Genomic DNA, 72,089 nt, shown 5'->3' with positions numbered 1-72,089 from the left:
TTTTGTGGTCGACTTATTGAACTTTTTTTCCCAGCCCAAGAGCAAAGGAACAGTTGAAGGTGCAATTTCTTGACAACGGTTAGAATAAATAAGGGGGAAATAATCTTCACTGACAGACACGTCTTCTATTCAGACATGTCAAATGTTGAATTGATACATACTATATGTTTTGCTCTGTTTAGCTGTCCATTGAGAGCCAGGGCGTGTGGGAGGAGTCTATTCAGTGCCTGTCTTTGCTGGTTCAGCTGTATGGAGGAAGTCCTGACTGCCTGTCACCTTCCTGTTTGCGTTCATTCACCCATGTTCTATGCATCAACTTGTGTAGCAGGACTCCCCAAAGTCAACGCACAATACTAAAGATAATCAAACGACTGGTGAGTATGATGGACACGCACGCACACATAAAATTGAAGCATGCGCAACAAAAGCAAATTACCAAAAGAGCTCCTACTGTATTTGTTTGTATTACATGGATAACAACAACACATTTTCTCTTATTAGTCACAATTATTTTGCATGTAGGATTTATGTTTGTTAAACATTTGGGCACAGTTCCGAATCTGGTTTAACTTAATCCAATCTAATCAAATTGCTTTTTGACCCGGTTTCACAGGAAAGTCTTAGGACTAGTCTCACTTAATATGCTGTTTGAGCTGTCTTAATTTTAAGTCAATTGCACAGATGTATCTTAAAATAGTCATAGAATTTGCCTATTCTGGTTTAAGCAAAGCCAATTGCAAGAGTGCGGATTAGAGCTACACTTGGACTAAATTGAAGATTAAATTAATCCTGCAAGAAGTCAGGTTTAACTTCAGTTTAGTACTGTCTCAATTGCAGTTATTTGCATTGAATTCATTGCAAATGTCAGCCCAAGCACTCCTCTTATCTTCAATAGCAGCAGTACGACATTTACTTTCAATAACAGCATGGTTTCCCACAACTTGTTTCTGTAGATGTTTTTTTTGTATACTCTTTATGGTTTGTTGAACGTGTTCCTTTTCTTTCAGCCATGTTTCAGGGTCAGAATCCTCAAGAGCCGCTGTCCTGCCTGTTTTCCATGTCTCTCTCCTCAAACACAGCTGACTCAACTGATCAGCTAATCAGCAAGCTCTGTAGAAGCCTGATAACGATTTTGTTCATCAATCAGGTGCGTTGATGGAGGAAGACATGGAAAACAGGCAGGACAGCGGCTCTTGAGGACCAGGGTTCCGTACCACTAGTCTAAGACCAACTAAGACAAATTTGCCTTCGAGCATACGGGAGTAACTTTGTCCTCTACGCATGTAAATGGCTTGTCTCGAATGTTTCAGAAACCGGAATTCTGACCTTAACCCGAATATTGACTGCATGTAAACGTAGTCAATGTAGCAATAGGGATTGCTTTTGTTTTGTCCCCTACCTGGACAGTTATAGGTGAAGTAGAGTGTGGTGAATGTGTTTGCCGTGTTGAGGCAGCGGTTAAATAAAAGTTCCCTGTGAGCGGGGTAATGCTCAACCGTCCAGTTTGTTTGTTGGTCAGAGACCGAGTAAACTGAAACAGACAAGTGGATTCACTCCGCTCATTCAACTTTAGATAAATGCACCAATGTGGTGAGACCCATGTACAGAGTGAACCCTCTTGTCATCCAGTCTGGAGGCAAGAGAAGAGGATATGAAGCATGTATGTGTTGGACATGGCAGTATATCAAGGCGGAGAATTAGGGTTGCAGGCCATGTTAAATGTTGTTGTTAGTTCATGCCACGGGCTGAAATAAATGGACGGTGGGCCACAAATGGCCTGCGGGTCATAGTTTGAACACCCCTGCTCTAAGTTGCCTATGATGTGAATGAATGTGAGTGTGAATGTTTGTCTGTATGTGTTGTCTTGGATCTCAGTACATTATGCAGGTGGTCATAATGTTGTAGCTTGTGTGTGCCAGACATGCATCGTGCACATCACATCAGCACAGGCCTCTCCAAAATTAATCAGAGGCAAAAGTTTTACAAAGCATTTTTAATTATCAATTACACGTTTTGGACAAAAAAGAGAAATTGGCGTATTCTGTTTTGACCAAAGGCTGTGTTTTCTCTAATCTGATTATCAATCAATTGGTGGACAATAGACATTCATTATCCACAACATATGCATGTGCACTGAATTAGTCCCAATGACTCACACACATTGACATCCTCTGTCCAACACACACCTGCACACTCAGAGAAATGCTTGCCCTTCAACAAAGGCTTTTTAATTATCTTTCATTGATTTCAGGCCTCTGTTAATCTAAATCAAAGATCCCGCTAATGGTTGCAAAAAAAGGGTGGGGGAGTGTGGGGGTAGTTAGTTGGAGGGGGTGAATCATGTTGAATTACTGCAATTTCCATCTCAGCCTTTTTTGGGTCACAACTTTAAAAGGCGTGAAGAGAATACCAATTAATAAAGGAAAAGGTTAAAAACAAGCATTTAATTGGACTAAAAAATTGTTTAGTTCACGTTTCATTCTCTCCATCTTAACTTAAATGTGTTACTGGTGTCTTGTCATTTAGGTGACAATATATGAGATGTCTCTACACTGAGACTATATGACACTTCTTACCTGTATATCGCTGGCGTCGGGCCGAAAACTTGCACCTCCAAAATTGTCATTTTTCAGCAGACCCCAAAAATGACAAGTTTGTATCATCAAAGAGAGCAAGCCATTTTCAACACTTTAGATTGGTCAATTATTTCTAAAAAATTTAATAAAATAACACCCACACTTGTGCACCGGCTAATAGCATAGCTTTGTGAAAAAATATGAAATTTGCCTAATTCTGATTTAGGAGGTTTCGGCCTGACGCCAGAGATATGCATTTGTATGAATGGCATCAGATACTGTACTGTGTATAACAAGTATTACTTGTTCATGTTCTATGAAAATATGTCATAATGATGTTTTCATTTTTCTTCTTTTTCCTTTCGGCCACAGCGTATCAGTTGCCTCCATCTAACCCTGTCCTCTTCATCCTCTGCTCTCACAACAACTACCTTCATGTCCTCTTTAACTATATCCATAAACCTCCTGTTTGGTCTTCTTGTAGACCTCCTGTCTGGCATTTGGAAACTCAGCATCCTTCAATACTGCCAATATACTCATTTCTCCATACTTTGGCCTTTCCATCACTTTGGTAGAGGTTAATCTTGGTCTCATCAGTCCATAAAACGTTGTTCCAAATAATTTGTGGCTCATCTCTGTACTTCTGCAAAATCCAATCTGGATTTCTGATTCTTTTGATTGATGATGAGTGGTTTGCATCTCATCTCATGTTATGGCATATATATATATATGTATATATATATATATATATATATATATATATATATATATATATATATATATATATATATATAATACGTTTAATTATTTATTTAGTTGTGCATTTATTTATTTAATTTTGGTACTCTGGCACTCCATATATTTATATGACTACATGAAGAAAAAAAATCCTCGAGTATTTCGTCTGACTATTGAACCTTTGATTAAGAGAACTTTCTCTCACCTGAAAACTAATCCAATGGTTATTTTTCAATCTTTCTTCAGGTGCAGAATACAGAAGCATCTGATTGGTTACAGTGTTGTGAAGGGGAGGAGCTGGTGAATCAGCTGCAGGATATTAGCTCATCCCACAGGTTGGTTATCATGTGTTTTACTTTTTTACTTCTTTAAGATGGTGCAGCATTGTACTCAACCAAATAAATTCTGGTGAGAATTCACAAGTTAATGATGTCATTCTATAAAAATATACAGTAATTATTTTTAAACCCTGTTCGTATAAGAAGGCAAACAAAACAAAACAAAAATACAGGGGATCTTTGACTTAATAATAGTTTTGCTCCAAGAGTTAAAAATTGATGTGTGTATGTGAGTCAGAACACACCCTCAACTCGATCACGAAAACAGTAGTTGAAGTCATAATTACTTTAAGGCCACATATAATTTAGGGCAGTAATGTTTAACCAATTTTGTGAGATGCTTGCATGTCTGTCGAATCTCATCAGATCGGTTACAATTTATTCTTTTCGTGAAGGATTTTATTTTATCCTCTTAAATCCTGAAAACGTGTGGATATGGATGCATTTTTTTTGCTGCTGCTGCTGGACTGGAATCATCTTCTTCTGTTGTGTTTTTATGACACTACTTGTGAAGAAGAAAAAACAGCAAGTGACTTGGAATCAACATTAGTACAACAAAATTGCAAATAGACAGCTGGCAGTGGGGAGTTTGAAGCTGCCACTTTAATGTGCAAAGCTTTGAGTGTACAAACACACACAAAGATTTAATTGGACATGCCCCAGAAGTTCACAATCTGACGCTCCATGTAAAAAAGCAGTTGTTGCTCATGTTAAACAATTCCCTGTGAGATTTAATAAGCTCCAGCTCCATTTCCTCTATGGTCAATGATGGGCCCTAGTGTAATCCTGACAAAAGGCAACACAGTTGACGAAGGTAACAAAGACTCCAAATAGTCATGCAGAAGTAGTCATTTGACATTGCATGTGTTATTCTGAGAATTTTCTAATCAGATGTTTGAGTAAAAGTGAATATTTTCTTTGTTAAACATTCTTTAAAATATGCTTCTTAGGTTAATTGAAGAGTCTAAATTGTTCATATGTGTGAATGTGGGTGTGAATGGCTTGTTGTATGTGTCCAGATTGACTTGCGATTAACCAGACAAGGATGTACCTCACCTCTTGCCCGAGGTCAACTGGGATCGTCTCACCCTCGATCCTAATGAGAATAAGAAGGAAAAGAAAACGAATGGATGGATGTGTGTGCAAATTGGTGATTATGTGAAGTTTGATAGGATACAGACATACATGCTGCTGTCCATTGCAAAGCATTTATCCTTTTTTTTCTAATAGTCTGAAAAACATTCTTCTTGTTTTTTGGATAAAAACTTAACTCAAGTTTTCAGTTGCATGCTCTTTATCCGACAGTGACAATAAACTTGCTGCAAAATTTTGAATATTTGTCTGATGATTTATGTACGGAAAAGGATTAGGGCCAGTGAAGAGGAAAAAAAAGGTTGGCAGTTGCCCTTTATACTCAGAATTTTCACTTTTAAGTCAGCATTCTCACTTTAAAGTAAAAGTCAGAATATACAATAAAGTAGAGAATTGTGACTTAAAATCAAAATTCGGAGATTTCAGTCAGAATTCTCACAATAAAGTCAGAATTCTGTATCAGTATCGTGTGGCTTTTGTATGTATTTCAAGTATTTCAAGTGTGGTAACCTTGCCGCAGTTACCATGTTGCCTTAGATCTGTTGATTTTGACACTCATATATATATATATATATATATACATACATACACACACACACACACACACACACACACACACACACACACACACACACACACACACACACACACACACACACACACAGTGATGTGCAGTGAGCTCTAGGTTTGGGTAGGCAGGCAGTCGGAAATTTGTGTGTCGGCAGGCGAGTGTACAACGTATCCTCGGGTGACCATATTGTCATTTCCAAAAAAAGAGAACACTCAGCCTGACCTCGAGATACTTGATACTCAGATACAAGATGCCATACATTCAAACTATTTTAACATATGCCTCCTCTGTATGGTTAGAAAATGAAACAAAAAAACTTGACTCCCTTTTGAAGTCTTACCTTTTTTGCTCCGCAATCTTGTTTTTTAATTTTTTTTTACTTTGAGCGGGGTTCGTATCCATTGCCTCCGGTGCAGCAGCTTAACACTTGCCACTCAGCTAATGTTCTGGGCCACCGTCAGCCAGTGCGCGGTCTGCCAGCCACAGTAAACGTTGCAGTGCACTCTGCCTCCCATTTGCAGCACAACGAAAAATGGACAATGTAAAAAACCCGCCTGCACTCCCTTTAAAACAACCTAATTCTTCACAAAATCAAGCTAGCAATAGCAATGCCAAACACCATGTAAAGTGAAACAGACAGTTAATCGAAGCACATCCACAAAGCCAATCTTTCCTTTTGCACCATTCTTTGTGAAAAGTACAAATAATTCTTTGTCCCTTACTTTTCTAAAGATCCGGTAGCTAAGGGCGTTGGTCTCCCATCCTTCAAAGGATGGCGTTTTCCCTTAAAAGAAAGGCGTGAAAATAGTTTTATATTCTCCAGAGTGGCATCATCTTACCGCTTTGCTGTGCACTAAGTGTGTTTTGAATTCACAAATGCACACTTTGCTGTGCACTAAGTGTGTTTTGAATTCACAAGTGCACTGTACGAACGTATGTTCGCATAGGAATAATACAGCGCCGTAAAAAGGCTGCGTAGCGATCTGCCTATTTGCGTAAAGGACTTTTCTACTGGGAAACTGACTATGCATGCGAGAACACACATTGCTACACGGACAGGGCTGGGAAAAGCACAGTAGCGGTGTGCCTTCAGGAGGATCATTTGCAGCATTTTTGCAGCATTTTTGCAGCATTTTTGCCATCAGGCCAGACAAAGTAATGAGTCATTTTTGATTGAGGTATGAAAATCACCAAATGTTGTCACTTTTAAACCTATAGGTAGTGTAGGTTTCTTAAATTGAAGAAATAATTAAAATAAAAAGCCAAACTGTTTCAACTTTCATTTCAGCTTGAGGCAGGCAGTGTCTACCTTGCCTATCCTGATATATATATATATATATATATATATATATATATATATATATATATATATATATATATATATATATATATATATATATATATATATATATATATATTATCTCAACTCTATAATAAAAGTTGTATTGTTGTGCTATAGGTCTCTCCCTCACCCTCCTCCCCTTACTGCCTCTTCTTTGTAACTTTTTCAAATTGTTTACTAAATCTCAACACCCACATCACATTTATAAACCCCAGTTCCAATGAAGTTGAGATGTTTTGTAAAATGTAAATAAAAACAACTAGCTATGATTTGCAAATCATTTTCAACCTATATTCAGTTGAATGCACTGCAGTGCCATCCATTATCTGCCGCTTATCCGAGGTTGGGTCACAGGGGCAGCAGCTTTAGCAGGGAAACCCAGACTTCCTTCTCCCTCGGTACCTCGTCTAGCTCCTCCAGGCGGACCCCGAGGTGTTCCCAGGCGAGTCTCTCCGGCGTGTTCTAGGTCATCCTTGGGTCCTCCTGCTGGTGGGACATGCCCAGAAAACCTCGCAGCGACTCGATTCTTTGGCTTCACATTGTCTTGCTGAAATAAGCTGGGACCCTAAACCTGGGAGCACGCCACTATAGTGTTACGGTGAGAGGACTGTCGTCTTGCCCATTTTTGACACATTTATTTATTCCACATGTCTTTGGAGACGCTTGATATTGAATGTAGACTGAAAAGGATTTGCAAATCATTGTATTCCGTTTTCATTTACATTTTCATTGGAATCGGGGTTTATACAACCCCCCATTCCTTTTCTGGCTGTCGGTTTTCCTTATTCCTATTTCTTATGTATTTTTCCATTCGCCGTTCCTCTCCCCTTGTTGCCTCTGTGCCAGATGAAAGCCGAATTCAGCTGTAGCGTTTGAAGGGACCGACCCTGGCACACTCCGACTGCTTCAGCCATAAGGAGGAGTGGGGCACAGGTCTTACAAAAAACAAAAAAAGGCGGCAAATGTGAGCTGTAAGGGGAGGGAATAGTGGCAAGAGAGCTTTTTATTCAGGCTTGAGTGGAGCTAGAAGAAGCAAGCAAATGATGTCATTCAGACTTTACCATGGCAACCTGAGGAATGCCTTTTCCCCTCAAAACCTCAAGCCTGGCGAATTGTGAAGGGGGACAGTATTGTTCTCCATCCTGAATAAAATCCTTGAAGCTCAAAACCTGATCAGCCTATGCTTGTGTTGAATCAAAAATGAAACCATCAACTCAAGATTGAATTCCATAAACCCCTCTATTGTGCAGGAGATACGTCCCAGACCCACCAATAGGTGAACATATATATATATATATATATATATATATATATATATATCGAACGCTTCCACCGTGCTAAATACTTTAGCTAATGTTAGCACTATTGCTATCAACAGTTTTAAACACAGAAACACTTAACACTATCTCTGGGTGGCTACAGACCTGTACAGGACGATGTGTGTGACTTTGCAGTCCGTTCCCGAAGCCGATTAGCTGGTGCGAACAAATGTATTTATTGATTTTTAAACGTTGGTGAATATGTGAATGTGCCGATTTTAAGTGTGGCGCACCTTGTCCCGCCGCACGCAACTGTGCCCGCCTGTACGAACTACATTGTCTATAAAGTGCAATCGCACCGGCAGAAAATGCTCAACCTTCATTTGGTGTTTAATGTACCATTAGCCAACATGTCTGCGGTGTTATATTGTGCTTTGTTAAAATGCCAGTGCTAAATAAATATTTTATATTAATAATAATTTTAATTAATTATAATAAATGCAATTATAGTAAAAATAATTTTAGTTGAAAATATGTACAACAAAGGACATAAAGTACAGTTTTAAAACATTTTCATTCACAATAACTAGACGGTTATTTATGCACCGGTGCGTCGTAAGAGTTACGGTGGTCACGTGATATGTGATGAGGAGAAAGTAGTGAGCTGGCTGTTCGAATCGCCAAACAGAATGAGGGCACTATTAAGCCACTATATAGTGAAGGGCTATGTAGTGAATGAGGGGTTAGAGGACAAGGGTGGACATTCGGACACAGACCATGAGTTCCAAAAACTATTAGAAATGCAGACTAGTCAGACCACAGCACACAAATGACGTTATTACAACATGCAGCGATGGCATCTATTTGTACTGTGGATTTGTTTTGTTTAGCACATAAGTATCAGTCAACTTAAACAATATACACAGCATTTTCTTTCCTCTATATTGCAGGTGTGATGTTGATTTGGGTCCACTAGCAATTGAAATCCTCCAAGATATCGCCACAAAAGAATGAAAGCTGACACATTTACCGGGACAGAGGACAAGAGGCCATTTTCTTTTTCCTGTAAATGGATGTTTAATAGGTAGCTTATTTTTCAGTAGTAGTGATTATTTTAATATGTGTTGAATACAAAATGTATTAAAATAAATGTTTCAGTAGGTTTGATTGTATTAAAATGCTTTGATGTAATGGTATCGTAACAGCGTGAATTGTTTTGCACTGGTTCAATTATACAACCTTTGTTCAAATGTGCATTTTCGTTATTCAGAGTGGAAGAAATACAGTTCCCGTGGCACTCCAACTGGGAACACGATGCACCAGTGCATCAAACAGTTTATAACACAGGCTTTCGGAGATTAATGGGCGCTCCGAAACATGGACTTATATATGATGTGCTAACGATTGACCCTTCGCGGCTGAAGCCAGAGGGCAGCCATCTTACGTTGCCACTGTTAATGACAACTTGTTTTTTTCGCTGAAAACACTGCTATCAGTGTGTGTTTTCCATCAGGATCCCTTTATGGAGTAATGAGAGCCTCTCAAATGATTATTATGAAAATTACGATATCTCAATATCATGTATCGTGACTTACAGAGATTCAAATTTTACTGTAATTGTTTGTCCTAATGGGCTTTGCTTTCATTTCATTGTTCATGGTTCTGACATTTAGCACACAAATTTTTGAGTAGCACTTGGAGATATACCTTATAGACCCTTTCCACTGACGTTACTTTACCCAGAATGCTTAGTTTCCGATGTGAGCTATCACAACATTGTAAATTACTTGATTGTGAAGAAGAGTGCATACACCGATGCTGTCAGGAGCCTGGAGTCTTATAATTACTTTGTGTCTCGAGGGTGAAGAATCTTGGCTGTATTCAACACAACGATCTTGGTGTTGTGGAAGCAAAGGTATGTTGCTTTTGGTTGACACATTAAATCGTTTGTGTCTGGATAAACTTGTCTTGCTGTGGTACGTCGAAGCCTTTCTTAGCTTGCTAACTACTATCAAAAAGACCGCATGTTTGCAACACATCGCTCAGCAGAGTTCAAGCTTGAATAAAAAATGTGCTAAGCGTTTTAAAATGTGTATCGACCGGTAAATCGAGAGTGTTGCCTTTGGATTGAGCTCCTTTTTCACCACAACGGACCGATACAGATTCCGCATCACTACAGACGGTGCACCGATTCGCCTGTCAATCTCCCGCTCCATCCTGACCTCACTCGTGAATAAGACTCCAAGATACTTATAGACCTCTTATTCGGCTCTTATTTGGACAGGGTAAATGTGGAGGCTACCAAACCGGACCCACTCAACGCCTCGGCTGCACCTACAAATTTTGTCTATACAAGTTATGAACAGAATCGATGACACTGGAAATGAATCTGACTTACTGCAGGCAATGCGGACCAAACTCTGACACCGGTCGTACAGGGACCTAACAGCCCGTATCAGGGGGCTCGGTACCCCGTACTCCCGAAGCACCCCACGAAGGGACTCCTCAATTGACACGGTTGAATGCCTTCTCCAAGTCCACAAAGCAGATGTGTACTGGTTGGGCTCCCATGCACCCTCGAGGACCCAGCCGAGGGTATAGTTCACTGTTCCACGGCTGGGACGAAAGCCACACTGCTCCTCCTGAATCAGATTCGACTTCCCGATGGACCCTCCTCTCCAGTACCCTTGAATAGACCTTACCAGGGAGGCTGAGGAGTGTGATCCCTCTATAGTTGGAACACAACCTCCAGTCCACCTTCTTAAAAAGGGGGACCACCATCCTGGTCTGCCAATCCAGAGGCACTGTCCCTGATGTCCATTCGATGTTGTCGAGGCGTGTCAACCACGACAACCCTACAACATCCAGAGTTTTTAGAAATTCCGGGCGAATCTCATCCACCGGGCCTTGTCACCAAGTAGCTTTCCAACCGCCTCAGTGACGTTGAACCCAGAAATCGGAGAGCACACCTCAGAGTCCCCAGATTCTTTGATTCTTCATAAGGGTCCCTGAGTCACACTTGCTGAAATAAAATAGTAGATTTTACTTACCTTAATAATTAGAGTTTTCTGATAGCTTGAGGTTTCACTTCAATCCATCTTGTAATACAAATTCACATGTGAATAGTAGTAATCACCACTGATATGTCACACCTGTTTTGAAGAGGGCTGAGTGTATATTCGGTAGCAAAGCCATCATTCAACTCTCACAGGGCAACCAACCTGGCAGCCAGCTACCAGGTCACGCACACACTAAAATCCAGCTTTTCCCCTGGGCAATACAACCACCAGCAAACATTCGCACCATCGGTACACGAGTGTAAGTGGCACTGGAGGTAATGTGTGTACCAGTAAAATGTCTTGACCAATGACTCAACTTGGAGAGAGTGGGAATTGAATAGCAGACCTTCTGGTTCCTGGATATACAGCTCTACCTCCAGCTCTACCTCCTGAGCCACAAGAAGAAATAGGCCAACTCCCCAATTTCCAAAAGTGAATCAATGGGACGTGAGGTCCTTCCACCAGGGTGTGTTACATGTGTCATGGCTAAAGTCTTTTTTTTCTTTTTTTTATCAGTGCACTATAGCAGTGGTCCTCAACCCTGGTCCTCGGGGACCGGTATCCAGCCTGTTTTCCATGTCTCCCGCAGCCAACACAGGTGATTCATATCATCAGCTAATTAGCAAGCTCTGAAGAAGCCTGATAACGATTCCCACCTGTGTTGGCTGTAGGAGACATGGAAAACAGGCTGGATACCGGTCCCCGAGGACCAGGGTTGAGGACCACTGCTATAGTGCACTGATAAAAAAAAGAAAAAAAAGACTTTAGCCATGATTCAGTATTCACTCAGAAATTCGAAGTCAATTTTACAAGGAGAGTTTGGAGTACATTTTACAAGTTTATAAAAAAAAAATAAAGAGGCTACTTTAAGAGTGAGGTACAAATCCACAACCTTCAGGTTGGTGGACAGCCAGTGTACCACCTGAGCTATGCCGTTTCTGCTGTGTGTTAGTATATTGCTATTGTCAGGTGGAATTCTCATACCTCAAAGTATGTTGGCCTCATTTTGGACAGTCCAGCAATGCAGTACAGGCACAAACAAGCTCAGGTGGGACAGTGCATTTGGTTTTGATGCAAATTTTGTATTAACCATTTATAAAGGTCTCAATAGATTTGTCATGTGTGTTAAAGTCTACCAGTAGATTTCCGGTCCTGTCAATCGTCAAGGTTGTCCAAATTTAAAAAAAAATTATTGTGGTGGAACTACTTTCATTATATATCCTTAATAGTCCGGTTAATAAAGGTTTTATCAATTTTTAATAAGGACCTGAGGCTGACGCAATTGGCTGATGATACAGCATTGTTCCTTAGAGAAAAAGAGCAAATTGAGGATGCAAGCTCATTAGTTGATGACTTTTCATCTGCTTGTGTGTTAAAAACTAAATAAAGGAAAATGTGAAATTCGGCCATATAATATATTCAGAAATTTAGGAGGTCTTCAATTTTTGACACCATGCAAGTATAGTATCTCAAAGCTACCTGTTGTCAACATTTTATCAATCTTTGTTGGCATGGAAAATGTGACACTCATAATTTTTCTCCACATCTATCTCTATCTCCAGAACTTTTTGGAACAATGAATGCATTCTTTTTTTCTTTCTTTTTAAAGAGCTCAGTATTGTACATTCGGTAATGTCATCATCATTGCTCCTTTTTTTATTTTTTATATTATATATATATATTATTTTTTTTGTATGTGGGTGAGAATGTGTATGTGCGTGCGTGCGTGTATTTGTTAGCTCACCAAAAACCTATTAGAAAAAATCCCATACCATACATAATGAATGCATTCTTAAAAATAACAAATTACTACATTCACAAAATTGGATTGATAACACAAGATTGCATAAGATGGTAAAAATAATAATTATAATAATTTAAAAACAACTTTTTGGGGTCTAAGAACATAAAATTGTGGACTATTGTTAACCTGTATGTCTTGTTAGAAAAATGTCATATTCATAAATGTGACCAGCTCAGGGCAAAATAGTCCTCATGTCAAAATTAAATCAAAATTGATATATTTATACATTCTATACATCCTATGATTAGGAAGTTTGACCTCTCAACAGATTAAATCAGCCTCAATTTTGAAGGTCACATTGAGTTTACAATTCATCTTCTGAGGTATCATCAGCCAAAATAACCCATGGACAAATTTGGAATGCAATAGTTTTCCCCCCACTTATTTTAATTCTTTATATAATTTACTATTATTTCTTTGTTGCATATTCTTTATAAAACATCTAAATTGGATTGTCTGATCTTTGTGTTATTTATCTCAATAAATGTTTATGAATTAAAACAGAATGTCCTGAACGGATCTGCCGAGTGAAGTCCCAGATTGATAATGTGAAAAACTCCCTTGAGTTAATTGATAATGGGACTTCACTCGCAGATCCGTTTAGGACATTCTGTACAATACTTCGAGCTGATTGTACGATGCGACATCTTTACACGTTTGTTTTGAACAATCGAGGCGACGGATGAAAATGTCGTCTTCCTTCTCGTCTGGGGGGTAAAGCATAAACATCTTTACCAGATAAAAATGCACGAAGTGCCTCTCGCTGTTCAAATTCAACAAGGAAACGGTGAGTAATTCTGCGAGAACAGAATTAATTGCAGCGTCCATTCGTCTGTTAGGTTTGTTTGAAACAACCACCCCCCGCACCCGCCATCGGCGCTTATTGGTTTTGTCCCGCTTTAAACAACACCTGATTGGTCCCACCTAAAAAAGGTCGGCTGCAAACATTATCAGCGGGAGCGGTCCAAGATGTATTCTCCGGAATTTGTGAACTCACAAATACCACCAGAATTCTTTGGCAGAATTGATGCAGTTCAGTTAAATTTGTTGGCTTGCTGACATGGACTTGTTACTTCTCATTGTCCACATGTTCTCAATTGGGTTTAACAAGTCAGGACTTCGGGAAGGCCATTTAAAACCTCAATACGAGCCTGATTTAGCCATTCCATTACCACTTTTTATGTGTGCTTGGGTCATTGTGCTGTTGGAACACCCAACAGTGCTCCAGACCCAACCTTTGAGCTGATGATTTAAAAAAAAAAAATTGAAGTTAATCCTCCTCCTTCATTATCCCATTTACTCTGTGTAAAGCACCAGTTCTATTGGCAACTAAATAGCCCCACAGCATAATACTACCACCGCCGTGCTTGACGGTAGGCATTGTGTTCTTGGGGTTACTGCCCCGCCTAAATTTTTTTGTCTGTCTACAGAACTTTCCTCCAGAAGGTCTTATCTTTGTCCATATGATCAGCAGCAAACTTCAGTCAAGCCTTATGCAGGGATGTGATTTGACCAAAGTGAAATTATCTGAAAATTTAGCCGGGGGTCTGGGGGCCGCGGGCACTCAGCTAGGTCCAGAGCTCATGGGTTTTCCGTGTTTTTAAGTACTTTCAATGCACTCAGATGACAAAGAAATAGACAAAACAACAGCATAAATTTTCAATGTATATTGAACTATCCCATATAAAATTGCAGTTTTAGTCAACTCAAAATCAGTCACATTCAAAAACATTGGACTGCCTTTGCTTTTAAAAACTATCACTGAGAATATCATCATATATATTTACCATGCAATAAATCATTCAATCAATCATTCTTAATTTAATACATAATGCATGACAAAAACATAAAATACCTCATGCAGCAAGCTCTGGTAAAAACACAATCATGCATTCGTCGAATGCATGATTGACTAAGATCATCTCTGTAACTGCATACATCAAGACAGTCAACATATTGAAACCTGAAAAGTGCAAACATGCAGCATTCATTTGAGTTTGTGTCAATGATTAACCATGTTAAATATTTATGGCCATTTTTATTACGTTATAATATTTTCGAAAATTTGATTTCGATTAATTTGAAAAGTTTACCACCAACCTCAAAATTCACGACTCTATCAGCAACTGGTACAGGTTGTTGGGGTGGATCACGTCTGTCTATTACCGCTTCCGATTGTGATGTCAATAAGGGATGGAGGCCGTAAAGTTTTGGAGTTTTCGTTTGGGCACCGAAACTTCCAGCGATGGAATAATTTGTTGTTCTTGACTGGAGTTCTTTCACGTGTTTTTTGCTCTTTGCGTGACTTTCAAGAGCTTTGAAACCTCTCCCACCATAGTCAATGGGTATCATGGCACCAAATGCAAAGCGCTTTCCCGGCACGATCGATCTTCCGAATAAAGTCACTGAACAAATTTGTCAGTCTTCTTTCCAACATTTGTATCTAGATATATCCTTCTCTAACCAGTCCCATCGAAACTTGTTTTTTACGATCTGGTCAATTTCCTTAACTCGCGGAGCATCTTTGCGTTCGATCACGGACATCTTTCTTTAAACACCCGGCAAAAACGTCTGAGAAATGAACAATGGCATACTCCTATGCCTTTATAACAAGCGCGTTTATTGGTCAACAAACAATGGCATACGCCTATGCCTTTATAACAAGCGCGTTTATTGGTCAACACGGAGACTTCAGCCAATCGCAAGATCAGTTTCATTTCAGTTACGGAAACACTAAAATGGAATGCTGTCGAGAGACGAAATCGGATTTTTTACCACTTAAAAAATTGTAACATTTTATTTTTGGAGATAAAAAAAGCGGAATTCCGCGAATTAGCGGAAAAATCACATCCCTGCTTATGTCACTTTTGGAGCAAGAACTTCCTTCTTGCACGGCAGCCTCCCAGTCCATGGCGATGCAAAACACCCTAGACTGTGGACACTGACAGCTGTATTCCAGCAGCTTCTAATTCTTGACAGATCTGCTTTTTGGTGGTTCTCGGTTGACTCTTCACCCTCCTGAGCAATTTTCTCTCAGCAGCAGTTGATAGCTTGCATTTTCTTCCTGATCATGGCAGTGATAAACAGTGCCATGCACTTTCTACTTGCAAACAATTGCTTGCACTGTTGGTCTTGGGACTTGGGAGATGCTTTGAAATGGCTCCAAGCAACTTTCCTCACTTGTTCAAGTATTAAAAAATTCAAGTTAAGTAATAACGTATCCGTTCCAATTAGTCTATTAGCGAAAAATCTACATTATAGAAATAACTGGAAGCTCAGGAGAGCCATGACATGTTCTTAACAAGTGTATGTAAACTTTTGATCACAACTGTATGCAACGCTTCTCCCGGACTTTTTGGTACAACCGTAGGCCACACACTGGCATAACTGATCACGCAGAGTCAGTAAAACCAGAAAATGCCGTGGAGAAATCGATGTATGTTTTGAGAGTACAAACGTAAGATGCCGCCAGTGGCTTTACTTCTCCATTATGTTAAGCAGCATAGTTAGTCTATTCATAAAAGGCTGTGCCCCCACCCATCATTGACCACAGAAAATGACATGGAGCTAACAGCTGGTCTCACTTTTATAAGTCTTTTCCATTAGTCTGTATGCCCTCTGGCTCCATGCTGCCACTCACAGGCCAGTTTTAGTACTATGACTTGTAAGAGGTTGAGAAGGTTCACTGATTGTCAGTGGAGATGTGTCTTGAGTGTTACTGGTCATCAAGCATAGCTCTTTTTTCTTAGTACATGCAAGAGTCACTCATTGAAATGTAATGGGCATTATACTGCACCTCTTTGAGGCAATACTAAAATGTCCAAGTGACATGTGCATGGTGTTCCAACAAATGCTTGAAGGAAAAGGATGCAGTCAGTTGAAATAATGAGTCCATTTTATTGTTTCAGAACACAACAGGCTACAGCAACCACCTCCTCCTCCAACTAGACTACCCCCCATCAGCTAAGCCAGCTACACCCCCCCCCCGCCCCCTTTGGAACAGCAGAGACACCTTAGTGTCCACCTTTTAAAGCACGAAAATAGCTCGATATTTGGACCATGACTTCCCATGTTTTATACAAAAGCTACACAATGTTACAATGCAACTGATTTACCTTAGTGTTTTGGACACCATTTAAAATGCGGTCATGTACATTACTTGGATGGAGCATTATCACCAAAACAAAACACTACTTTGAGACCAAAAAAAAAAAAAAAAAAAAAATACAAACAAAACAAATAGGTATAATTTGGAATAATGAAATTTGGAGGGGGAAAAGCAAGCTAAAAGCATTTTGTACCATTACGGACTTCAAAGGGAAAATGTAAAAACAAAGGATAAAAATGGAAAAGTACATAAAAAGGTTATTTGAAAAGCAAACAGATCCAAATCCATGTGTGGCATCAGGATTTCAAGTCAACCAACCATCCTCTGGTTCAACCCAGAAGCAAACTTTGTCACTCAAATTTGTCCCAGTGGAGCTCCTATAGATAGGATGGGTCATCGTCAGGCACTTTCTAAAACCCCGCCTCCTCCATGTGGGAGAATCAAGATGCAGGTTCATCTGGATCACATAATACAGCTGCAAAGAAAGGAGATTGTGAGATGAGCGATGATGTGAAACATCAGGTGAGAGACAACAAGACCACCCAAACTAATCAAGCAGCATATGTGTGGCAATTAGGAGCACAATGCAAGCATGCAGCAGCCTCAGTGACTTCATATTTTCCCATCAGGCCAACATGCACCCAAAATGGATCCGAATCCATCTTACCTAGTAGGAAATGTTGAGTTATGTTGGTCTTGGTATTTACAAGTCTGTGTCAAACCAGGCCAATTGGTTGGAATCACCAGGTGGTAGGCCTTCGATCAGTTCCTGGGAGTGTCCCAGGTCAGGAAGCCCCTCAACTGGGGGGTAATCCTGACCGGGGTGGTGGCCCCCACCCAGATCATGGTCCATCATGGGCTCCATGCCCATCGAGTCTGCACCGTAACCTGCCGAATGGAAGGAACGGTAGCTTGGATCTGGTAGGGGGAAGGAGTGGAGGGCAGGAGAAGTAGAGCAACTGTTAGAAGCATGTTAACAAACCAAGCGCTCACACAGTAAGTACTAGGATCACAGCAAAGAAACAAACGCACACCCAATGGATCAACTAAATGATGCAGTTTCACCAGCAGAAACCCAACACTGAAGCTATTCCGTTGGCCCACATACAGGGCAGTTAAAAACAGACAACTACTTTCTCCCTGAATGAGACAGACCCTCCAAGTAGAACTCCCAACAGAGGTGACCCTCTTGGGAACCATGTGACCATTGAACAATGGGACTGGGATCATTTGAATAGCAGGGATGTGACTTACCGTCCTGCCTGTAGGCCAGAGGCTCCCCCTGAGCACCGATGTCCAGACCGAGCTCTGCAGTCTGTAGAAATGACCAGAGTTGCATAAACCTTACACACAAACGTGTTCAAATAAAAAGATGACTGGGGTGTGCTTCCTACTTCGTTCCAGGCCATGGGTTCCGTCCTGAAGAGCGAGCTTGTGAGTTCGACTGAGAGGCGTTTCTTGTAGTCTTGAGGTTTGTCCTCCGACATGCGGAACAGAACAGCTGCTGCATATGTGGCTGCGAGGAGACGTGAGGTGACAGTTTAGCTGAGTGACAAGTAGACAGTGAGACACTCGCATGCTTTGTTGGGCACACGCCCTTCCTGACACAACCCACCCCAATAGTTTCCTATTCAGGCTTGTACAGTATATCAATATTTCCAAATATTAAATTAAAGGTCATTCTTTGACAGTGTTCTTAGTTTTGTCTGTCCTGTTAAATCTAAAAGGTAAAAATTCATCCGTGACTGTTCCTTACCTAAGTGCAAGGAAGGCCATTACAGTACTTTTATTGCTCTATTTTCTTCTTCTTTTTTTTTATGTCAATCAAGCGGCAGTTTATCTAAAGCTTGTTCGTAACTCAAATTTTGCTTGACAACACGCAGCAAATAAATAGACTGAAAAGTAATCATGTACCAACGTACCAACTCCTTCATTGCGGCTGTGCAAGAGCTCTGTGAGCGGGGCGGTGGCTCCCTCGGCCTCGATGGCCTCAGCAGCCTCTTTGTCCTGGGCCAGTTCGCACAGGACGCCCGCTGCCACGCGCTGAATGTTCTCAATGGGAGAATACAACAGCTGCACACAGATACACGAGATGTTCAAATCACCATCGAACTTTAGTCAAACTGCAACAGAAAAAATTGTGACTTGACATTGTACCTGTACAAAGAGTGGAATTGTGTTAAGTCCTCGGATGACTATTCTGTTGTGGACATCTCTGGCAAGGATGTGAAGGGCTCCTGTGCAACCTTCCACAATCTCCTCCATGCGAACTCCCTCCTAAAAACACGCGGTTACTCAAGACACACAGGCCTTAAACTTGTCTGGAGAACAGCACCAGTTTGGAATGACCAGCAGCTGTGTACTGGTGTTATTGATGCTCATGTTGCTGGCATGCGCTCACCACAAACTGCTGCTGCGTGCCACCCATGCTGGTGCGTCTCTGTGTGTCCTGGTGTGCTCTGACCAGCAGCTGAACCAGTCTGGGAATGGCTCCTTGCTCCCTCAGAGGAGTGTGGTTTGCAGGGCACAGCGCAAGGTTACGGATCAGACCAACTGTAGCCTAAGGGAGTAAACACTTGAATGTCACACACACGCCTTTCAATAATCAACAATAATCACAGTGGAAACCTGTGACAGGTCGGCATGTTTGTACCTTAATGAGTGGCCAATGTGATGGCGGGTGCAACAATTTGACGACAACTGGCAGCCCATAATGCAGCCTGACTGCATTCTGGGCCATCTCAGCATCCTGGTGTCGTGATGTGAGGTGACGCAGGGCGCAGATGGCCGGTTCTGTGATGTCTTCCCTGTCTCCGGCCCGAAGAACGGTGCGAACCAGAGCCTCAATACCACCCACCTACATGGGAAGAAAATGATACAAGAAGCAGGATGAGGAAATGCACTATAAGCGCAAGACTTTGTTTAGTCAACAACAAAAACATTTTAATCTTCACCATGTGAGTACCAACCTGGCAGACCATCATCTTGTTCTTGTAGTTGTTGCAAGTCAGGTTAGACAGGATTCCGGCAGCACAGGTCACCACATTAATGTCATCACTGCCAAGGAGTTGCACTAGAGTTCCCAACAGACCTTCCATACCCTCCTGAAATACAAAAGTTTCCAGTTAGCATGGCAAGAAGAATGCAACAACAGTATTTTTTAAACATTTCAGTTACTTGCATTGACTGCGACCACTACAAAAACTGCAAGTCCTAGTCAAGAATTGAATGTCCGTTATGGGTGCCTTCACCTGTTTGGTGGCAGCATCTGATAAGTTCCTGAGAGTCCAGAGACAGTTCTGGACCAGTCTCTGGCTTGGGTCTGTCAGGTGGAGTCCAAGAGCCTGCATGCCTCCTGAGCAAAGAGACAAACACAGCACATTAAAAATAAATAAATTACTCCAGTTTCGTGCTCCTGCTGGTTGAGGAAAGGTTGTTGGTGGCTTTCGCGCTCAAGCATACCAGCTTCTACGATGGCAGGTTTGTTACTGGAGCAGACTGACAGGACTTTGAGTACTCGACTTGTGGTCCACAGCAACTTCTCATAAGTGTAAGTTCTCATGATGTTCACCAGTGCTTGGGGGCCCCCACTGGCCAGGATTATCAACTAGAAAAAAGGACAAGGTTTTAATTTCAACAAGCTCATCTGATATTTTCAAAGCTCAGCTGACAAGGACCCAAGCTCACCTTGCTTTCCTGGTTTCCATAGGCCAAGATTTGGAGACAATCAGTGGTGATGGCCAGGAACTTGACATTTGTTTTGTTGAGCAGGGCCACCATTTTCTGAAGCCCACCGGCCAAACGAACGGCCATCTTAGCTCCTTCCTGGTGCAGGAGGAGGTTGTGAAGGGTGGTGATCGCATAGAACAGGACAGAGTCCACTGGTGAGCTGCAAAGCAGAAAAGGGATTATTGGATTACAATACAACTGGGAAATAGGAACTGGATTTTAAATTGTTTTCCTCTCACCAACGACTGTTCAAGAGGCGCAAATTGCCAATTAATTTTGCTGCCCACCCCCGCCAATTGCAACATTACATTACTTACCAGTCAATAATGTTGGTTATGCAGTTGTTGTCAACACATTTCAAGAACAGGCCTCTATTGTGTGTAAACAATATATCAAACGTCTCCCTTGCAAATTTACCAACTGGAGACATACAAATTAAGTTTAAAAAATGAAAATGTTTACGTTTGCACTAAATCAAGTATTTTTAGCCAGCAACAGTAACTGACCATTCTTTTACACACCACATCCTCGACTTTTATTTCAAATATCAAAATAGCCTTTCGAGCAATTTTCCCACCTACCCAAGCATTTTGACTAGCGCTGGGATTCCTCCAGACTTGAAGATAGCCAGCAGTCCCTCTCTGTGGTGAGAGAGGTTGTGGAGAGTCCCCGCAGTGCAGCGAGCCGTCTCCACGTCGTTTGTGTTCTGCATTGTCCTGACTATGGCAGACACCATCTGAGGGGAGCGCATGATGGCGTGACGGGAAGCTTCTTTTTTCGATAGCTGATGCACCATCACTGCTGCTTTGTTTACGACAACCTAGGAGGAGGAAGACGAGTGACATTATTTATTTATTATTGATCAGTGACGACAGAGCGTTCGTTGTACAGCATGACACGTCGTTAACGATAACTACCTGGTCCTCATCATTGAGTAATTTGGTGAGCTCCGGTATGGCTCGGGTTGCGAGCTCAGCATCATCCTGATAGTTGATCAGATTGACCACAGCATGTTTGAGCATTTGTGAAGGTTCTGCTAGTCTCTGGACGTTGGTCGGATTTGTTGTGTCATATTGTGTGGAAGGAATCTGCATGCCCTCCTCAAGAGTTTCTGGGAACATTGCTGCACGCACCCGCTGGGCACGGGTCATGGCGTACTGACCATCCAAGTCTGAAAGAGATAGGAGGGATTTTTTTCCCCCTTCCCAAATACACTTTGACAATATTCTAAATTATTACCAATGGTGGCTCTTGGGACTCACCTTGGACTTGATCCTGTGAAAAATTTTGGTTGAAGCCCTGCTCCCACTCATAAATGACTTGGTTGTTGTCAAGGTCGTCATCTTCGGGATTTCCTTTCCCACTGAGTGAGGGCGCTGTAGTCGTGGCTCCTGAATGGATGCCTGAATCCAGGTAGGACTGTTGCTGCCAGTGGCTGACTGCTGCCTTCCGGTCAGGCTCCATGGCCATGTCCAGCTCCATCAAATCAGCTGCAGGGAGACATGAGCATATAAAAACAGGCAACACTGGTCTGATCAATTTGGCACAGCAGAATTCAAGAGATAAACTGGTACATTTTGGTAATCCATGTTAATCCTTTTAAATACAACACTAGGATGGAGAGAAATTGGAGTACCATTTTAGGATTTGTGAACAGTGTTTTTTGAGCTTTTGTCAAACCCAAATATCAATGTAATGATTTACACATTATTTTTTTTTTTGCTAATAAAAGAAAAAGTAAATGGTAGAACAGTTTTTCCTGGCTCAAATTGAAGCAGAGGTGGTATCATCCTGACTATGATGGGTGACTACCAATAGTACCAAAGTCTTATTTTAATGTATCGGTACTCACAGCGGTGACCGATACCAATATCGGCCCCCCTTCTGCGGCCGATTTACGATCAGGGAGAAGAAAGTTGAAATAATATGAATACAAAGTTGCCATTAACTTCATGCAATTTTATGGAAAAATAATATATTGGGATATATAGGTCTTTCTTTAAAATCATCTGTCATTTATGGGTGAGGAATTTTATTTACTAGTAGTATCGGTATTTGTTATCAGTAGCAGTGACTAGTGTTGTTCCAAAACCGATACTGGTATCGGTATCGGCAGAGGCCCCGATACTGCATTAAAACAGTGGTATCGGTAAGTACAAGTAACATGCAGATACCATTAATTCTGACGCCAATATAGAACTTTGGATGCAGCATCTTGTGTCTTGCTCATGCCCGACATTCACTGATGTGTGACATGTTCACTGCATGCTGAGCTAAGATATCCTATTGGCTCTTGAATGCTCTGAACCAATGGCAGGACAGCTTTTTCACATCGAGAACAAAAACAACTTTGGTATCGGTATGGTATCGGCTGATACTGCAAAGCTGGGTATCGGAATCAGTATCAGGAGCCAAAAAACGGTATCGGAACAACACTAGCAGTGAATATAAGAGTTGCATATCGGTTGGGAAAAAAGTGCCATCGACCATTCCTAATCCTGACCATGTCCCATTACGTGCATGTATTCTGTAAATTCAACTGACTCGCTTTAATTTTTTACAGGCAACATATAATAATTCTATGTTTGAATAATAAGACTATCATCATGTTAAAGCATTCATTCATTATCAGTCACTCAGATTGGAGGTGGCCGCCTCAGAATTTTGTACACAGGAAAAACTCCCTGGATAGTAAGGTAAGTAAATTTTTGGTGTGCATGTGCAAGGGAGACACGTGCTTCAAGTTTCAACTCACCCTGGGAAGCCATGTTCCTTTCCTCAAACCACGGCCGTCACAGCTTCCTGATCTGAAACGCACAGGAAAACACCATAAGCCTCAGTGACCCCTCGCTTCCTTTCTTTCCCGACTCATTGTTAATGATTACACCAAAAACAACTGCAATGTGCACACTTCATGCAAATGGAATCACTGTTGTGGTCTCTGCTGAAACAGACAACCTTGTGGTGCCATCTTTTCGTCTTTGTATGAAATCCACCCAAGCAAATTGCAGTTTGTATACAAGGCCCACATTAAGCACCGCAGCTAGGTAGTACTTATGTAAATGAGGGTGGGAAATGGCTCACTTGGAAGGAAAATAAGCAGTGGGAGAGAAAGGGCGTGCGTGTTCCTCCACTGACTTTGAAGCAGAAAGTACACATTTCAAATTAACACTGTGGCTTTGTTTTAGACCGCTATGCCAAATAATTTGTTACATATGACCAAAAACCAAGAGTGAAAGAGGGCACAGCATCCAAAACTACACACGGCCAAAGTATCATCCCCATGGAAAGTTTATACAATTCCAAGAAGTCACTGACACCATGAAATCTGATTCAAAGGTGGTTCAGTTCTGGGAGACGATTACAACTCTTGTCAGCGCAAAAGAGTGCACCACTGATAGGAACATGAGCCAAAAGTCAAACAACTCTGGTTTCCTGACAAACATTCCGTTGGAAATGCAGCACTTCAAAAATAAACAATATCCAGACGATGAAGGAAGCTGCTGTGGTAAATTGTTTAATAGTGGCTGTTTAAAAAGAACTTGAGATCTTAGCAGCTAGTTGTTAGTCTAAATGTATCACTTTCTAGAGAATATGCACATGCCTGCGCCAAGTGCATATTTGCCCAAGACTCACAATTTTCTATACTTTTCCTTAAGAGATAATGTACTTATTCCACATCCAAATTACTGCTGCACGATTATGACAGTATAATAATATCATCATGTTAGGGAAAACATCTGTATTTTTGTTGCTCTGCTTTTCAACAAATGTATGAAAATTTTCAGTGCAAAATGAAACTAAAATGAATTGACTAAATTACAAATAACAACAAAAAAAATGCCAAAGAATTTATAATTTAGGCTCCCGTTTCAGAGTGTGCTGGCTTGTTATTTAGGAACCTTAATTGAGCCTTAACCCAGATAGTTGGTTGACTACTGGTGAGAAAGTGATGTGCAGCAGAGCCTGCAATTTTAATTTCACCACGGCAGCCAGAATGGTGATTACGATTAAAATTTGGAAAATGGGATTTCACAATATTTTCTTTAACACTTACTGTAAGTAAAAAAATAAATAATAATAATAATAATTTTGGAAATCTAATGTATCGGCACTTGGTATCAGTGAGTACTGAAGATTTGAGTATCGTATCGCAAAAAATAAAAATAAAAAGTGGTATCGAACATCACTAATAATAATATTTTTTAAAAGTTCTCAAAGTTTCTACCCCTGCCAAAAAGTCCAGCATTTCTCAATTACACAACTTGATCCCAAGGACCAGGCCATGTGTTAAGACCACCAAACTAGTAAAATAAGGTTGTTTTTTTTCAAATTAAAGGTTACAGGTGGAAAGTCTCAATAGGTTTTTTAATTCACCCCGCCTAAGAATGTCTGCATTAAAAGGTAGGGAAAGTTTTTGTCTATAATACCACATTGATCAAATCTCGCAAACTGAATTCTCGCGGTATGTGTTCAAACACGAGAACCCATCTTGTACTGCTCCCGCTGATCCATTTGGAACTGACCTTTTTTAGGTTGGACCAATCAAGCGTTGCTTAGGGCTGGACTTGAAGCTGTGACGAAATCAAGAAGCCCGAAGCTTGGAAACAAACGAACCAAACATGGCGACACTGGTGGACGAATGCATGGACACATGGAGTTCCCTCTTTTTAGCACTTTTGTTTTGACACCAACAAACTTATCTCCCCCCAAACAACAAACAGTCACATCAACTCTAACGCACTGTTTCCCATTAAAATACTGCCAACATGCAACCATTAGGCTTAACTCCTGCACTGAATGACTTCTCTTCACATACCCAAAGGACCCAAATTCAACTGCAAAACTAAAACAATCTCAAGTCAGGCAGTTGGTATGTTGTTTCATCCCACACAAAAAGCTCAATTCTAATTCACTGTTCACACGCCATCCTGTCAAGCTTGAGAAGCTAGAACTCACTTACCCCAACCCCCCTCTTTAATGGGAGCCATATGTGCAACACTAGACTTCATACAAATCAAAGCAACAAATCAAAGCAACCATTCACACTGGTGGAAAAGTGGATCTTTGCATCAGGCTTTGAAAGACGAGCCAAAAAAAAGGCCCAGTCTTCAATTGACAGCAAACAAATGGTAGCCTTACCCTCCAGCTGAACAGACTAAACCATGAACCAAGTCAAGGCAGTACAAGCTTCAAGTTCCAACAAAAACTGAATGGGGGTTTCTTTAAAGCCAGATGTGAGGTCTACAATTCAGATCTGGTCTAGACTAGAAAAGCCATAAAATACCACGAGTCCTTAGTGTCACAAGGCAGTCCGACTGCATCAAAGCCGTAAATTGTGTACTTCTGCTACTACCGTCTTTAAAAAAGAACAAAGTTAATTGACATATGCCTGGTGTTTATTTGTTGCATTTATGAATGAAACTCTATCAATGGAAAATAGAATAGAGAAGATTATTCCACTAGCGTGTCAAGCCCACAATGGTGTCCAACTAGGGACACTTACATTTTCTGCAGAATCAATAATATCTCTCACAATGCATTTAAAATGTAATCAATTATCTATTGCCTAGCAGCTTTTATCTATCGATTGGTTTTTAGGAACTTAACCGCTGAAAAGGAAAACTGCAATAAATTGTGGAACCGTAAACACAGATCGCAATAACATAATGATTCCAAAGTAATTTATAAAAAAAATGAAAATAAAACTAACATTGATGGTTGTTAGCAGAGCCTGGTAGTAATATTATAAAGTGTGAAAGTAAGAATGTTTAAACAATTACAATTCTAGTGCTATACATGTATTCATTCAACAAGCTGCCTTTAAGGAAGGCGCAGGAGGTCAGAGCTGCTAGATGCAAGTTGGTTGAGTGTTAGCGAAGCAATGTGCAGGGTCAGCAGCCTCACTGCTGGCTGCCATATTACTATACAATGAGCTCAATAGCTGCAGCCTCTGCAACATAAGGTGGCCGTCCGTCTCCAGTGCGGGATGATGGATGGCACAGAAAAGCAGTCAACTGTATGTACTCAATCTTTTTTGCTCGGATACTGTCCACATATTCTAATGTAAAAAGCATAAAATTTATATATTTGAGTCAAAATCAACTTTATAACATTGTTCTTCGCATGCGACTTTGTTGGTACACTACAATGCAGGCCACGGTTCAGTCTTTTAAAACTCATGCCAGACCATTTAATTGACTTATTTTAAAAAGTACTAATACCAAAATATGTTAACTATTAAAAGTTAATCATGTAGTGTAAAATAACATTCAGTGTGGACGAGGGTTGAAATTGTTTTTTTTTTATATCTCAAGTAAATTTGGCTTTTTTCGTTTAATTCAACCCAGATTCGTTTATCTTCCCCCAATTTACCGATTTTACATAATTGTGATTTAAATCAATGATATACTTTGTAACCCCCCCCCCCCACACACACACACACACACACACACGCGCGCGCGCACGCACAAAATTACGCCAATGTAGAAAATTATGCCTTCGCAAAAGTCGCTATTTTGTGAATGTTCGTGGCAAAGTGTGATAACTCTTGAAAGCTCTCGCTCCGACCAACCTCAACCATGTAAAGGAGCCAGCCGCATAGGTTACTTTGGTTGATAGTCCAACGCAGCCGCCCCTCTGCCACAGCTGCCGGCTGGCCCGACGTAGTTGCTCAAACACTCCTGACTCGAATTTCATACTCAGGCTCCACCTCGTCTTCCTCCAAAGCAACAACGGCTGGGAGGAATGTGTGGGGCTTTGTTTAAAAAAAACGACACGAAAACACGCTGCCGTTAATAGAGTAAGCATTTCAACATTGTCCATGAAAGGTTTTGGTTCTGTTGAAAATGACTTGACTTCAAATACGGAGCGTAGCGATTAATTACACACTCAAACAAATGTTTGGTGAAACTTATTTTAACTTCGTTACGCCGAGTAGATAAAGTAAAAGACATGCCCACGCATAGCTTGAGCAAAGCGAAGCGACCATTGGTGCAAAACCACTTAACCAAAATGAAAAGGGGAAAAAAAAAATCCTAGAACCATGAGTCACTAAAGTGGAATGTGGCCAAAAATCTAGGTGGCAACGATAGCTTCAGTGGACTGCTGTAGGGCTCTGTCCTAACATCCGAGACCAACATTGCAGTTTAGGTTATATTTAGTCGATGTATACCGAATTCCCCTACACGGAAGTTAAAATTAAATTCAATTTAAGAGTGACAACATGTCATTAATAAATAGCCATTATCCCCGGGACGTGGTGCCTGCTATGTCCCAAACGGAAGCCATGAATGCAGCAGCTGAGTCCCGACCGGCTCGTGTTGAAATCCCGGCTCGATTCCGGTTGGCTCTCAGTGAGACGCGGACATGATCAGTGTAGTTTAATTTTGCTTCCTACCCGTATAAAAACGCAGCAAATCCTCGAACTTGGATTTAGACGGAGGGGAAAAAATCAATCTGTAAAAAGTCGAGGAAAAATGTGCCGCCGGTAATCAACGGGAACCCCCGTCCAGTCCCTCCGAAGTCAGTCAATCACGTCTCGTCCAGGAAGGTGCTGACTGGAAAATGTAAGATGGCGGCTGGTTTATATAGACCGCAGAACGCCTCGCAGTGGTCATGTATCCTGCCGTTAGCTTGGATAAAATAGAAACGCAAATCAGTAAATTTAATCTCTTTGACAAATTAAGACATTGGTAAATAATAACACAATATACGGACTGTATAGGTTTTCAAATTACGCTAAATGAAAATGGAAACCAGCAAAAACTATGAAGATCTATAACTTGAGTATGAATACACAATAAAATCAAGTTTCGGCAGACTGAAAAGAGGAGACGTGATTCTCTTCCTAAATCAAACCACTTGAAATGTGTAGAAAAGGAATGGAGGACCAAAAGTGCCATAATTAAATAAATGAATACACCATTAAATAATAAAATAAATGTGTCATTAATTAATTAAATGTTTCATTTATTAATTAAATACGAAATTAAATAAATAAATGTGTTATTAAATGTGTCATTAATTAATGAAATTACCTATGATTATTTGTGTGTGTGTGTGCGTGTGTGTGTGTGCGTGTGTGTGTGTGTGTGTATGTATGTGTATATATATATATATATATATATATATATAGTTCATGGTCACTGTGTTGCGGTGTTTCATGAATTAATTTTATCTGTCAAACTCACCAATCAAAGTTTGGTGGGCAGGTCCTAACACCTGATTGGTCACCCTGCTCACCAAGTCAAGGCAAATCCATTACAGAATAATGAATTGATACAGAGTGAGTAGCTAGTAAACACAATTCAATAGGCTGGGTGACACTATTGACCTCAATGGGTGCGTTACCATTAGACTCAGATTTACGCTCTCATGAGGTGCTTTTTGAGACGTGTTGAAATGGAAGTCACTTTTTTCGCATTTCCTGTTGTCATGTGACCTCGCCGGGTAAAAGGAAGAAAAGGAAGGTGGAAGTATAGGGCCACTCGCTTTTGTGTCGGAATTGCTTCCTGAGGGGACAACAAGTCTTATTGAGCCAAGGCTGCCGCGGCTCCATACACACATTCTATTTATTCTCATGACGTTCATGAGGAGCCGTTAGCGTGACGTGACCGCCTACAAGAACTGCAAGATCTCGCGAGAGTCGAGGCGGGACATTACGAGAACTACGCCTCACAAGCAAATCAGTCTTCAATGGAAACACCTACAAGTCAAAACTGTACTTTATGAAATAGTAGAAATATCGCTTTTATTTTTATGTTGGTTTTGCACAATAACAAGCCTCGATCACTCTATATCAGCAAAAAAAAACATCACCTTAGCCGCCATGTTTCTAACCTCTTCAGGCCAAAGCAGTCGATTAGACAAGATTTGAGTGAATCAGCCCCGCCCACTAACTTTGACGGGCGAGTTTGACAGATAAAATAAATTCATGAAACGCTCCAACACAGGAACATGAAATGAATAAATACAGAAATAATTATATATATATATATCTATTTATATATGTAGGTAATTTAATTAATGACACATTTATTTAGTTATTGGTTTATTTAATTCCATATTTAATTAATAAATGACACATTTAATTATTTCATGACACATTTATTTAATTATTGGTTTATTTATTTCCATATTTAACTAATAAATGACACATTTAATTATTTCATGACACATTTATTTATTCACTCTGGTTTCCTCCTTCATTCTAAAGACATGCATGGTAGGTTAATTGAACACTCAGTCCATAGGTGTGATTGTGAGTGTGGATGGTTGTTCTCTGTGTGCCCTGCGATTGACTGGCAACCAGTTCAGGGTGTACCCCGCCTTTTGCCCAAAGCCAGCTGGGATAGGCTCCAGCGCCCGCCGTGACCCTTGTGAGGACAAGCGGTTGAGGAAAAAAAAAATTATATATATATATATATATTAATTATAATACAATTGTCGTTATTGTGTTTTACATCCACATCAAAGTTTAGAAGTTAGTTATTAAAGTTCTACAGCAGTGGTGTCCATACGGTTCGGGGGTTATTTGCGGCCCGCCATCCATTTTCTACCGGCTTATATAGACCTTTTCTAGATATACTATTGACAACAATTATAGTAACCAAATTTCTCATTATAGTGCCTCACAAATTAAGATATTTCAGTGTCAAAAGCAAAAAATGTTTTTTTTCTCCAGTAAAAAGAAGAAGAAGAAAACAAAAACAAAGAAAAAGACAAAAATACTATCCTCTACTTTCTGCTGTCTGTGTCATGGTCTGATTTGTGAACATCACATTAATTACGAACTAAGATCCTCAAGTAACTTTAAAAAATAATAACAATAAAATATTGCTGATTGCTCTTGCTTTAGTTCTTAATGTAAGGATCTATTCTACTAGGATATAGGGCTGTAGGCCACCCCAAAATGAGGAAAAATTATTATTTTTAAATTGCCTTATCATCTTTAACAGGTGTTAAAAATAACAGCAATACCCCCCACAAAAATAAGTATACAGTAATATATATTGCTTGATTTATTGGAAAGTCGGACAATGTCAAAGTGGCCAATTTTCTCTATTCAGGTCATTCTAGAATTGGAGGACATTTTACGTCCCACACATCAAATTTCAAATAATCCATATACAAAATACTAAAACATGCATTTTCTGAGTAAATTTACTTGTTCTGAGACCAAATCTAAAATAAAATTAAAATAAGAGAAAAGAAAAGAAAAAATAAGAGAAAAGAATGCTTGAAAATAGTTTTAACAATACGAAATAAGTTTGTACCCCCTAAAAATGCCACTTTTCTCATATCCCACCCCCCAATGACAAATTGAATCTCAAATAAAACAGTTAAAATGAAATTGAAAATGCCTAACCTCCAAGCGCCCCCCGTACACACACACACACACACACACAATATTTTTATTATTATCAAAATTCATTAAAATGTGTGTCCCACAACATGCACGCAACCCTGTTACCATAACCTGTATTGTATAGCATGGTAGAAGAAGAAGAAAGCAGTCTATCACATGATGGGCGTGATATCAGTTTTCTAAAAGAATAGGTAGAGCAAAGGTATGTCCTCACTTTTATTTTTTATATCTTTTAACATACTTAGCCGTGATTGAATGTCTCACTGATGCAACCCTGTCCTGCAAATCATAGGGTAAGTAAGACAAGGATAGCCTACATTTGTTTTAAATAATTTTTTGGGACCCTTGTGGTCAGAGCCGCTACCTCTGTAGAAATGTTTAAATCTCGACTATTTATATATTATTATATATTATTTTTACACTCTTGCATTTGGCTGTATTATGTTACCTGTTGACTGCCGCTGCTCACTTTTACTCCCTTCTCCCCAGTTTGGAGAGGGAGTTAGCCGCCACTGAGCGAATTGGATGTTGCTGTACGGATTCTGCACCAATTAACCGGGACAATATCTGAGGCAGTTGGAGTTGTTGCCATGGAGATTTCTGCATGACCAACCAGGCCTAGTTCCCTGATGGAGTCTTTTTGCAGTGCTTCAACTTATTAAATGGGCCCTCACACTATTTTGGTTAACAGTGTTTAGCACCACATACTGTGTAAATTGTTGTCAATTCGGCATCCATTGCAGCCTGGTCATCCTGGAAGGTGGATTTCCACATTTGCGGCCCCTTCTCAAGGTTTCTTATTTGTTAGGTTCGCGTATGCCACCGTGAGGTCCCACAGGGCGCCGCAGCTGGGGAGATCCATGAAAATTAGCCAGCTCACGTTCAGAGTCACCGCCATGGGCCAGGAAGAGGAGTGGCCCGCGGTGACGGGCCCAAAGACACGACTCGACTTGCATACCAACCTTCGGCGCACGCAGACCCCCTCCGCCCGCCCTGGTGGTGGGGAGGCGCTGCACACGCGCAGACACATTTCCTAGTCCTCTTTGATTGTGCTTCTTCCATGCGGAGAACTAGGCATTGAAATTTACCACCGACAATTTAAAATCTGAACAATTTTGAAGGAATGTTATTGTGTACTCATTTCTTCATGCCCAACCCTTGTAAAAATGTGCAAGTATATGAAGCCAGAGGAGGACACTTCCGTCTCTCTGTCGGCCCCATCGTTGTCAGATGCTCACAATTTTGGGGCAAATGCTTTATGATGCTAAGCCTCTACAAAATACACTGACTTACTGGTAATATGTTTTGTTTTTTCTAGTAATTATTTTCGATTTACCTCTTTCTTGATTTGTTTGTACTTTGTTATATATCTTCCTACCGGTTTGGTAGCACCTTTTGTTCTTGTTTTTTTCTCTTTTGTATTTCAGAGAGAGAGAGAGAGAGAGAGAGAGAGAGAGAGAGAGAGAGAGAGAGAGAGAGAGAGAGAGAGAGGTGGTACACTGGTAGGCCTGTCTTCTTAATGTGTAACTGTATTTTCTTAATCTTTGTATGTTTTTTAAATATTTTGTTTATTTAAAAAATATTTTTATTTGTTTTTTAAAGAGTGGACCCTGAGTCTGGAATAAAATTGAAATTGAAAATTGAATTTAAATTAAGCTTGCTTATTTTGCTGCATGATTTTTAAAAATGTCATTAGATAATAAAATTTTTATTTCTTTAGGTACACATTAAATATAGAAATAATATCGATATCGCTATATTCAACATATATTGCATGTTTTTCCAATATCGTGCATCCCTAGTATCAATACTTATTTTTTTGACTGGCAAGGACAGAATGATCAATACTGATGGAATGCCCACCTTTGTCAGTCATTCTTAAAATAGTGGTGACGAAGTGATGACGGAAGCGTGGGTAAAATAAAACAACAGACCAGATTACAGGTTGGTTTGGTTTGAAAAAAGTGGCGGACTGAAGATGGCACCGACGAATGACGAACCATCAAAAATATGTAAAATGCCCGCCTCTGTATATAACATTCTCACATTTAAAAAATCAGTTTTCAACAACAATGCCAGATGGGGGCATTACATTTGTTGTCCTTCTAGATAGTATAAAAAGGTGAAACACTGGCAGTGTGCAAGGAAAGTGGAAGGTTTTTAAATGTGGAAAAAACAAAGCACAAAGTTAATGTGAGTAAGACAACTCCTTTATTATGAAAATAGGTCAAAAGTCAGAACAAGGCAAACAAACTGGAAAAACTGAAGAGGAAATGATGACAATAGACCACGCCACAGGTAGAACACATTCAGTAGGAACATAGTTTCCCGCTTCTATTCTGATATCTCTCATTGCATGCCTGCATGTGTCATTTTGTTCAATGTGTGTTTATGTGCAATGCAAAATCCAGTGTATATAATGCAAGGTGTAAGATGAATCCTTTGAGATGTTATAATCAGTATAATAAAAATGAACCTGCCTGGTTTTGGAATGTGGAAGGAATGCTCCACAAGAGTGCCTTATTTAACATATGATCCTCACAACTATGAGGCAAACATGTTCAGAATCATCTTTATTAGCGAAGTATATAAAAACTCAAGGATTTGTGTCCGGTAATGTGAGCTACGGATTGTCCAATCCAATCCACTGTATGGGTATGCAGTTTGATACAGGCAAAATAACTGGATCGGTATCGGATTGTTTTTTATTAGAACCTGTCCGAGCCAGTCCATGAGCCCAAACTATCATACATCCTCAAATTAACTTTGTGTGTCAAATCATTGCACAGACGAACTGTCGCCATGGCGCCGTATGTGCACATTTCTTCTTTGTTGGTCTCAGCAACTTCTTCTTTGGGTTGGTGCCTCGTCTACAGTTGCTGACCCCAAGAAAGAACTGGTTGAGATCAATGAAGAAGAATCGCAGACGCACTTGCACATAGCTGTTTCAAGGCACAGCAACTTCTAGCCATGTTCAAATGCTCATTCCTAACCAAAAACATCACCAAAGTAGTGTTTTCTTCCATTCGCCCCTCTATGAGTAATTCAAGGTCATTCTGCTCTCCAAGCACCAGCCCCTCCCAACCTGAAAAAAACGCGCTGTTGGCACTTTTTGACGTCATTAGGAGTGGATCCTCCCCCACACCGCTTCTGCGGACTAAACGCACGCCCAGTGACAAAAACAGCCTTTATCAGTAAGCATTCTGTCCAAATGAATTCAAAGAAATCAATTAACCTTCACATTTGTAATGCCAAAGTGCAATGAAATGACAATTGGCCATCTTAAAATCCCAGTTCTGGCTGATACTTGTGTAAACTACAAGTCTAATTTTTGCACTGCTGAACCTATCTGGACAGCTGGTGTAGCGGTTAGTGTGCTTACCCTGTAAGCCGCAGCTTTGTGGTTCACAACCAGCTCTAGTGTTTTTTTTCCTTCTCCTTCTTCTTTCCTCTCGCTTCTTCCTTCTCCTCCCCTCCTCCTTCGCGATTTCTTGTGACAAGGAGCCGTTTTGTTTCAAATGTTTATTGAAGAATTGGTGGCTTGCATGGCCATTTAAAGGAGCTTTCAAACGCAGAGCCCCAACAGTAGACTGCAGCCAGCTCGCCGGGGGCGCAGCAAGCACACGGGGAGAGGCGGGGTTTTACTGAACCGGGTGTTTTACTTCCGCATTAGAAAACTAACCAACAAAACACCTAATATTACATTAAAAATTAGATCGCCCTGGTGTCAAAGGTAAGATTTAATCATTATATGCCTATAGTGGAAGGGCTTAAAATATCGTGGCGTAATCCCTTTAACTTGGTTCAATTAATAAATGAATGGCCACCTCAGTGCAAAGGAGGTTGCACGATGTGCAGACCTGAAGTACAACGTGTTTGACGAGCTTCGATTGTGCCTTAGCCAACAGCGTTCTTTACTTCAGTGAAGTCAAAATTGGGTGAGTTATAACCATTAAAATACATTTATCGCCAAAATTAAGGCAGTTTACGGGCTGCTAAAAAATATTGATGGCTTTAGTTTGGACACCCCACAATATATCTCTAGCTGTAGTCATGCCTGCAGTTTTAATAAAGACAGCAATTATACATGACTTCAGTGTGCTTTCCTTTTTGTTGGGGACCAGGTTAGTTGTTGTACAGTGAATGTGGTGTTTTTACGTATGAAGTATATTACACCCATGTTGTATTAACACCTTTTAGAGGGACCAAAAAGAATCAGATCGGTATTGACTAATCTTCAAAGCTGCAGGATTGGTATCGGTATTGGATATGAAAAATAAGTATTGTCGAGCTACAATAGTCTAGCAGTTAAAAGCAACTATGACAAAGACGTGACACATAAATAAGTACAGAAAGTCTATACATAATGTAAGGATACCATTAGTGCTGTAGTGCTGACCAAAGACAGCTGTGCAAGTGACGTTGAGAGTCATCAAGCAAAGATAAAGTGTGCAGTAGTGTGTCAATTACAACACAGTGACGTTGTGCAGATGATGGAGATAATCGTCGTATCATTTAAAGTGACCAGTAGCACAGTAATTGTGATACAACTTTTAATATGCAATGATGATCAACAACAGTCATACAAATAAGATACAATAATTAATGCAGTAATACTATCACACAGGGATTTGCAAAATTTTGAATCAACTGTCTAAGAGTAATGCCTGCTGGTTTTACTGTGCATAGTAAAGCGCTTACCTGAGGGAAAGAACTGAAAGAGGTAGTGACCCAGGTGTCGAGGGTCCGAGAGGATTTTGCCCACCCTTGTCATGGTTCACGCAGCATGCAAGTCTTGACGAGTGGGTAAGGGGACACTGATAAAAAAAAATTCAGCACCTCTACTCTGTTGCAGTCATATTTTTTCCTTGCGGCATGAACAGGCCAGACTGTGATGGACTGTTTCAATGACTGCTGTGCTGTCTCAACAGCTCCTGTGGCAGGCCATGCTTCTCAGAAAGTACATCCTCTGCTGGGCCTTTTTTTAGGATGGAGCGGATTTTTCCTAAGTCTACGATCTTCATTACAATGTTGCGGTATCGTATCGGATTGTTTTTATATTACAACTAGTCCGATCCAATCCATAAACCCAAACTACATCATATCCTCAAATTCACTCCGCATGATATGTCATCGCACAGATGAGCTATCGCCATGGCACAGTAAATCGAGACGCTTTGAGTTTTGACTCTGTACCGAGCCGCCTTTGTATCTTCTGCTCCATCCTTCCCTCACTCGTGAACAAGACCGCAAGATGCTTGGGGCAGGGTCTCATCCCTGACCCGGAAGGGGTACTCCACCCTTTTCTGACTGAGGACCGTTGTCTCCGATTTGGAGGTGCTGACCTTCATCCCACCCGCTTCACACTCGACTGCGAACTACTCCGGTGATTACGCCTTGATGAAGCCAGCAGTACCACATAATCTGCAAAAAGAGATGCAATACTGAGGTCACCATAGGAATTCTGTCCATAAATGTTATGAATAGAATCTGTGACAAAGGGCAGCCTTGGCGGAGTCCAACTCTAACGAAACAAATCCGACTCACTGCCAGCAATGCGGACCAAACTTTGACAGGTGGTGCAGGGACCGAACAGCTTGTATCAGGAGGTTTGGTACCCCGTACTCCTGAATAACCCGACATAGAACTCCCTGAAGAACATGGCCGAACGCCTTCTGCAAGTCCACAAGACACATGTAGATTGATTGGGTAAACTCTCATGCACCCTCAAAGACCGTACCAAGGGTGTAGAGCTGGTCCACTGTTTCACGGCCAGGACGAAAGCCACACTGGTCCTCCTGAATCCAAGAGTTGATTTACAGACGGACCCCCCTCTCCAGGACCCCTAAATTGACCTTACAGGGAGGGTGAGGAGTGTGATCTTGAAAAGGGGACCACCAACCTGGTCTCCACTCCAGTTACTATTAAAAATAAAAACTAGCTACTGTATAATGAAAATTAGGGTGTACTTTGCCTTTTGCCTAAAGTCAGCTGGGATAGGCACACCAGTAAACTTGGTGAGGATAAGTAACAAGAATGGATGGCTATCATAGATGAAATGCAGTTTTTCTTAATCTAACCAGATGGTTAAATTTGTAGCTACAGTCAGTAGGAGTTTGATACTATGCGTATCATCTTATTTTGTCATATTGTCACTGTGTGGTAGCTTTATGTGTTCACTGTTCATGTACTAAATTTTCTTCCGGTATTGCTATCGGGCAAGCCACACCCACTTTCTTGAACGAAAGATAGTTGGACGGGTAACTCGGCTGTTAAAAGCTACAGTGAGTTGCAAAAGCATTCATACCCATGAGCAACACTCAATTTATTGGCACAGAACAACGGAAAGGTGTGTTTCACCTGTTTGCATGAAAGGAAATCCATCACTGTTTTAGTTCATAAGCACTCTAGAGATTGCATAAGTATATATTTCATTATTGCAAAAGTATTCACACCATTACACCAAAGTTGTTATTTTGAGTCAAAAATGATTGCCCACTATTGCAACACAGTCAGAAGCCTGCATTTAGTCACCTGTGACACGTAGAGGCTTGATTATTCCTTATAAACTATGCCCAATAGACACCTGCCCACAGTCAACCCATGCTTGTCAGCAGACAACAGTCATGAAGTCCAAGGAGCTGTCATAATAATTCACAAAGAAAGTTCTACAGAAGCATAGAGATGGACAAAGCTATCCATCCATCCGTCCATCCATTGCAGGTTCATTCCATGTGCCAAAAAGTACTGTTGCATCACTGGTCCGGAAGTGGACGCGCCATCACTGCAAAAAGCAAGAGGAAACTGCTCAGGGAAGCGAGAGAAAACCCCTCCGTAAGACCTGAAGAAGTCTCTCCAGGTTGCTGGTACTAATGTCCACAATATTCTGCACTTACACAAGGAAGGGCGCTATGGGTGTGCTTCAAAGAAGAAGCCATAATTGAAAAAACAACATCTCCAGAATTGAATGAATTAGTGTTAGAGTTTTACAATTTCCGATTGCATGCAAGGCCATGAAGGTGTCCGAATGTGAACAGATGAACGAATTCCTGAATGTGATTAGATGAATACATTTGTAGGTGGGGCCAGTGCAACCCCGAGTTGTTACATTTCCTTAACAGACATCTGTTGTTGTGAATTGAAGTGTATTCAAGTGGCGAATTAATAAATGTGTGTACATTTTTCCCACACAATAAACTTTCTGAATATTGGATTACTCGGAAACAATTGTCCCTTCACTCTTGCAGAACAAAGTCAATGTGAGTGTTATTGATTTAATTAATCAGGTTTAATTGTTTTTAAGACATAATATTTAGCAATGTTATATGGGTCAAATTTCATCCTAATTAACCTGGTTCATCACAGTACAACTCTCGGCTACAGGTCATTTGAAGTTAAACATTCAATTTAGTTTCATCCTGTCAGACTAATCCAAAATGCATATGAAATGGCTGTGCATCTAAAAGGCTGTGCTGAAATAACACAGCTTTTCCTGTTCCCAAAGTCTCCACTGAACCAGTAGGCTATAACACACTTTAGGATGTCTGGCCCAGCGCGTCCAAAGGTAGAAGACATCTTAAAGGATCTTTGTGCAGTTGGTCACTTTTTTACACGTGACTGACACCTCTGGCCCAAAACGTTACTGCAGCATCTGTGTCAGGCTCATTCATGGTGCGCTTGCTAGTACGTGCATCTTAAAGCGACAGCCACAGTCAACAAAAAACTGTCTACTATAGTCTCTACTATAAAGCGAAGATAAAAGCTGATAGGTGCAGTCAGAGTAAAACAGTCAGGGCTCTTCGTACTCATCTGGGCATTGGTGGAGCATGCACGATGTAGAAAAAACTTTAACATTACCTTTTTAAACACAATGCACCTTTAAGTTTTGTTACAACAGTGAAAAAAAATGTTGCAGAAGTAAGCAAACTGGCAACTGATCTTCTGCTGCTTGTATGGATTTTCACTGGGTACTCTGGCTTTCTCCCACTGTCCATAACCATTTATGTTAGGTTCAATAAGGACATTAACTTGCCAGCTCCAAAAAGTTGATTTTTCACATTGCTGTCCATTTGGTTGTACTGTGTATACTGTATATTGTTTTACAAATATGTTTTTTTGTTTTTTTGTTTTTCATATATGAACCAAAAAGGAGAGTACTTGGTACCTAATGTCACATTTTGGGCTGAGTTTAATGACAAAATCACGGTTCAGTATATACCTCGGTTTTGGGGTAACGGTTCGGTACAGATTCAGCCTAACAGGAAAAAGTAACAAAAAGTCCAAAAAGCAAAATTCAGTGTTTCTTTTCATTTATATTTTAGCAAACAGTAGAGTAAGTAGCAGTTTGTTTAACATAGTGAGTATGTTTACATGCACTCAAAACCTGCATTTTTTTGAAAGGCCATGTAAACACATGCAAAAACCCAAATATGCTCTTAAACCCAAATAAAACCCCTGGATTATTCCTTTTCGAACCCGAATTCTTTGTCATATAAACGTATATCGAATGTTTAAAAACATGTTTTAAAAACATGTCAAGTGCATGCACATGCATGACGCGCGTACTTGATGATGTTGCAGTGCAACCCCGCACACAAAATGGTGCCCCCCCCACGGGTGAAAGATGGTGCCCCCCAACCACCTCACAGGTGATGGTGCACTACGCACTGTGGGTACTCTGCATAGGCTATAGGGAGTGGCAGCCCTATGTAAACCTGAAATGTAGTTTCAGTCAGTTTTCTTTTATTTATTTTTTAAATAGTTTTGTTTTTATTTTTATTTTGTCAATGAAAATGCTTTTTCAATTTTAGTTTTAGCTACTTAGTTAGTTTTCGTTAACTAAAATAACATTGGACAGGTTGCCAGTCAATTACAGGGCACATCGACTTTGTTCACACTGCAAGCAAATGTGATTTGTCAATCACATAAGACCAAGAATTGCCCCTGCTCGCACTGCAGTATTTAAGCATGCAGTGAGAGGTTTGGTAATATCCACAAAGTAGCAACTGAAGGTAAGATTATGCCAAAGTTGTATGTCTTTATTGTCTTATGAAGTCAGTACGTGTACGTGTGTGCGCGTGTGTATGCGTGTGGTTTGGTATGTATTTTGCATCATTACTTCATGTGATTTTTGCTGTCCATAAAATCAAGAAGCAAACAAGCTGGTCATGGCAAAAGTTGCATTTGGGGCTGACAGTCTGAATAAGGCACAACCATTCACACTCACATTAACATCGATGCTCAATTTGGAATCTTCCGTTTGCCTAACATGGATGCAAGCACATAGAAAACATACAAACCATAAATAAAGGTCCACGGCAAGTTTCATATCCAGACAGTAACTCAGATGTGCTAGCCACTTGCACTACTGTGTCGAAAGAATATTAATAAAGCTTAATATGTGAACGTATAAATGAGGCTGTATTCATAGTTTAAAAAAAAATCGCCTTTTTCCTGTACAGCATATTGCATGTTTGTCAACTTGTCACAAAGCTATTTTCAAGCATGAAGATAGCAAAAAGAAATCCCCAAATCCCAGGAGAACTGGACAACACACACATGCACCAAGCCGAGGCACCAAGGGGTGTGGTTCTTTTCTCTAGCTGTGAAAGAGAGGGGCTGGACACAGCTATACATAGGGGCAGACCAAACACACATGCACGTGTGCGCACACGCACGCACGCACACGCACAGCAACTATAGCAGCACGTCAGGATAGCACTTGGAAGGAATGTTTGTTTTGGATAGACACTCCTGCAAAGGGCTGCAGCTTTCATGGGGGGGGGGGGGGGGGGGGTGGACACTACTCACGAGGTAAAACAGAACTTAAATACCTCTATGGGTGATTTATTTTTATTTTTATTTTTTTCAGCATTGGTAAATCAAGTATCATGAAATCAGTTAATCTTATTTTAAAATAATTTTTCTCCTCTATTTTTCAACTTCATGTGCAAGCGAATTCCTTACCTTTTTTTGTTTTTGTTGTTGTTGCTTTTGACTCTTTCAAAAGTTGACCGCCCCATGGTAGAACTAAACATGATAACATGTACTGTTGTTACAAGTCAGTTGTCTTGGATTTTATCTGCCTGGATGCCAGAAACACAAATCAGCTTTACCTACAGGTACAATAAAGCAAGTCAAACTTTGGCAATATAACCGTGCTAAATCTTGCTTCCCTCTAAAAGACAATAATCGCCATTTAAGTGTGACTTTCCAAAGAGGTCTAGTTGTAATCCACCATGTGAAGAAGGAGGAACCCACATTTTAAGAGTTCTCAGGGGGGGACATGCAAGACTCCCATTTGACCCTGAGGGATTATGTGGAAGGGGTATTATGGGATGATATAGGAAACAATAAAATGGACAACACTGCTGACTTTGCAAGAGAATGAAAAAAAATAAAGTGAAGTGGTTCTATAATTCTTTAGTCCATATATTGAGGATTTGGAGACGGGACAGATGGAAACAATTCCCTGACATGTTTCAAGCCAAGTGACCATGCTAGATATCAAATGCATTTCTTGGTGATTTAAAACAGCCCCGATGGCATTTCACCTGATTTCAATGAATCCTGTATTATTGCAGAGGCAGACAATTCTCAGTCCTTGCATCTATACTGCATTAGTCGTTGCCATGGCAAATGTCCTCCATGCTGGCGGTTCAAGAGAGGCGATATTCTCCTCAGCGGCTTCTGGCAGCAGAGGAAACTGCGGGTCTCAGGGACACTATCTGCTGAAAATCAGGAAAAATACAGTTTGTAAATGTGTGTGATGCGTAAAAAACAATAACAATCAAACCACAATGCAGCTTTCTTTTCCGCTCCATCATCTGTTGAGAGCACTTGGCAGATTTTTACAGTATCTACAAATACATTTCATTTAACAATGTTTATTATGGATAATTATTAGTAGGCTCTGTGAAAATGCGGCAGGCACAATACGTAAGCTACCAATACTGATATTTCAGTGCGATGTCATGTTCAACTTCACATAGAGTGATATGAGACTTGAGGAGTTTAACGCCTTTAAAAGTCACTCATGTGCTGGATTATGGTCAACAGATACTCATTAAATCCAGTCACAACAGGATTTATAGGCCATTTTCATCATTTAGACAGCACACACCCTTATTGTGGTCATTACCATGACGTCATCGCATCTTGCACAATAAGAAGCCCACAGACTGAAGGAAGTGGCTTGATTCAGATAGTGATACAGTGGAATAATGTACTGTACTGAATTTTAATTGAAAGGGGGGGGGGGGGGTGGGGACGCCATAAGTCATTTCCTTAATTTTTGCATGGATATTAATTAAATAACACATTAAAAATGCATACTAAAAATCATGTACATATTCTTATTATTATTTTTGCTTACGTTAGCCAGCACCAACATGCTCTCGACACTTCATTTGAGACAAACAATATCCAAAAGTCTCTCTTTACAAAGAGGGTAATGCTTAGCTTTGATTGACATTGTCAGTAGTAATTGTTCACTTTTTTTTATTGTATTAATTGTAATATATATATATATTAAATCCCTGAATGGGAAATTCAGCTTTCACCGTGCTGGATAATATTGTTAATTATTATAGTTGTAGTAGTACTTTGTTGTTTCTAATTGTTTAAAGTCATCCCTGGAAACACAGATAAAGGATTATAAATGATTTATTAAATTATTATTTAACATAAGGCAAGGCGAGTCAAATTCAAGCAATTAAACTGGAAAAAAAAATTACGTCTTGCATTGATCTCAAATCATCATTCTGTCTGCGGCATGAAGCAACATCGGCTACTGCATCGCCGGCTGGAGCTCACCTTCACTTCAATCAATTTAGAAGGACATTTTTCTGCGACGGACACGGAGCTTACGAATATCCATGTTGCTTAAACTTAAGTCTCATGAGCAAATTTTATTTTCACATTTAAGATTGGCTGGACGGCGAAGGTATTGAGACCCTCCCTCTTCTGTGCTAAATCTGCTTCTGACACATCAAGCTTGTGGAGCCTTTTCTTGTCCAAAATATATTTGGAATTGTCCTTTAAACTTGTTCCAAAGCAGCTTATAGGCAACAATATCGAGTTGGCCCACAGACGACCCCTGGCATGACTGATCCTCGTAGTGTGTGCGCGCGCGTGTACGTGTATGTGTGTGCATGTGTGTGTGAGAACCGACATCTTTTTAACTGGGTTTAGCCTCCACAATACTCCTTGTCTCATGTCTATTTTACATTCTTTTTTTTCTCGGTCATGCATTCACCCCTCTCATGGGCCACAACGCACGCACGCATACACGCTCGTGCGATGACAACAGCACATTTTTGTTTACATAGGCATTGGACATGAATAGAAGCCTGAAGCTTGGGCCTCAATGAAAGCTAACGGGGCTGAATGGGGCTGATAGATTCAATGGTGAAGAGAGGAGCCCTCTTTTAAATGTTAACAGGCCATTTAGGTTAACCCAATGTCTCTCATCGTTGACTATAAAAAAAAATAATTAGAATAAAAGACACTGTAATCCAAGCAAAGCATTGCACCACAAATAAGACGGTGGAAAGAAAAACAAATGCCATAATACAATAACCGTGATTGTTTATATTCTGTATCTTTATCTAAAATAAGGGTTGATGTAACACAATCAAAACATTTATATACATTCTAAACAATTCAGTAGAAACGTGACCTTGATAGACCTCTTCAAATTCACAATATATATACAGGATTATTGTCCATTAAGAGCAAAACACAAGCATTCCTAAATTCCATCATATGACAAAGCTACATTTGTACTAAACACTCAATATGTAATCTGCAGTGTTAAACAGGTTTACATATAAACCCTAGTTATACAAGAAAAAAAAGTGGGAGCAATAAAACAAAAATAATATAAGATCAAGGCCTTAAAGCAAAGTCACATTAAAAGTAAAGCTAATTCAGTTCACTTATACCTGTAGATATCTTATTATTAGGTAAGGTTACGTGCATACACATAGACATTGTATTATAAAAGACTAGAAGCACCCCTTATAAAGATATGAGAGTATCTATTGAGATAACAAATATGCAGCATGATAAGAAATCTAAAAGCTTTTGATGCATCTGTCGTGTTCTTAATTTAGTGCTCTTTAATCTGATCAAAGGGTAAAGGATGTATTTTTCATCAGGATTCTCATCAATATGAGATTCTTGCTTTGAAAATATCCATATAGATGTACTCGCATGACCCAATAGTGAAGGGATTTTTTTTTTAAACAAAAATACAAATTCTCTTAATTTCCAAGCTTGAAATTTTATTAACATTCTAAACTTGCCAGCACAATTTTCATAGATGATGTTTTGCGGTAAACAAAGCTTTGGAAATACACATTTGCTTTCATTGAAAACATGAATAAAACCTGCAAGGCTACTTTGTAGAATACTGACTTATTAAAATGAATAAATGACACCTGACTATTATAGACGATACGTAAAAAAAAAAAAAAAATAAATAAATTGTGCACTTGTTATGTTAATGTTAATAATATTACTAATAATAATCATAATCATTTTTTGTTTGTAGATAAAAAAAAAAAGAAGCAATATACAGTCTATATGGAGTAAAGACAGGACAGTAATCTTAAATGATTGAGATGGTAATGTTTTTTTTATTTAGCTACACAAAATATCTTCATCTGGACTGTAGCATGTTTGAAAACACTGCTCTGTCTTGAAGCTACGTCACTGATACACACAATTTAACCCATCGGACATATGACCTTGACTTACAAAAATTGCAGAATTCAAATGTTGTGCACTGTCAATATTATGTATTGACATTATATAAATAATATTTTGTGCTATTTGAGTTTAAAAAATATTTTAAAATGATACTATCGAAACCATAGTCAGGTTGTAGTTTTATTTAGTTGTGAAAGGAATTTTAAGCAAAGATTAAGATTTTTATTTTTTTAATATGTGCATGTGATATTTATATATGAACAAAATACTGATTACAAATGTAAATCCAATTTAACTTAATAACATTACACAATAATGCCATTGAACGTTAAATATGTAATATATGCTTTAAATATAGCACTTGGTTGTGCCCCCATTCATGCTTTGATAAATAAGATTATGCAACGGTTTGGCAGTAATGCAGCGAGAACATAAAAAAAAAGAAGAGGTATTGTATGAAAATTGGAAAAGACAGAGGTGACAGAAGCTTGTAAACAACGGTTCTGGTTGCCACTTTGACTGTGTGTCTCACACACTGCTCTGTTAATCCACTTAAGACACAGCAGACACAAGGCCGAGTGATGTGGGGGCTCGGCACCTCGCATGGCAGTCCAACCATTTTTTTAATTAAAAACCCTCATTTTACTGTGACTGTAAAATGATGACGTTCAGGAAATAAATGCTTAAAATTTGGAAAAAGGCAGATTAAAGGGAGAGAAAAAAGGACACAGCTGTGGTTTGTGTAATTTTTCACGGTGTCGTCTCCCTGGCGCTTTCTCTCTCCTCAACATTACCTTAACAAAAGCCACATACACACACAGACACAGACACTCTAGCGGTGTGACAGACAGGGAGACAAAATGGCCGAATAGTGATGGAGGTGCTGCGTGTTCTCTTATGTCGACTAATCAAGCAACACTAATGTGTCAACACTGAACTCTCACTCTCATGAGCAAATGGACAATAAGAGAAAAAACAACACTCTATTTATATCCAGACAATGAATCGACTTCGAGGTTCATTACTTGCTACAAAATCAGTAGCAAAATATCAGGAAAATGTATTCCAGGAAACAACATCATGTTTGGTTGTAGATTTTCATGTGCGCTGTATTTTCATGTGAACGTGAAGGCTTTCTCACATCTCCACAGTGACGGAGAAAGGCTGGCCGTCAGCTTTCTTTTGAAGCCTGCCGCAGCACCACTGAAAGCCTCCATTCAGTGTCATCACCATTCTGCAAAAGTGGCATGATGCATTTGGGTTCAAAAAGAATGCATACGCCTTAAATGTGCAATCACGATTGTATGGATGTGGAGCCAAAACAGGCCATTGGTAACATAAAAAAAAACATTTAATAAGCTATACTGCTGTATTGAATTTTTCACTTGCATAGAGCACTAGCTAGACAGATATACACGAGGCAATCAGCAATATCCTTGAGAATGGAAATGCATGAAAAGCAAGGAAAAGAGATACTGGGTGAGCAAGGCTGAGAAGTGACTATAGCATCAGTTGCTAATCCTATAAGTGTGTGTGTGCATGTGTGAGTGTGCGTCAGGACATATCATGGAATACAACCTGAAAGGAAAGTCTAAATGCATCTGTACTGGAGTTATTCCCACAACAATGAAAAATGAACTCAGTGAGGCCTGTTGCATTACAAATGAATTGTTCGTTACCACTGTGAGATACATGATTAAATATAGCAGTTTTAGTAGAAGACAAAATTGCTTGTTTAATTTGCATCTACCAGAGTAACATTATTGCTGTTTGACATGGGCCCCTGTTGACATTTTATTTAGGGGTGTCAAAATGTGTGCGTTAATTTTGAGTTCATTTAAAGATCCTGTAATTACACACATTTTTTAAACGCACGATTAATACTTATAAATTTAATAACAATGCATATATTTGTGGAGACTGGGGTATTTAACAATTTAAAAAATGTGCAGAATTTCACAATTTAAAAAATGTGCAGAATTTCACAAGTTACTTCATGTTAAAGAATAGATAGCTCTTAATATGAAAAGAAAAAATGCACTGAGCTGTCACCAATGTCTTACAAATGCAATAATGCCATCTAGTGGCAGAAAAATGACCTCAACACACATCCATATCACACTCGTTTTTTACAGTACATCTTTAAATGTACATGTACATCAGTTCATCTTTTTTATTTTAACTACATTTTATGAATTATTATGAAATTACTGTATCAATGACTAAAATATGCAGCAAAAAATTTAAACTATAGTTTAACATATTTTCCACTTTTATGTTAACAAGAGTATGAAAACTTTTATTATACATTTTATTATACATTTGGAACAGATATACAATTTGCGATTAATTGTGCGTTAACTATTGAAGTCATGCGATTAATTAAGATTAAGAAATTTAATCAACTGACACCCTAGTTTTATTAAAAACTATCATATAAGTTCTTACTATTCCTATTAGATAATTAAAATAGTGACATTTTTTAGCTGCAAAAATAGTCAAAACTATAACTAATGTTTTGTTATTTGCCACCCTCATGCAATTATGTTGCATGTCTTTGTCAAAGAAAGAGGATGGAACCCCCCTGACCTGCTTTAAGACTGTGGCGACAAAAACAACAGCTGATTCTATAGACAGGTGGACAGAAAGTTGCAATTGCCCACTGATGTGTTAACGTGTCAGTATGGACACAAACAGCTTCCATTTGCGAAGCGCAGCACTACTGTTGTAACCGACACCTCCTGTGACACATGCACGCTCATGTCGAAAGACAAAGATGAAGCGGAACCTAATGGCAAAGCTGAAATGATGTTGACAGAAAGAATTCTTGCCACAATGCCTGGCACAAACAAAAACCACAAAGCCGCCTCTTCTGTCTCGCAAAGCCACCCGCTAAAATCATATTTCTCCTCCTCCGTCTTAGCGCTGGCATTTCGACAGGTAGACAAAGAGCCGATGCTGCAGTGTGAAAATATACTGACGTAGCTCGCTTCTCTTTGGCTCAAGTTGAGTGTGTGTGTATGTGTGTGAATCTGTTTTAGCTTCATGATGATACTCCCATTATTTACAATTAACAGGTACAGTACTTCAAATTGTCCGTGTTCTAGGTTGCTGCAAGTTCATTTTTGTTGATTTTATTTGACCATATGTTCCTCCTGTTTTGTGTTTATGTATGCTCCAGAATGCTGATGTGGAGATGCTAGCAATCATAAAGGGAATTTGTAGCAAATCGGTGTTCTCTCATCAAACCACTTCAAGCAACCCGCCCCCACCCCCTGCACATCAACATCTCCTCTCCTCTCCTCCTCTACTATTCCGACTATACAATACTATACCATACTACGAAAACAATATAAATGATAAGAGATTGTGGTCGTGGGTTATAATAAATTTTAGTTAAATAGGTGGTAAATACGATACAAGGAAGGATGTAACAAAAATATACTTTGACTGATAATCACTGCTCTCCCTGCAATATACTACATATGTGCTGACTGGATCCAGCAGTACTACAGTACTACAGATATCAGAGACAAAACGGCTACCATGACATAAGACAATTTTTTTACACAATGCTAATGGTGATTAATTTGCCTTCCAACTCAATTTGAACACAACAATGGGATTTACTAAAATGATCCCTGCGCATGGCAATGTATTTAAGTAAAGGTGGTAGAAACCACAACAAAATTCAAATGAACTGGGTTGTGCATACTCTCACCTATTTGAGAATGTTTCTTCCAAGATGACACAGCCTGTATGAGATTTTGATTAATACAAATTTATCAGATAATCCCGTCTGTAAGGAAAGAGTTAAAACAAGAAACCAAAAATGTTTTAAAATTATCTTAAAAAAAAGAAGAAGATAATAATAAAAAAAATAATTTTTGTATAATTGAGTGAAGGAGGTGATATGGCTTGCACATCCCTGGTCAACTTTAAACTTTGGGAACAGGAGCAACAGATGAAGTGGTGGTGCATTGTGGAGGGTATTAAATTTAGGGACACCCCAAAATCTCCCCCGCTGTGTGTGTGTGTGTGTCTGCGTGCGTGGGTGTGTGTGTGTGTGAGTGTGACAGCAGGGAGCAGCTCAGCGCAGGACGCGGCACGCAGCAAGGGGCCATTAGACATGGTGGGGTGACCCACTTAAAAGGCTAAAAAACACACACGCACACACGCACACACACGCACACACACAAAGCATGAAACTTCCCTTTCTTGCAGCCAATGTGCCATGATAACTAAAGCTGTGATTCTTAAATATCGGGTTTAGAGTGGCCTTAGTCACATAAAGTCGTTTTCACAGTGTCACATGTGGTGGGAAACTGTTGCTCCATTGAGCCTCAAAAAACACAAAAGTCCAACAAACTATTTTCTTGTGATGAAGAACATTCTTCCTGTATGATTTTCAGACTGAAATTCTTGCAAATTGGTATTAAGCTGGGACTGTTCTCATGGGAATTTAGTAGTTTTTTATGAACTGAGTAAGAAGAAAATTATATAGTTTAGGTAAAAGGTTTATTTTTGTAGTTTTCAACACACAAACATGCACGCACCCACACACGCGCGCGCACACCCACACGCACTGTTTTAGTTGTGACTCATCCATCGCATCACCCACCTTGGTTTAGAGTCAAACTGGAACAACCTGAGACTACAGTCTGTCTTATTTGTCGATTTGATAAAAGGGAAAGGGTAAGACGTGTACGTGTAAGAAAAATAAAACAGTGAATTAGACACAATATTAAGTTACACTACACAATTTTATATTATGAGAGGCAGAATTGCTTACTGATTTCAAAATAACTTTACTTAAATTGCAAATGATTAACACAGTGTTTGCTTTGTTACATATTGCAGGACATTGCTGTTAAAATGCCAGACTTTTGTGCAGCTCTTTGCAAACAAGACATTTCATCTCTAAGATATTGTTGTATATATAATATTTAATGTTGTGTATTTAGTGCATTTAGCAATATGTTTTTATTATTAAAGATTATTATTGTTGATGTTGTTGAATAATAATAATAATAATAAGTATTATTATTATTAGTAGTATTATTATCATTATTATTATTTTAAAGTTTTTCCTGGGCATGAATAAAGTTGCCTATTTTCTTTTGTATTCTCTTCTAATCTTGTTTAGTCCCGTCTAATCTATTCTGGTCTTTTTTTTCCTTCTTTTTTTTTAATAGGTTAGTCCTTGTTGTAAAATGAATTATTCAACTGGGTTTTTTTAAAACTAATTTTAAGGTTTTCCAAAACCGCAGATAGGAGGAGGAAGTGGGAGCTTGCTTTAAAAAGGGAGGATTTATTATTAGTTATTAACAAGTATTTAGTATAATAATTACGCTTATAAACTAAACTGCTCGATAATCAGTTGTTTTTTGGTAAACCAATAAATGTACAATAAAAACACAATGGCATGAATGAGAGAGGCGGAACGAGGTGACTGTGGCAAGATGGACGCCCAGTGCGGACGTACGATTCTATTGGCCAGCAGGTTGATGAGACATCCACAGAGTAAATTCTGTAGAGTACATTTTACTCTATTTAGAGTGGGACCAAATAGACTCAGTTTTAGAGTAATATTTAAACGAGGAAGAGAGTAAAATAAAGATTTGGGAAAAATAAGTCACTCAAGGGTTGAGGAACGAACTCACGACCTTCAGCTTGGGAGACAGCCGATCTACTCCCTACTACTACTACTACTCTCTCTCTCTCTCTTTCTATATATATATATATATATATATATATATATATATATATATATATATATATATATATAAATTAATACATACATATTTTGTATTCCTTACAAGGGTCGTATTTAGCATTAAATCAACATTTTTGTTAAAAAGCAGATATATACAGTACTTTTGTTTTAACCATTACAGAAGCATAAAAAAAGGTTTGAACTGATTCACTGTGGCGACCCCTGAAGGGAAAAGCCAAAAGGAAAAGAAGAAATGCAATGATAGTAAAAAATTGGCATAATTTTTATTCGGCGTTTCATTTTTTGGCCAAGCATTTTTCATTTTTGGTTTTCGGTTTCGGCCAAACATTTTCATTTTGGTGCATCCCTAGTAATGACCGATGCTGGTAATTTGGGGGCAGCTATGAAAGCTTGTTAAGCTATGAAAGAAAAAAGTTAGGATGTTGCTTTACCTTGCATCAGTTTACAATGAAATATACAGTAGATACTGTAGTAGTTGTTTTTTCAAAGAAGAGTATTATTTTAAATTGTACATGTTATTGATGGGTCCACTCATGTCCAAATCAGCAAAAACACAACATCAATATCAACCGTTAATAATTTGATGAGATTTTTTTTTTGTGTAAAGCCCTCTATTTGATGAGATAAAAACATTTCAATCGTTCAAAATGCTCAAGGTTTTGGTGCATATTGCAGTTTACTCCTTAGCTCCCATTTATTTGTGTATTTATTATTCCATCTAAACTTACTTCTCAGTATGTGACATATTTGCATAATTTTAATTATCCCTTCGAATAAGTTAAATGAACATCAGGTTCTGCACAACAATGCGGGCTTCCACAATAAATCTTCAGCCATGTCTTTTTTTCTACAGAGATAATTACTATTTGGCTGCAGCGTTCCACTTCCTCACAGCAGACAGATTGTTGAGTTGGTGAGTTGGCCTGCAGTTCTAAAACTCTCCTCCTTTCATTATTCTTATCTGCCCATATCTCCCTCTTCTACCCCCACCGCACACACACATATGCATACACTGCCAGAGGGATTTGCAGCAGCTAGGCGGCAAGCGCATGTGTGTATGTGTGTATGTGTGTGTGGTGTATGCTCACAGCAGGGAGTTGCCAATTACAGCAGTGATTAAAACCCAGCAGTGTGGAAAGAGAGGCTGAGAGAATGGGAGCGAGAGGCTGGTGGAAAGAACAAGGAGAAAAACATATGTACTGACAGATAGAGATACAATACAATGTGTTTCTCCACATGCAGTCTTCTCCATAATAGCTACAGAATAGTGGTTGTTATGATATTTGCGGACAGCCTGGGGAAAACATGTCAGGAAATGGGATTTGGCAATTTTTGGGGTGAAGCCTGAGTGCAATCTGTGCAAATGTGAGTGCATTTTTGTCAAGAAAGCCATCATCATTATAGAAAGTAGGATAATACCCATCATTAGAACCAAAGTGCATTTTCTCAGAGAGTAAATGCAAGGCTAACAAAGTTTTGCCACAAAATTATATGCTTTCTAGCTTTTGCACAATCTGACCAATAAAATTCCATGTTATTAACCCAGGGGATATTACATTTATTAAGAGACAAAAATGACTTTGAGCATTTGTTCAGTTGGGTTTGGTGTATGAAACTCTTGTTGCTCTTGGAAATAATTCACAAAGTCCAACTCCACATCAAGCATCAATTGAAACCCATTTCTTCGTGCCTCACTTAGGTTTCACTGACCTTAAACTTGGCCAATCATGCCTGAACTATGGCGGCTTCAGGATGTAATCTTGTTGATGGTTTTATAGTGGTTTGTACAAAGAACAACATCTTTACCACTGTCACAGTGACCCAGAAGCACTAACATTGATTTGAGGTAGGTTAAGTGTGGTATTTCCACCCTGATCTGCTCAGAGAAGGAAGAGGGATGACCATTGGTGGTTTCCGGTACAGTTGTGCTTTAAAGTTTACATTCCCTTGAGGTGTGCATACGTAATAGCACAACTGTGAATGTACAAAAGCTAAACATGGCTTAATGACACAAAAATGCACATCTCTACTAGGGATGCTCCGATCGATAAGCCACCGATCATGATCGGCCAAAATTTGTGAAAAAGAACGTGATCGGAATATTTGATGAAAGCTTTTTATTCCAGATCAAAAATGGGATCACCCGCAGCTCATGCTTGTGTTAATAAATAATAATAATTTTGAATAATAATTTTCAGATAAATTAAGTGAAAGTAGATGATTTCTCATGGCACTCTTGATGAGTGTGTGGGCATCAACTTAAACTTTAAAAAAAATCTTGTTAAATATGAGGGAAGTGAAAGTTGTATGAATGGCGTATATTAATGGAAGATGGGGATGGGATTTAATAAGTGCTCTTCTTCCCACTCCTTTTTTGGGCAGCACATATTGAGCTTGCTTTATTGCCACTGGTGTACATGGCTTTTTGTTGTTGTTGCCATAATCATTTACTGATTGTTTGTTATAATGTGCTGTGCTATGTTTGGCTTTTTGGAACAAGAGATATTTGTTTTGGTCTGCTAAAAAACAAAATCAATCAATCAATAGATCAAACCTTTCGCAAGCACCACACTCATACCTCCTCCCAAAACCATCAACAAAATAATTTTCAGGGTTGCCTGGTTGGGTTCAATAACAAAGAATTCTACAGCGGGTCAATAATATATGACAAAAAAAATAAATGCAATTGTTGTTTTGAATCTTGACTTTGTATTTAATCTTCTGTAGTCTCCAAAGCACAAGAACGTTTGTCTCTGCAAATGTCTTTGAAGGCAGTAAAATGAATTTGGAGATTACATTACTTTATTTTGAAGCCATCTGCATCACAACGTTACAATGAGCATTTATTTAGTGGAGTTGTTGTGGTTGCCATTGATGCTCGGAGGTGTATAGAAAAGTAAACATGTTATGTTGGTATTTTCAAAAGTTGTTATCTGCATATTTTCAAAACTAGACAAAAAGGTGCAAAGGATTTTAAATAGAAGTACCCTAATCTATATTTCAAAGCTATATTAAGATATTTTATTCATTTGATTCATCACACCGAAAGCAGGCGGTTAGATGTTTTTCTGGTGAGTGGCAGGTTAGTGTGCTATCTGCAGTGCTCACACACTTGCCCCCTGCTGTGTTTAATCAATACTATTCTGAATTCAGGCCTTCACGCATGCCCATTAGCACTTACTCACATACACACAAAAGTATGAACACAAACATACACACACATGCACACTTTTCAATATTTTTGTGTACACCGAGGGAATACAGTATGAGTAACTTCACACTCTTCTGAGTCTCAGCACACAAGCGCCAACATGAAAGGTGTGTGTTTTCTGCGCGCGCGTGTGTGTGGGTTAATTTGTTTAACTTAATATGTGTATCCAAACGCATGCTAATTAAGGATTGCCCATCTTGTCCATTGAGCTGGGAAAATATCACCATATGTGTGTGTCTGTGTGGATGTATAAGCTTTTGATCATGTGTGTGCTTTTTTGGGGGCATATACGAGCGTTTGAGTGTGTGCGTTTACTAGAGGTGGGAGTAAGTCACATGTGTGCAGAGGTGGGTGGTAACGCGTTAAATTTACTCTGCTACATTTACTATAAGTATTTTTTGGGATACATTTTATTTATCAGAGTAGTTTTGATTCAAGATTCTTTTGATTTTTACTTGTTAAGTAGAAAAGGTATTTTTACTCAATTACATTGAGCTACGTTCCATTTGCTACTTTTGTTCGATGTATTATTCATTTATTGTGGTTCTCTTTTTTTTCTGTGTGTGTGTAATCATTGGTGACGTCTCACTTCATTGCACCAATCAAACACAGCCAGGCAACCACATGACCACGCGTCTCTGCGGGCATGTCAAAGTGATTCCTTTCTGTGAAGAATGGGCGAAGAAGTGCAAGATGTGCAAGCATGCGACGATATTGTAGTATGGTTAAGAAGAAGGATTCCCCTGGAATTAAGCCAATGGTTAGATTTAAGTGTAAGAAAAATAAGTTTCATAATGAGCTGCATCCATCGCAGGACCCTCCGTGGCCTACCATAACTCCCATCACGAGGCAGCCCCCCCGCAGTGAGGAAGCACTGAAATATAACAACAAAACTAAAAACCAAAACAAACAAAAAAACAACTATATATATATATATATATATATATACATATATATATATATATATTAGTGCTGTCAAAGTTAAAGCAATAATTTATTCATTAATCACAAAAAATTATCACATTATTCATTAATTTTGACTATTGATAAATAAGCCTTTAGCGTGACAGCCGATGGCTACGTTTAAGGTAGCACAGGTTATGTGTGAGAGCAATAAACATAATTTCATGCATTAAAGTAAAGCATTTAATGAATGTTTACGTATCACATTTAGAATATTTGTTTATGTCAAAATATCGGGGTCATTTTTTTCCATTTTAATTATGCAAGTAATCAACTGATTAGCAAAAGAGGAGGATGAGTATGTGCAGTGGATCAAAAATGTTTGAAGACGTCCTCATAACATTAAATGTCAAAAGAATGAACACATATCCGGTGCTCTTTAAATTTGGCGGGAAAAAAATATTGATAAAAAAAGCATTTTTTATTAAGCGATTAATCGTGATTATATATATGATATATACTCATGGCGATCGGTCATAATAAGCTATTAATGCAGTGCAAGCCCTTCAATAAAATCATTGAAAATATTTATCAGTGTCCTCTATTATACAATACCTTAGTTCTACTGTTTTGCTCTTAAATTCTTGTGTAATTTGTCCTGTTTTCCTCGCGGCGAGCTGAAAAGCCAACAGTTTTTTTCACGCATGCGCAATGAGAAATCAAGTTCTGTTAATTCCGAGAAGTTGTTTCTGTACGTGCACTCTTGAATGGCAGGCCTTCAATGTGCTCAATATTTCCGACTGAAAAACTTCATATGGGGAAAGCCGACTACTCTCAAGTCATTTGACTCAGTGGACTGTGATGTGAAAGGAATGTAACCACTCAATGCAGCACCCTTACTGATGAACAAGAAAGAGGAAGTAAATAAAATAAATATGTCCTACCCGTTGTTGTTTTTTTTGTATAAATGTCAGTTCTCCAGACGGCAGAAAGTATTTTCTAAAGTATGTCTTTCTTGCCGACCTTGCAATCTTACAACACTCATGCATCTTGTCCTCACTATAAACACATGACATAAATCCGGAAATTTCTGTTCTTTTTTTTTTGTGGGATCACAAGTAATCATGCAATATTTCTGCCTCAGAAGACTTCGTTTCCAGATCATGGATGGGACAGGATCATTATGTGTGGTGTACCAGACATATGTTAGTCCTAAGTGAGTCCTATCAGGTGGAATGAACCATTGGGCATTTTTACAAGGTGGATGCAGGTCGTCTCCGACAGCTTTAATTTTATTAAAGCAACCTTATTATTGGGCTTTCACAGCTAATTTTTATTTTATCTTAACAGTTCTGATGCGGGTTGGCATGACTCCACCTTCACTCCACCTGCCCTTGGGGGTTGGGAAACAGTTGTTGTTTTTTTAGTATACATGCCCACAACCACACACAACTTTTAACACATTGCTGAATGCTACAGGGAAAACAATTTTTTTATAAAGAGAAGGCCAGATACGCTTTTAATGAAATGCACATGCATTTTTGTTGCTTATTTAAAGATAATAGAAGATGTTATTGGCGTGACAGCTACGTTATATAGTTATTTTATTAATATGTCAGTACAAGAGTGTAGCTTGTAATTTTTTGGGGGGGAATTTAGTCGTGTAACTACATGCATTTCCTCAAGTCTAATTTTGACAAAAGGCGACTATGTAATTTTGGCCACTTTGTCATGCTTTTAAGATCTGTTACAATCAGGGGTAAAAGATTCGGGACCGGAACGATCCGGAACGGTGCTTCAGTCCCGAAAATATGATAGCTACGCAACTGTAAAAAATAAAAAATAAAAAATAAAATAAATAAATAAATAAATTACCTGCCAGGCTGCCACACACACATATACTAACGTCAGATTTACAACACAGTGTTATCAAGTCTAAAAGAGCTTCTGGATCGTTCCAGTGTGCTTGTGTAGCTAATCAGTTTCCACCGATATTATTTTATTTATTCGTATTCCGTGGAGTTCTGTCCACTGGCTCCGTTTCAGTTTATTTAAGTGACGTCTCGTCAATGTGCGCATGCGTGAGTGCGCAGCAAACCACCACGCTCAATTGGCTGAAAGACTGCCACGTGATCAGCATTGATAGTTAACTGAGCTCCGATTGGTTCAAATGCACATGATTTCTGCAACAACAAAAAAAGAAAACTAACAAGAGAGGTAATAATTAATGTGGTAAAAAAAGGACAATGCAACAGAAAATTTATCAGATGTTTAAGAGAAAGGAAAGTGTTGAAGAGGCTGATGAAGACACTGATGCAAATAAAGTTTGTAGAACACCCAGGGATGATGAAAGAATTAAGGTAACCCAGACTCACAGCAGGGGGATGGGGAGCCACCCTGCTCTAATGCCGTTTTTTCATTAGCCCTGCACGGCACACTACCGCACCACACCGCACCTCATGGAACGACACTACACGGCCGCCTTTGCATTTTCATTACAACAGGGCGCGGCGGGAAGGGGGCGGGATCATTTGAAATGTCCAAGCCAAGCTTGCATTGCTGCAGTGCGTGCTCTGCCATAACATTTCACGAATTGTAAGTCACACCAACATTGAACCGTATTTACAATTTCATCTGGACCACCATGGATGAAATATTGCGATCTTGATTTCACAACACCGGCTCGCGAAGCTCGCTGACTGCGCTATTTCTGAACCTCTGCCTTCTCGCTCTGCCTTCTCGCTCTGCCTTCCTGCATTTGGGTCCTCAAACTCCTCCATTCTGACAGAATGAATCGACCACGATCGGACCCAGCGGGAAGCTCCCGTCGCCGACCGGTCGGCTCGAAAGCGCTCTCTGGCTGGTTCCGCCCTGTTCTCTGTTCCCCATTCACCCGATCTCTTTAGTTCACTTAAGTCCCTGTCCTATAACACCATTTTGTCACCCCATTGTTTCATAGACACAGACTCAGATTTCACAGATGATGATGATGAAGAAGGCTCTTTTTGGTTAATGCACTTACTGTTTCCAGTTCCAATTTAGACATTGATATTGACCCTTACATGTTTTTGGCACGGTTTTCTTTTGCAGATTTTTTTAACTCCATGTCACGTCACTCCCCATCACCTCGGTCCCCGCCATGTTCATCACTCAGGTCCCCATCTTGTGCATCTTACCTATACGTTACCGCCACGTCAAGATTTAGTCCTCACTTCACCTGGTTCCTCACCTAATCCCGTTCCTACTCATAATGGTCTTTCAGTCTCTATATCCTCGGTTTCTAGTACCTCTGTTGCTCCTCACTCCCCATAGTGGCAGGCTGATGTGCCCCCGGTTCCTGCTCTCAAGTCTGCCTCAGCCAAGTCTGCCTTAGCCACGCCACCCCAAGCCACGTCCACCCAGCTACCGCCAAGCCGAGCACCGCCAAGCCAAGCACAAGCCCCAGCTCAAAGAAGGCGGAAGACTACGCAACGGAGAGACAAGCTGCATCTCCCGGCCATTTTGCCTGTGCCGCTGCAGCCCCTGGCCGTTTCGCCTGTGCCGCTGCAGCCTCAAGTCCCCGTCCCGGCTACACGGCAGCTTCAAGTCCTCGTCCCGGCTCCACGCCGGCGCATGCCCTGCGGCCGTCCTCTGCTCTGACTGACCGGCACCGCCGGGCTCCCCTCGTCTGGCGTCCGGGACCCATCCTGACCGGCGCCACCGGTCTCCCCTCGTCTGGCGTCCGGGACGCCCTCCGGACTGGCTCTGATGGGTGAGCCAGGTTCCTGCCTCCGGGCCCCCTTCCGCCTGCCCTGTTTTTGGACTTTTTTTTGTTTTAGGGACGTCTGGGAGCCATCCCATTGAGGGAGGGGTACTGTCATGTTTGGGTTCTGTTTTTGCTTGTGTGTCTCCCTTGGTCTTGTTAAATGTAATCCTGCCCTTCCTCGTGTCAACCAATCAGTGCCCTCAGCCACTCATGTCTTGCCCCAGGTGTGTCATGTTGTGTTGTTTGTGTGTGTGTGTGTGTGTGTGTGTGTGTGTGTGTGTGTGTGTGTGTGTGTGTGTGTGTGTGTGTGTGTCGTTGACCTCCTTGTTTTTGGTTTAATTAAATCCCTCTTTTGACCGAACCTCTGCCTCCTCGCTCTGCCTTCCTGCATTTGGGTCCTCAAACTCCCCCATCCCGACATCGTGTAACTGTGCCAAAAGGAGTTTTTTTTGTGTGTGGTTTTTTTCTTCTTCTCTTTTTTTTTACAATTCGGTGGTTTGTTGATTGATGAATGACCCCCCCCACCCCACCAAATAAATAAATAAATGTCCAGCGAATAATGTTTGCCACCATTTTTAATATGAATGATTATCATCAACTCAAAAGTGTGCCCCCCCTCCCCCAAAGCTACATAAAGTTCTTAAAAATGTTCTTGAGAATTATTATCTAATAAGTGAATCATTTGAGTGATTATTTTACTATTAAAGATACATTTAATCAACATTTACCCATTTCAACAGTTTTAATACTATTACTCGTATCATTGCGATTAACAGAGGTCACTGTGCCAGTCTCCACTTTTTCTCCACTGCATCCTCCTAGACTGACACTGACAGCAGTGAAAGAGCATCTGGCTTGTTCTTGTTAGTTACGCACATTTAGAGCATTAGACTCTTAATCTCAGGGTCGTGGATTCGAGCCCCACATTGGGTGGTAGTTCATTTTGTGGGATATTTTGTCTAGTCTTAGTCATAGTTCTCAATTTAATAAATCTTTACGTTGCGCACAAACCCTAACCCTAACTCTTGAAACCTTTTTTGTAGTTTTGATTAAAAAAATAGTACTAGCGTTCTCCTCTTCTCTTCTCTGCCCTATTGTGGCATTTTTGCTCCATACTCATGGGCCCCAACCAACTGCTTATGTTTGCCTAATGGTACGTATACCCCAGCATCTGTAGGACTAACACAAAGGTGAAGCTCGTTAAGGAAGGGTTAGCATTAAAATCCCAGTGCTGCCTGTTAGAACATCAGAAAATCAAGAAAAGTAACATTACTGATGTATTTTAATTCAAGCAGAATTTTGCGCCTTTTTTTTATTACACTTTTCCTCTGCATTTGCATGGGACAACATTCATTTGATAAACATGGAATGGCTGCCGCTGAAGCTCTTTGCCTCGCATGTTTCAAAATGCTTTACAGTCAATATTTGCTCAATACGAGTTTAAAAAAGATGACTTTTAATTAGAAAGCTGTGGGAGGTCGTTAATTATTTTTCCTGCAAACAAATCCTGGGGGGTAAATAGGGCAGAGGTGTGAGGCTTCGTGAGCATATATGTGACTCACACACTGATCTACGAGGTGCTTCTGGGCCTCCCTATCCCATCCCGGGCTGTCTATTTCTGGGGATGAAAAATAACGATAAAATGTGAAAATTGGCTGTTGTACGATGGAGAATAATGAAGTATTAAAAAGAGTGGCCCTCTCCTCAGTTTTCAGGATGTTTTCTGTCCCTCCTGACATCATCTATGCCTCTGCCGACACACCCACCTGCAACACACACACGCACACGGCACCATGCAGCTCCCCTGCTGTGACAGCAAACATTCATCGCACATGATCACCATGACGATATGGAAATATGAATTATGCATAAAGGCAGCCTCGCCTCGGCTGCGGGTACAAAGCCATGTGGGTGACATTCTCCTTTCAAATCATATGGGAAATATCTCCTTAGAATTAATAATATAATAATCCCACACCACTACATTGCTCTCTGCTGTTTTACTGCCTTGCAAATTTGTGTGCTAAGATACACACACCTATACATGATGAACATCAAATTTCATATTCCTTATCACTGGCATTTCCCACTTGACCTTTTATTAAACTCTTGAAGCTTCTGGCGGTGAAGGTAATTATGTTTTGCTGACGTCGCTTTTAAGATTCTTGAGTGTCATTTCAAGGTCACAGTCAAGTTAAATGGCCCACCAAAGAGTGTGTCACAGCATGAAAATCTTCTGCAATACTCTGCAATAGTTATAATGATAATGGTGTAATCCAAATGATATTGTACACAAGCAGTTCATTGGTAAGAATGTAATGAGAAATAGTTCTCTGTTATTTTAAAATCCTGGCTCGGAGCACATATCTAACACGTTGGCTATTATTAGATATTTGTCTAAAACCTATCAGAGGCTGAGATTACTGAAGTAGCAGCCTTTCCAATGTTGACAGGCAGACAAAAGACACGTCTGGCTATATTTGCCAGGAAAATATACTGGCCAGTTCTGAAAGAGAAGGGGGGAACAGAAAATGCCCAGAGACAAAAATGTGGCACATTTGCACCATCTAACTGATAGGTCGAATACAGCTCATTGGATGGTTTCAATTACAATAAGATACTATGAAGCAGGTAACGCCATCAGGAGGAAAAATAGCATTTTAGATGGGTAAAAATGAGTAATCTTCTAATTACGATGTAGGGTGCATGGTGTGGGTCCTCATTTAGGCCTTTGCAGCATGAAGCTCCTGCTCTGTCACCTCCTTTCTGCTGTGCTATAAAATACTTGCATCAAAGAAAGAAGCTAATTGACAAAAACTGTCCTCTAAATTGGCAGCATTCCACCACTGTTTTTAAAAAGCATGTTGTTATAGCCATTCAATTTTGGTTGATGTTAATATTTATCTGAAAGACACCATGCAGGTAAATAAAAAATAACCATATTATTATTATTATTAGGGAACTTATCAAATAATATATTTGATTTTAAAAAATACATTAAATGTATTTACTTTTTAAGCATTTTGTATTGTTTTTATCATTGTCCTCGATTTTCAAAGTGTCTTTGAGTACCTTGAAAAGCGCTATACAAAATAAATGTATTATTATTATTATTATTATTATTAAAATACTAATTACATCATTGTCATTATTTCTCCCTAAATATAGTACCCAAGAGTTTTTGCCATGGTAATTATTTTATGGGGTGAGCTAAAATGTTACACTGTCCGATGACATTTAAGAAATTAAGATAAATGAATAACTTCATGTCAACATCTTTACATTTACAGACAAACTGCATCTATGTTCAATTCATAATATTTTGAAACATAATAAAAATAATATTGCATAATATTCATACTTTATGTAAATACTATACATCACTATATTACTGTTGTGATTTGTAATGAAAAGTTATCCTGTTAAAAATATATACTACATATCGACACCTTAATAAAAAAAATTGCCTACGTATTTTTGGGGGGATTTTTCATGAAACAATAAAAATTTTGTGTATCATTTGCATGATGAGCAGATGATTAAGGCAAAAATAAAAAAGCAAAAAAACGACTTAGGCAATTATTTTAAGAGGGTGATGATGTATATATGTCTAACACACTCAATTTAAGTACATGAATATTTTGTTAAAGAATGTAAATATTTTTCTCTCCAATAAAGTACTTGATGATGGTGTACTAACAACTTGCCATTCCTCTTGTAAACGTTTACAGTCAAACATAAATTAACAGCAACGACACACTTTTAAAATGTATTCTTCCATGGCATTAATTCCTATTTAATGCTTTTCCTACTATATGCGAACAGTGTACATATAAATCAAATTATCTCCAGAGTGCGCAGTTTTGACACAAGTGTAACCTGTGAGCAGAGATGACAGACGGGTGTGCAGATGCGGATGTGAATGTGTCATTTGGGTGGGTGTGATGATGACGATGTTCCCACAACTGTCTGCTGACACCTCCTCAGTGCGTAAGAACCCTCTCTCACCCCTGCATAATTTAAAAGCGGAGCGGGAGGGAGACGCAGACAGGAGGGAGGAAGAGACTCAGGTATTCTACCCTCATGTCAGCCTGGAAACCACCACAAAGCCAAACTAATTACAGCACTCCCTATACTCGCTTTCCTCATCTATCTGTCTCACTTTCACTTTGCCTTTTCCTTCTCTGGGCTCGAGTAACGAGGAGAAACAGAAGAGGTTCTGTTCCAGCTCCTACCCCATCCCCGTCTCCCCTCTTATACTTGCCAGAAGGAATATGATTAGCACAGTGGAGAGCTGAGGACCACAGTTTGCTGCACACGCACACATAGACATGATTCCCCTCAGTGCTGCAGCAAGAGGAGATGGAGGCAAAGTGAGACAAGGTGGGGCTGTTAATGAGGCCAGAAAACACAGAAGCCCAGTGGTAGTTCAGTTCGTTAGTTCCTGTGTGGAGCGTGCACAATCCCCCTTGTTTGCCAGGGTTTCCTCCCACAGCTCAAACACATACACATGACCAGGAGCTCTGAGCATCTAATTTGCCCCAAAATGAGACTGTTTGTCGGTTTCAATGCGCCGAGGCGACCCGCACACAGTTTCACGATGGCTTCAGCACAACACATGCAGGGAAATGCTCCGCTCGCTGCATGCGACTCCCATGGCTGTGAGCATGCACTGGGATAATTAGCACCGACCAAAATGGTTGGGAGTAATAAAAGTGATAGTGTACTCTATCTCCTCATGGCAGGAAAAAAAAATAGTTTCTTAACCAGTATATAATTAGAAAGGTCACAGGTGGCATTAGTACGAGTTAAAATGAGTGTGTTAATTTTTAGTTAATTTAAAATTCCTTTAAAGACACAAAACATTTTTAACATACGAATAATGACCGTCCCTTATTTGGGACGCCTGTACTGGGGGGATTCCAGTTGCAACGCAGCAGATAAGGCCACGTTAAAATTTAGCAGTGATAAATTGAATAATAATAATGATTCATATATTTGTGGAGAGTGAGGTCTAGTTATATTTTACAATTTTAAAAATGTGCAGTTACTTCATGTTAAAGATTAGATCCGTAGCTCTTAATATGAAAAGGAAAATGCACTGGGCTGTCACCAACGTCTTACAAATACAATTATGCCATCTAGTGGCAGAAACATTACCTCAACACAAATCAATATCACACTAGTTTTTTACAGTACAGTACATCTTTATAATTTTAACTCAATTTTATGAAATAACTGTATAAATGACTGAAAGATGCAGCCATATTTCGATTAGTTTAACATTTGTTCCACTTTTAAGTTAACAAGAGTATGAAAAGTTAGAAAAAATATATTATTGTTCATTCTATTTGTACATTTAGAACAGATATAAAATTAATTTTGAGTTAACTATTAAAGTCATTAGATTAATTATGATTAAAAAATGTAATCGCCTGACACACACACACACATATATATATATATATATATATATATATATATATATATATATATATATATATATATATATATATACTAGCCTGACTATGAGGCATTATTATTTTAAGTGTTTGAAAACGGAGACATGAAAAGAAACTGAAAAAAGGCACTTGATAACATACTCATGCTATATTGAGTGACATAACAGCAGGTTCCTTGTTTGTTTAAAGCAGCTGATGAATAAAGCTGGCTATGGTTCTAAATGATGATACAAAAAGATAAAACATGTAAATACTCATAAAGACAACAATACCGTCAACTTGCTACTCATTCCATTTAATGACTTCAATACAATAAAAGTTTCAAAATAAAGTTAAAAAACAGCAGACAAAAAGAAGAGGTGGGGGTGAGTGAGAGACTTTGAGCTTCAGAGGGCGATTGGGGGAATGCTGCAGTGGATGAGGGTAGAGGAGGAAGAGGAGTGGTAAGGGGGCTCAGTGGCTGATGTGAATGCCAGGAGGTCACAGAGGTTCCCTTTAAATTTAGAACAAACCACAAACGGTGAATGTCTCCTCCAAAAGGCTGAATGACTGATTATAATGGCTGCCGGTTTGGATCTCATCCCCTTAGCCTCACAGGGTAGCTTTCTTTAAGAGCAACGCCACCAGAGCATTAAACGTGCCGGCAGCCCTGCAATTTACAATTACAATTTAGGCGTTTAGTTGATGCCCTTATCCAAAGAGAGGGACAATGAGAGCAGGAGCACTAGAATGGGCTGGTGTGTGTGCGTGGTTGTGTATATGTGTGCGAATCCTGTGATCCTGATGAGGAGCAGGAGGGACAAGAGGACTTAAGAGCAGGTGCAGATGAAACAAGTTCAAAGTGTATCTGGGAAGGCAATAAGAGAACAGGACAATACAAGTCTGCAGCAACATGTGTGACCAATTGGGAGAACCGAAAATGATGCTAACCACAGCCACAAAGAAGTATCAACAGTAGTTCTTCTCAGACCCGCATTTTTTTTGTTGAACAAAACGTTTTGTTTTTTTTGCTGATTTTGACTCTTTTCCCACATAAGAACATCATGGGCAAAAAAATTATCTCATGTTTTTAGTTATAGTGGACGCCAGGAAAATATGGCTGTAATGTGTTGCAAACTTGCCAAGCTTATATGCAACATTTTGAAATCAACTTGCGATTGTGATTGGTTAGTTAAGATCTAGTCATAATCCAAAAGTGTTGACATCATCCAAATTATGCATTTTATTGGTTTAGACACGCGAATATGTTACATCCACTGGGATCATCTATGGGTCTGAATGAATAAATACACCTGCCAGACTCTTCATTATGTACACTTTAAATTACAGCCAATAAAAATCCTTTGCCTTTACACATTTATATAAAGTGCCGTTTTCATTGCGGTATTATTTCAACAAAATGTTTATTATTGTGGACGCCGTTTACATGACAGTGTGACGATATTTTGCCAACAGTACATTGATTATGGGACTAATGATAAAAAGTGGAAGAAAAATGAAACATGGAAGAAACAGCTACAACACATTATAATATACCATATGGAACTGGAAAGGGAAAACACGTGTCACATTACATACAGGGATGATATTTTTTTTTTTTAAAGGAACCCCAACTGTGATGACAAATTTGCTCTATATTATTTATTTGGTTGTTACTAACATAACCATTTTGTAGAAAGTGTATTTGGACATATGCCGCCATTGTTATTTACGTCACAACGCATTCTTTGCGTAGTGACGTAAATGGCGGCTGGCTCTCTGTTGAGCAATGTGAAACGCCTATAAAGAAAGCAAAGTAAGCCTTGTAGCGTTCCAAAAGGAACGATCAAAACTCTTGAATGACGAGAGCACGGGGGGAGGGTGACTCTTCCGATCGCATTTAGTTTCTTTAGGGACGCTACGGAGACTTACTTTGCTTTCTTTACAGGCGTTTCACATTGCTCGGCAGAGAGCCAGCCGCCATTCTACGTCTCTACGCACTGAATGCGTTGCGACATAAATAACAATGGCGGCATATATCCAAATAAAGTTTCTTTAAAATGTATTAATCTGGATATGATTTTTGAAAAATGTATCTCATAGTTTTGTTAGTAACAACCAAATATATAATATAGAGCAAACTTGTCAATACAGTCAGGGTTCCTTTTAAGCTTCCAAATCTTACAAAAAGAAGTTAGCAGTTTAGGTATAGAGCATAATAAAGCAATATAAAATAAGGTACGAAGACAGATTTACCAAATACATATAAAGCAATGCAAATATATACAAACACATTACTACATCACTATCAGTGGTGAACGGTAATCTGTAATGTTTTAGACTGCATTATAGCACCAAATGCTAATTTTTACTTCTTGGTAATATCTTATATTCATATAACGTGTATTCACTTATTGTGTAAATATGTTTAATAGAATAATAGGTGACACAACAATTAACTCCTACTACAAAGTAACAAACGAGCATCTTTTTCCAGTCATTTTGTATTTGCATTTAATGCTTAAAAACGTACTTTGACACACATACAGAAATGGCCAACACCAGGTACAATTTTTCTCCGTTCATAATGATAGATCGCGAACCAGCACGCCATATTTCCACAATGCAAATTATGTGTTGACGGCAGATCATATTAAAATGTCACATCGTCAGATAACTGTAATCATTTTTGTTGTTCCATGTATATGACAAACTACAACCACATTATCACACTGTCAACTGGATCTCTTTAGATTCTGAAGGTTTACCTTGAGTGGCCTTCTAGACAAACTGCTACGAAGATGGGAATATCACAGATTTGTAATTTTAAAGCCCCCATCACACACATACACACAAACACACACATGTACGCAGAAACAAATTAAAAATCCATTCTAGTCCCTGCTCACTTAGATAATTTTGTTCATGGTAATTTTCTTTGTCAAGGAAAAATTTATTGTTCAGATTTCTTTCTTTTTTTTAGAGGAATGGAGAAACCTAAAGTTTTTAGAGTGCTGTCATTTAAAAAAAACAACATTTTGGCCAGAAGCATACTATCCAAGGGAATAATACATTTTATAGTTTGGACATGTTTGCAAGTATGGACATTAGATATATTCACATTTTACAATCAGGCACATGCTAACATACCATATAACTGTAATATCATGTCATGATTTGCATATTCTATTACAAAAATGGCATTTGTCTTGTGCAATGATTGGCTTGAGAATGTTTGAGTCTCCTCCCTGTTTTCTCCACACTTACAAACCAGTTGTTGTCTCCTTAGCTAAGACATGACGTATGAATGGTGACTTTAAGCCAGAACACAACTGTTACAACACGCTGATCAATGCCATGTGATTGTATCATAAACAAAACAATGTTACAGAGTGCTATGCTATAGTTAAGTAGCATATACTATTTTGAAGTAGGCCTCCATTAAAATAAAAATTGAAAAACAGCATGCCAAAAAGTTGTTAGCTTAAATTAGCAGCTGTATGTTTGCACATATTTGATACAAATACAAAAGGAGAACATGGGGGGGAAAAAAATCCTCATGGAAACTGCAATGAAATGTCTTGAAGGCAGGAACATTTTGACAAAAAAGGTGTACTCACTCAGATAAATGTCGAAATGGCTTCCAACCACAATGCGGGAGTCTGTCGACTATCCTGTCAGGGTGCAAGCTAGCTGCCTTAGCCTGGGCTCAGCATTATTTGTCAGCCAAATCCTTGAAGAACAAGAAGCCTTCTCTGTGCCTAAACCTGCCGACAGAGAAGGCAGCTTTGAAGGCCCCCAACTGAGCTCGGCACACAGCTTTGAAGCCAATGGAAAACTCTGCTCTATGGGGCCAAATGAAAATGAGCAAGGGCAAACTTAGAAACATCTGAGAAGAGTGCCAATAGTGTTATTTTACTGGTAGTGCAGATGGATCTGTAGTCAAACAAAAGGGATTGTTATTGCTTTGAAGATTATTATTTTTTAAGATACTTATGAACTGTTAAAAAAATTAATGGTGTAGCGACATAAAAGTATGGCATATGTAATCAAAAGATCATCATTCAGCTATACTGTTTTAAAAAAAATACTTTTTGGCACACATTTCTCATTGCATTTAAGGTTAAATGACAGATGTTATGGTCTAAACATTCAATGTTGGATGTAATTTTCTGTATGACCAATCTTAGTTAATGCCACGATATAGAATATAATGACTTTTATTATCATTGTACAACAGGTGACGAAACATACATTATTTACATTTTAAAATAGCATAATCAGAATTTCAATTCAAATTTCAATAAAAATACTAAACTACTCCTATAGTTTGTGTATGTATTTCTGTATTACCTCAGAAGGTAGTGCGTGATTTAAAAAAATAAAAAAATGAATAAATAAATAAATAATTCAATAAATAATTCATGCCACGATATAGAATAGAATGACTTTTATTATCATTGTACAACAGGTGACGAAACATACAGGTACATTTTAAAATAGCATAATCAGAATTTAAATTAAAATTTAAATTAAAATACTAAACTAGTACTATAATTTGTGTATGTAATTCTGTATTACCCCAGAAGGTCATGTGTGATTAAAAAAACAAAAAAAAACTCAACAGTGAACAGTTTAGATTTTGTTGGGGGGGGGGGGGGGGGGTATTGACCTCCTAATCAATTGCTGAAAATAAATCCAACCACATTTAAAGTTTGTGTATTTTGTATGTGTCTGACTTTTTGGACACACATATAATCAGATCACTTGGCCTAGACTCCATTTGTCACTCTTTACTCCTGTGTCTCCTTTCAGCGAGTCCTTTACAAACACACAAACCATCTCCAGCAGACAAAACCGTGGACACGTTTCTGTGATGTCCTGACTCATTCTGCTCCTTTCCTCTGCAAAACTTGGGGCCCGGTGCAATGGGACGCAAAACCAACACACACATAATAGGGCCTTGTTGGGACCGCCTTAATGTTTCTAATGTTATGTAAATGAGGATGGAGCAGGGCAGGAAAGGAGACGAGAGAAACCAAGCGGAGGAGGAGGCAGAGTGTTTGTGTGTCCGAGGAGGCCGCTAAGCTGCCATTACCAAGGGATTAGGCAAATGCTGCTGTTGTATCGATGCTGGTTCGACAGCGAACCACCAACCCTAATCCCCTCCTTCTTCTCTTTTCGACAACGCCTAGTCAACGCCTCTTCTCCTCCTTCTCTTTACATCACCATCTTCTTTGCACAGCAGTTTGTAAAAAAAAATAAAAAAATCACAGAACTTGCAGTTTTCTTATGCATACACACACAAGCTCACATACACAAAAGGAATACTCATCACCAACACAAAATTTACTTGGGCCTCTGCCAGTGTAAATGTGTTTATTGATTTGCTTGACATATGATGTGTTTTTGTGAATTTGTAAGAAGTAATCAATACTAAAAGCCAGAGAGTGAATTTCTGGTTCATCTCTGCTGTGTTTGCTTTCAGCTTCCCAATAAAATCTATCACCTTCTGGCCTCTTAACACTTGAATTCTTCATCTTATACTTGCTGCGGCCAATTGCAGCCAGACTACTACCGGTGACTCCTCCAATCGGGCATTCATACATTCAGCTGTGCGTTTGTGTGTGTGTGTCTAGTAAGTAGGGATGAAACAGTTTACGATTTACAGATAAAGCATGATAACATTTCAAATGGTTAGTGTTACCATTTTACACTGCAAGCTGTCAATATGATATTTAGCATATCTTTAAGATAGCGTCAGCAACAAAGCATGACGAAAGGGGGTGTTATTGATTTGTTCTCACCATACTCAAAAATCCTTACTGTGACTTGTGTTTGAGTCCCGCTCTTAAAGTGCACTTAACTATTTACCAACAAACAACTTCATATTTATTTGTGCTGCTTTTTTTTTTTGCTCATTGCCAGATCATGTAGCAAACTATTCTTTTAACCAATCTATTTTCTATTTTCTATTTCAAATTTAGAATCACACACACACCCACCCACACACACACACCCACCCACACACACACGCACACACACACTCTTTCAGGTGATTACCTTTTGAAGCTCATCTAGAGAATGCCAAGAATGTGCAAAAAAGTAATCAGAGAAAAGTGTGGCTATTCATTTATGTAGTTTTATTATTTTTAAATTTTTTGTTAAGTACATAACTCCAAATGTGTTTGTTAGTTGTCGTAGTTGTCATCATAGTTTTGATGCCTTCAGTAAGAATCTACAATGTACTTAGTCATGAAAATAAAGTATGTATTGAATGATGTGTGTCAAAACTTTTGGCCTTTACTGTATATTGTGTTAATATTGGTATTGGATACATGAGGTCTTTACGTATCTAACTGGTTGGTGTCTGTTTCTCAACTATTTCCTTAAACATAAAAGGTTTTGAATGAAGCAACATTTTTCATTGTTTTGTATTGTAAGCCACATGTCTGACGTTTTCAACAAAACAAACCGCAAGAAAATCGCTTAAATATTTAGCGCGTTATGATTTTGTTGAAGTGTGCTCATGCCCAAATTCTCAATAGAAATGAAGTGGAGGGGCGGGACCACTGCAGCTAGACTTCCAGTCCAAGATGGCGGCGACTCTGCATGTTGCTCCAATTCTCTCTCCAGTCCAGGCTCCATCTAGTGTTACAAAAGGTATCTTTGGGACAGTGATATGTGGTGATGTTCATGACTGGTGAGGAGGCACTGACTCAATATCAAATTTAAACCCAAAATAGAAGTTTAGGCTATATTTCAAAATAATAGTAAGCTGTTTGTGCATCTCTCTTCTGGCTACTTCAACCGCAATTGAACAATAACAGATACAGATGGAAAACCAGATCTAATGGTGAGTACACAACTTGTGTTTTCATGTATCACTCCTTCAAATGGTTTTCACAAAGTCGGTTGTAGTGTGGAATTGTCCAAAATGTCTTGGCAAGATGGTGGCGTTAAAAACTTTTAGCTTGAAAATAATTCTGTAGATTATGTGTAGAAACACATTATGTTCCAACAGCACAGGACACACTTATGTATTCATTTCTTGTATACAAGAAAGCAGAAACAATATAAGCTATACATATGAAGGGATGTAATATACATTGAAAGGATGACAAAATATGTAGGCCATGACCAATGAGTCAGTCTAAAGAACACCTACAAGATATGCGGAAGCTATTCTGAGCCAAGTTAGCTGCGAGGGTGCGTGTGGTGTAAGTGTTTGTGTGCACGGTGACATAGTTGCAGGCAGAACCCGGAATACTCAATTATCACATTAACACATCCTGGGAGTAGCCGAAAGGCTAAACACACAAACATACACACAACACGTAGGCCGGTACATACTAATGGATACACACACCATCCTGGCATATCTCTGGAAGTGCAGCCCCCTGCTGCGAAGCTCAAACACACCAAGGGTGGGGGTGGTTGTGCTTATGGCTGAAGGAATATGAAGCTGCTAAGTGACTTTGAGCCCAAGGTTGAACACAAACCATGCATTCTGCTCTGCTATAGGCTATCATGTTTAGATTGACAGCAACTTTGTCTTACAAAAAACAGCCATCTCATTATTTTTGATGAGATGGCACATGTGGCCATAGGGGGAATCTTGACTGGAGCACTCGTCATCACAGAAGGCAGCGTGACGCTCATTTGGATGTCAACCTTGCAGACAGGCAGCTCTCCAATGCAAGAAGCTTAAGCAGCAGATCAGGCTGGCCCCACACGCAAAATTACATTAGATATGGCAACAACGTGAAAATGCAGCTTTGCGGCCACAAAGACTCCCACACACACGATGCGTGAGCTTGTCAGATGAGTCCGATTAATCTTGTCACATCATCCAAAACAACAAAATCATCCACATAGTTGTACTCGTTGGACTGATGGATGGATGAAATACCTGGTATCGGGCCGATACCAGACATATGTCATGGTATCGGTACTCGCGACGGATATCGATAAAGGTATCGATCCCCGCTCTTGTGTTCGTTTTCTGATCAGGGACTAAAGGTTGAAATGGTTATTTTACATTTATTGACCGCCACAGGTACCTCAAGTATTAAAAATCGGAGAGTTTTTTCTTTGTTGTGTACTTTACTCTTTATCCAAGCAAAAGTATATTTTATCCATGTACTTGAGTACTCGATAGAATTTTCAGTTGAGTATTCGAATATTAAAATACTCGATAGTTGCAGCCCTACTGTATTCCTTAAAGGGAGGTTTTACAGCCAAATATTTTGATTGGGACAAAAAAAAATCATTTTGTGTGCTCTATGCAAAATGATTTTTATGAGCAAATTGAAAGAAAATAATTGCCATTAATTTCAAGCAATTTTTAAGGA

The 72,089-nt window shown here is 39.4% G+C and overlaps 2 protein-coding genes and 1 long non-coding RNA gene across 8 annotated transcripts in view; 1 reads left to right on the top strand and 2 right to left on the bottom strand.

Moving 5' to 3' along the window:
* ulk4 (unc-51 like kinase 4) overlaps positions 1-9,720 on the top strand; it is a 127,054-nt gene extending 117,334 nt beyond the window's left edge. For all 3 annotated transcript variants that reach the window (XM_086079154.1, XM_086079155.1, XM_086079156.1), the window contains 3 exons: positions 183-374; positions 3,561-3,649; positions 8,867-9,720. The gene's annotated coding sequence lies outside the window, so the exon portion shown is untranslated. The remainder of the gene's footprint in view (positions 1-182; positions 375-3,560; positions 3,650-8,866) is intronic.
* Positions 9,721-16,656: 6,936 nt separating this feature from the next.
* Positions 16,657-28,188, bottom strand: LOC147171826 (catenin beta-1). Its single transcript, XM_086077791.1, has 17 exons — positions 28,016-28,188; positions 23,372-23,423; positions 21,879-22,106; positions 21,534-21,787; positions 21,198-21,436; positions 20,575-20,776; positions 20,350-20,494; positions 20,139-20,242; positions 19,857-19,991; positions 19,541-19,744; positions 19,289-19,447; positions 19,045-19,164; positions 18,810-18,960; positions 18,282-18,403; positions 18,142-18,202; positions 17,555-17,805; positions 16,657-17,362 (listed from the first exon to the last, which is right to left on the bottom strand). Exons 2-16 carry the CDS (start codon positions 23,382-23,384, stop codon positions 17,591-17,593), a joined length of 2,352 nt encoding a protein of 783 aa, XP_085933917.1. The 5' UTR covers positions 23,385-23,423; positions 28,016-28,188; the 3' UTR covers positions 16,657-17,362; positions 17,555-17,590.
* Positions 28,189-33,283: 5,095 nt separating this feature from the next.
* Positions 33,284-67,607, bottom strand: LOC147171825 (uncharacterized). 4 transcript variants are annotated; one of them, XR_015095291.1, is made up of 5 exons: positions 67,356-67,607; positions 41,539-41,712; positions 40,952-41,100; positions 36,533-37,769; positions 33,284-36,409 (listed from the first exon to the last, which is right to left on the bottom strand). It is a non-coding gene; the product is annotated as an uncharacterized LOC147171825 (long non-coding RNA). The 4 variants fall into 4 exon arrangements; XR_015095288.1 differs by having other exon boundaries at positions 33,284-37,769; XR_015095290.1 differs by having other exon boundaries at positions 33,284-37,769; positions 40,952-41,070.
* Positions 67,608-72,089: the final 4,482 nt, after the last annotated feature.

The sequence above is a fragment of the Leptonotus elevatus genome, chromosome 6 (genome assembly GCF_054856555.1).
Source record: "Leptonotus elevatus isolate MCC_2025b chromosome 6, RoL_Lele_1.0, whole genome shotgun sequence".
Classification (NCBI taxonomy): Eukaryota; Metazoa; Chordata; class Actinopteri; order Syngnathiformes; family Syngnathidae; genus Leptonotus; species Leptonotus elevatus.
This window is presented reverse-complemented; position numbering and strand designations above follow the sequence as displayed.

Bases quoted from the DNA above. Each gene is read 5' to 3' on its own strand.
- LOC147171826 (XM_086077791.1), bottom strand. The intron at 21,437-21,533 runs GTAGTTATCGTT...TCCTCCTCCTAG, and splicing joins TACTCAATGATGAGGACCAG to GTTGTCGTAAACAAAGCAGC. The intron at 19,745-19,856 runs GTTGGTACTCAC...CTTCCCATGTAG, and splicing joins ACAAGATGATGGTCTGCCAG to GTGGGTGGTATTGAGGCTCT.